The 72089-nt window shown below is 41.9% G+C and overlaps 2 protein-coding genes across 2 annotated transcripts; both read right to left on the bottom strand.

Annotated features, from left to right (window-relative positions):
• Nucleotides 1-12025: 12025 nt before the first annotated feature.
• Nucleotides 12026-27984, bottom strand: LOC136874132 (ejaculatory bulb-specific protein 3). The gene is made up of 2 exons (XM_067147691.2): nt 27752-27984; nt 12026-12318 (listed from the first exon to the last, which is right to left on the bottom strand). Exons 1-2 carry the CDS (start codon nt 27948-27950, stop codon nt 12122-12124), a joined length of 396 nt encoding a protein of 131 aa, XP_067003792.2. The 5' UTR covers nt 27951-27984; the 3' UTR covers nt 12026-12121.
• A 16560-nt stretch (nt 27985-44544) lies between these two features.
• LOC136874545 (ejaculatory bulb-specific protein 3) lies at nt 44545-55957 on the bottom strand. Its single transcript, XM_067148181.2, has 2 exons — nt 55723-55957; nt 44545-44836 (listed from the first exon to the last, which is right to left on the bottom strand). Exons 1-2 carry the CDS (start codon nt 55919-55921, stop codon nt 44640-44642), a joined length of 396 nt encoding a protein of 131 aa, XP_067004282.2. The 5' UTR covers nt 55922-55957; the 3' UTR covers nt 44545-44639.
• Nucleotides 55958-72089: the final 16132 nt, after the last annotated feature.

The raw sequence follows: 72089 nt of genomic DNA, 5'->3' as shown, positions 1-72089 counted from the left end.
ACAAGCGTATTATATTATCCAACGTCTGTCCTGCGATCCCAAACTATGTTATTGAAGAGGAATTGTTAAAACTCGGTGTGAAAATCATGTCTAGGATTACCCCAATCAGAGCAGGTTTGTCAATTCCAGGATTCTCCCACATTTCAAGCTTTCGAAGACAAATGTACATTCAAAATGAAGACTTTGATAACTCCCTGAATCCCTTCATCTCGAATACGATGGTACAAACTACTGGATTTACCTATCATCCGACTCACCCACTTGTTTTCTTTGCCATACCGAAGGACATCTGGCCAAAGATTGTCCTAACAACGTATCACTTCCAAAAGATGAATCCTCTTCGAATCATTTTCCTCAGCTCCCAGAGATTTCACAAAAGTCAGAGGTCGAAAACCCCAAAACAGACATCGGTACTTCTAGCTCTCCCCCAAAAGATAGGCCTATTCAAGAAGCCACTTCACTGACCAACCCTGACTTAGCACTTAGCCAAGTCTGTAATGATCCTCCCTCCTCCAGAATTTAAATTGAGAGAGAAATTGCAGCACCTATGGAAATACACGCCACCCCTACAAAAGTGAATTTTCCTGGATGTAAAAGGCCAATTTCACTAGCTAGTTGTGAAACAACTAATCCAAATCCTCCTGATAGCAACAAATCCATACTGGCCTCTCCTGAACAAATCGAAAACCTAAGACAAGTTACCTACAGCTCCAATCCTTCCTTGAAAACACAGTTGGTGCCAAGGACATATCAGCAATTGCTTCAAACTACACTCAAGACATAGAGAGTCTTGCTAAAGCCCTTCAAAAACTCTATCCTTACTATACCGATAAAAGAATAAAAAACAAAAGCACTCGAATAGTAAAAAAGCTACTGAAATCCGCCATTCAAAGTGAAGACCCAACGCATATCAATGTAACGCCAGACTATTCCAGTGACGACAATTTCTTTCCAGTATAACAATGGAGATAAACCTCGTGCTGCTTTTGATCATTATTATGACAACATTACTCCAATGGAATCTTAACAGTTATCGATCACAGTTAGAATATCTACAACTCCTAATAAATAAACACCAACCATCTGTTATCTGTCTCCAAGAAACAAACTTTCAGAACGACTTTGCTGCCAATCTAAGACTCTACAGTGTCCATCACAAAAATAGAACTAATGTGAATCATGCGAGTGGAGGAGTAGCTATTTATATCAAAAACAATATCCATGCCAAAGAAATTACTGTTAACACTAATTTGGTAGCTATAGCAATTTCAGTCTATTTACCACCTTCTCTATGTATCTTCAATGTTTATATTCCAAACAGTTATTTGTCTCAAGGTGACGATCTACAAAACCTTATCTACCAACTACCTAAACTATTCATCCTAGTAGATGACTTCAACAGCCACAACACGTTATGGGGTAGCCATAGTTCTGATGCAAGAGGAAAAGAGATAGAAAAGATACTTGATGAATTTGATTGAATTCTAATAAACTCTACTGCTCCAATTCGCTTTGACATAGCCCATGGCACCTGTAGTAGTATAGACCTAACCATCTGCACACCTGACGTAGCAACCCTTTTCAACTGGTCTGTTTATTCAACACTCCAAGGAAATAGTGACCACTTCCCGATATTAATCAATAATGAAAATTCTTCTGTCAACTCTTCATTTATTAACAACTCTAAATGGAACTTAAATAAGGCAGATTGGACGAAATTTAGGCAGATAGTCAATAATCACTTAGAAGACTCAACCCCTCCAAATTATTTCCCTTCTAAGCACATAAATACTATTGTTCAAGATTTCACAGAACTTACTATAATCTATCAGCTTCATTGTCCGTATTGATGAATTAAGAATGCAAGTATGAAGAATGAGATTTCCACCTAATCAATACTTTATTACAAATGTTTGAAGTTATCTACATTGAAACAGTACCGGTATCGACCTGTAAAAAGGTCATCATCAGCTGTTGGTGAACCTGCTTAATAGCGATAGTACGTAAAACATTAAAACGTATTGATTAGGTGGAAACTCATTCTTCATACTTTCACAGAACTTGTTAAATCTGCGGACATGAGTGTTCCAAAAGTAATCTCAAATTCCTTTAAGAAAACAGTACCTTGATGGAACGATACTTGTAAGGAGGCTATTAGGAATAAGAATCAAGCTTTCTATCTCTACTAAAGAAAACCCACACCTGAAAATAAAGCCCAATTTCAGAAATGTAGAGCAATCACTCGAAAAGAAATTAAACTCAGCAAAAAGAATTCATGGCTATCATTTGTCTCCTCGCTAAGTTCCCAAACCCCACAAAAGGAATATTACTTCCCTCAGAAACTCGGTGATGGAACCTTCATAAACAAACCTCAAAACATCGCCGATAAATTAGCTGACACATTTGCCGAGATCTCTAGTGACAAAAATTATGATCCCGAATTTCTCCTTACAGAGAAATCCAGTGAATCCGTTGACCTAAGGAAAGCCATCTCTGACCCCAACTATAATCTAAACGATGCTTTTCAACTACAGGAAATAATTATTGAACTTGACAAATGTGGCAAATCTAGTCCTGGCCCAGATGCGGTCCCTTATGAATTTCTGAAACAGCTTCCACTAAATGCAATAAATTATCTTCTGGCCATTTGCAACCACATATGGAGCTCTAAGACTTTTCCTGATCAATGGCGAAATGCCATTGTAGTTCCAATACCCAAACCAGGGAAGGACAACTCAATTGCAGAAAATTATCGCCCTATTGCTTTAACTAATGCGATGTGCAAACGCATGGAGAAAATAGTCAACAAAAGATTACGCTGGTATCTCGAGCACATAAATTTATTCAGTAATGTGTAAAACGAGTTAAGTAAAGCACACTCCACAACAGACACTTTGATAAGTCTGGAATCTGAAATACAGGAAGCGTTCCTCAATAACCAACACCTAATAGCAGTCAGTTTAGATATTAATAAGGCATATGACATGGTATGGAAAGACTATGTAATCAAATTACTAATGACACGTATATATTTGGAAATATATTTCATTTATAATTTTCTCCAAATGCGCCGAATTCAAGTTAGAGTAAATGGAATACTGTCAAAGGAAGTAGTAATCAACAATGAAATCCCACAAGGATCAGTTATCATTGTAACACTGTTTCTTGTGGCAATTAATGGTATAGTCTCTAACATCCACACACCAGTTAAGTGTTGCCTTCTTGCTGACGATTTCATAATATTCTGCCCAGGGAAAAACATTACGACAACTCAACTCCTATTACAAGAATCAATTGCAAATATTCTAAACTGGACTAAAACCACAGGGTTCAAATTTTCTAAAACTAAAACCAAATGTATTCTCTTCTCCAAAAAATAAACATATCATCCCTAACCTTATGGAAGACCATAAAATTGAATCAATTAAAACTATTAAAATTCTAGGAATTTTATTTGATAACAAGCTCACCTGGACCACATACCTTAAAAATCTTAAAGACGAGTGTCAAAGAAGAATGAATATCATGAAAATTCTCTCAGAAAAAACTGGGTTAGCAGACTACCATATCCTAATGAACACATACAGAGCCACAATCAGAGCCAAACTGGATTATGGCAGTATAGTATATTGTTCTGCCAGACCATCTACTCTTAAGAACCTTGATACCATCCAATCTTCCGCTCTTCGAATTGCCCTGGGAGCCCATCGCACCAGCCCCATAGGTAGTATAGAGATTGAAGCCAACGAACCAAAACTTGAAATCAGACGTAAACAGCTGAGTTTGACACACGCACTCAAGATAGCTGGCTTAAGTAACCAATACTTGAAAAAACACCTACTTTCAAGGAAACATAAAGGAAAACTAACTGGATCTCAACCCCAACCCTTTAACATCAGAATATACAATCTTATCAAAGAAATAAACCTCAGCCTTCCATCCATTTTATTTCCACACAACTCACCAGATACCCCTCCATGGAAAGCTCATTTGCCTCCAATCAACTGGGAATTGAACAACAATCTTAAAGCTCAAACTGACACGGCGAAATCCCAACAGTTATTTAATGAAATTTGTAGTAGATATTCATCATATAGTGCAATTTACACCGATGGATCAAAATTCAATGAGAGAAATGGTTGTGGAGTGAAATATAAAGACTATAGTAAGCTATACAGATTACCAGATCTTTTCACGGTTTTTACAAGTGAACTGTATGCTTTTAAACAGGCTATGATTCATATTTCTAAAGTGCATTAACTTCAATACAAAATTCATCAACAACACACCTCCTTGTTAAAGAAATTCAAATGCTGTACCACAAGATAAAGATTGCAGAAAAAACTGTTATTTTTATGTGGATACCATCTCACAGAGGAATACCAGGCAACGAATCAGCTGATCAAGCAGCAAAAGAGGCTACTAGTCTTCCAATCAACGACTGACAAATTGCCACGCCACATTCTGATATCATCGCTTATATCAAAATCAAACTACACGAAAAATGGTAAATGAACTGGCTTAAAATTTCCACTAGCAACCTCCAAAAAATTAAAGTGATATCTACGAGAACATATCCTCTCCAAAACCTTACCAGATATGAACAAGTCTTAATCTCCCGATTAAGGATAGGACACACGAAGATCACCCACAAGTATCTCCCAGAAAATAAACAACCTCCCACCTGCAGTAAATATAACTGCTCTCTCACTGTTAAGCATATCATCTCAGAATGCCAACTGTATGACCATTGGCGCCAACACCACAACATACCTAAGGAAATGGAACTGACACTGGCTTCTCCAGCACTGAGTCATCAAGTCATCAACTTCCTCAAGGACACTGGCTTGCACTCCAATATCTAATTATATTATACTTATTTATTTTTTCCTTTACATTTTTACAATTACAATATTACACTGAAGAAAATGGAAATTGCAACACCCAGAAGTAGTGGTGCTACATTGCTGCAATTGAACATGCAGGACGAGTGTTCGGTTGTGCCTTGATGAATACACTTGCAGGCCCCTCTGACCGAAAGTTTGGACAACAATCAATACAGGATGTGCCCACCACGAGCTGAAATACATTGATGAATTCGTCGAGGCATGGAGTCAATAAGGCCCTGGTTCGCATTCCTGAGGAATTGTGGCCCATGCTTGCTGCACTGCACGGGTCAGTTGTTCCAGAGTTGTGGGTGGCTGAGGATGGTTGGCCAGTTGTCGACCCATCATGTCACACACATGCTCAATAGGACTGAGGTCCGGGGATCTGGCGGGCCATTCTAAGGTTGTGATGTCGTAGAGAGCTGCTCTGGAGATGCGTGCAGTGTAAACCCCGGCATTGTCCTGCTGAAACATCCCATTGGCAATGTTCGCCATCATAGGTAAAACCACTGGATTGAGTACCCTATCAACGTACCGTCGAGCAGTCATAGTGCCCTCAACAAGCACTAATTATGATTTCACATTAAAGCCAATAGCTCCCCAGACCACAATGCTTGGTGTTGGCCCTGTGTGCCTCTCGACAATAAGATCTGGGCGGCCCCTCTCCCCGGTACGTCGGCGCTCACGATTCCGGCGATCACTGCGGGCAAGACAGAAGCGCGATTCATCACTAAAGACGACCCTATGCCATTCGTCGGCCCACGTCGATCTTTCTCGACACCAGGCCAGCCTTACACGTCGCTGTTGTGGGGTCAATGGAACACCTGCAGTGACACGGGCTCGTAAGCCAGCTGCACGCAGGCGATTACCAGCTGTTTGTTGTGTAACGTGGGGTGCCACAGCTGCTCGAATTTGCGCTGCTGTTGCATGGGGTTCCATTCGGGCCATCCGAATGACGCGGCGATCCTCTCTCACAGTTGTCTGTCGCGCTGGGCCTGTGCCAGGTCTACGAGTGTGTGTACCTTAATTTGACCACTGCTGCCATACACGTTGTACCGTAGATGCCTGTCGGCCAACACGTGCAGCGACAGTCCTTAGCGATAATCCAGCCTCACACAGCCCAATTATCCGAGCCCTCTCAAACGGCGACAGTTGTTGATAGCGTGCTCTTCTCTGTCGTCGAGGCATGTTTGACGGGGAACACTTCACAGCACAGACTGCAAGTCAACTGCGCTACACCAGAGTCCGTATACTGGAGTTGATTCCTCCGCGACCAATCGCGTGGGGAGACCTGTAGCAACAATCCAATGGGTCTGAAACTTTGATCGTTTACATACCTACATGGCGTCGTTCCATATCTTGAAAATCAACACAAACGACCAATGCCTTCATGGTGTTGCAATTTCCATTTTCTTAAGTATAATATTATTATTATTACTATTGTTCTGTAATCATATGTAAGAGTCGCGATAAGACCTTGGAGTTAAAGCGACTATAAACAACCCTAATAAAATAAAAAAACATTACTGATAACAATAATAAGTATAAAAGTAACAATAATGATAACAGTGGTTAGCAATGAGGTAATTTCCAAGGCATGATTCCAAGTACCAGTCACATTAATTATATCTTTGTCTTGCTCGAGGTCATTTGGCTTGTAAGCAGTGTCGCACAGCAGTGGAATGGCATAAAGTGTGACTCCACTTTAATTTATGTAGAAATATATCATCCACGTCTCTCTCCTTGGCTGAATAGTCAGCGTCCTGTCCTTCAGTTTAGAGTGTCCAGGGTTCGTTTCCTGGCCAGGCCTAAAAATGTAACTGGGTGTTTGTGTTCGTCGAAATAGACTTCTCTTAATTCAAATACAAAACACAACACTACAATCCACCATATTAACAAGCAATAATGAACACATTCTCCACATATTACTGGCATCGTCAGGAAGGTCGTAAAACTCGGCGAATTCTACACCAAATACCAGCCCCACTAAATTTTAGGCATAATAAGAAGGAATATTACCATCCGCACAGTTTAGGAGCGTGTGTCAATTTTTTTTTCGGAATACTCGATGTTATTTCCACTTCTTCCAATGTTTTAAATTCTGTCATGAAGATTAGGAATAGGATTTAGTCACATCCGACGAGTACTTTCTCGTTAGATTCAAGGAATATTTTATGAATGTAATATGTTTGAGATAATGATAATCATAATGTTAAATCATTCAAGATCTTTTGGTCTTTTCAATAACGAAATTACCAGCGTTTCGTCCCGGTGTGGGTTCATCAGTTGGATTGCCACACCCTTCCACCGGGCGAGTTGGCCGTGCAGTTAGGAGCGCGCAGCTGCGAGCTTGCATCCGGGAGATAGTGGGTTCGAACCCCACTGTCGGCAGCCCTGAAGATGGTTTTCCGTGGTTTCCCATTTTCACACCAGGCAAATGCTGGGGCTGTACCTTAATTAAGGCCGCGGCCGCTTCCTTCCCATTCCTAGGCATTTCCTCTCCCATCGTCGCCATAAGACCTACAGTATCTGTGTCGGTGCGACGTAAAACAAATAGCAAAATAAAACACCCTTCCGAGTGGCGGTTAAACCACCGTTCGTTGAAATACTACTGCCAGCCTCCTTTCTAGGACAATGCAGTGACCGTGCACTAGGGGAAATATGTACCTCCACTTGCATAAATGCCTGCCTTTGGCTTCTATATCAAAAATTAAATTCCCAGAAGGAAAAACCATTAGTATTTATTACCCAGTTATTTTTACTTTGGTTGTTTAATAATAATAATAATAATAATAATAATAATAATAATAATAATAATAATAATAATAATAATAATAATAACATTATTTGGGAGATGATGGGTTCGAACCCCACTGTTGGTGGACCTGAAGATGGTTTTCCGTGGTTTCCCATTTTCACAACAGGCAAATGCTGGGGCTGAACCTTAATCAAGGCATCGGCCACTTCTTTACCACTCCTAGCCTTTCCTATCCCATCGTCGCCATAAGACCTATCTGTGTCGGTGCGACGTAGAGCAAATTAAAAAAGGAAAGGTTGTGAAGAACTGCTGTACCGAACGTATAATATTAAAATTGTCATGAATTTCCTTTGAAATATTACGGAGACTCGATCAACCTTAATGGTCGTAAAATCTTTTTCATTGTCTGAATCAGTGACGCTTAGGCTATCTAATACTTTTCCCCTCAAAAACAGCTGTAAGTAAAGCGAACTTTTACATTTTTAGAGGTGTTTTAGCATCGTCTACGATCTTATAGTATTGGAACTAAATTATTAGTATTCTTATGATAAATGTTGTCCATATCATACAAATAATAATGTAATTCTAGTTCATTTAATACCTGAAAAAGAAACAACTTAATTAAATTGGCATGAACCTGCTTAAAAATATTACGAAGAATCAGTGAACATTAACGTTTGTGAAATCTTTCTGAATGTCTGGATCAGTGACACCTAATAGTTTTCCCATCAAAAATAGCTTAATGAAAGTAAAACGTAATTTTAAATGTTTAGAGTTGTTTAGCATCGTTTATAATTTTACTGTACTAGAATTAAATTGTTATTCTTAAGATAAATCCTGTCCATATCATAGGAATAATAATTTAATTCTAGTTAATAATTTCACACAGAAAGATGTGAGCTCGATTCCCCGTCAGGAAGTCTAAACAATTTATAAACGAGGTTCAGAGGTGCATATGGCCCTGAGGTTCACTCAGCCTACACCAAACGTGAGTGCCAGGTTAATTCCTGTTAGCAAATGTGGTCGGGCGTAGAGCTAAACACTCCACCCCATCAAGTGCCGAGCTTACGGATAGTGGAAGCCTTTACCTTCAACCTATCCAAGGGCGTTCATGACCTTACGAAGGTGACTTTAGTTTTACTTTTTAATTTAATCCCTGGAAAGGAAACAACTTAATTTCATTTGCATGAATTTCCTTAAAAACATAACTCACTGAAACATAATGATAGTGAAATCTTTTTCATTGACTGAACTAGTTGCCGCTGCATAATATTTGAAATTTTCGTAGTTTTCAGGTATACTCTGATGTTTTCTATTTCGGGTATTTTCCAAATGTTGTTTATTTATAAATTAGTTTCGATAGACTAAAAAACCTAAGTTATAAAACAGTTAAGTCGAAACTCAAAAAAGAGGGCTTCCACTACAACAAATTTCAACATTAACAAATGGAAATTCCAACTGCCGTTAAGGCGTGACCAACACCTTTGGGTGTCTCCAAAAATGTCATTTTTCAATTAGTAATGTTTTCATGTACTATGAAATTTTCTTTTCGAATCACTTTCGGAATTGCGTCGATATCTGTAATACTTTCCATGTTATGACCTAAAAAGTGCAGGGTCGTCACTCACCCCTCAGCCTTTTAAATTCTAGAAGCTTCCCAACACTTAAGAAAGTTTGTCACTGGTTTTATGCAAAACGTGTTTATCAAATCTTTTTCCCTGATAACTCCTGGAGTTAACAAGATAATCAGTTAAAATTTTGTACTCTTCTGCCGTGTGTTAGCGAAGAACCACCCGCAGTAGAACTGACTCTGTCTTTCAAAGTTGAATTTTAAAAATATATTTTGTGGAAATTTGAACAAACCGCCTCTGTGGTGTAGTAGTTAGTGTGATTAGCTGCCCGGAGACCTGGGTTAGATTCCCGGCTCTGCCACGAAATTTGAAAAGTGGTACGAGGACAGGAACGGGGTCCACTCACCTCAGCCGTCCTGGAAGTGGTTTTCCGTGGTTTCACACTTCTCCTCCAGACAAATGCCGGGATGGTACCTAACTTAAAGCCACTGCCGCTCCCTTCCCTCTTCCTTGTCTATCCCTTCCAATCTTCCCATCCCCCCGCAAGACCGCTCTTCAGCATAGCAGATGAAGCCGCCTGGCGAGGTACTGGTCATCCTCCCCAGTTGTATCTCTCGGCCCAGAGTATGAAGCTCTAGGACACTGCCCTTGAGGCGGTAGAGGTGGGATCCCTCGCTGAATTCGAGGGAAAAACCGACCCTGGAGGGTAAACAGATAAAGAAGATGAAGAAGGAATTTTTTTTTCTTTTGCTACGGGCTTTACGTCGCACCGACTCAGATAGGTCTTATGGCGACGATGGGATAGGAAAGGCCTAGGAATGGGAAGGAAGCGGCCGTGGCCTTAATTAAGGTACAGCCCCAGCATTCGCCTGGTGTGAAAATGGAAAACCACGGAAAACCATCTTCAGGGCTGCCGACAGTGGAATTCGAACCCACGATCTCCCGGATGCAAGCTCACAGCCGCGCGCCTCTATGCGCACGGCCAAGGAAGGAAATTTGAACAACTGAATAACAATATTAATACTTCAAATAACTGAATATTCTACTAGGGCAGATTTTAAAAAGAATCATTGTTAGTAATGTTATTGTGTTTTTACGTTCCACTAACTACTTTTTCGGAGACTCTGAGGTGCCAGAATTTTGTCCCGAAGGAGTTCTTTTACGTGCCAGTAAATCTACTGACAAGAAACTGAAGTATTTGAGCATCTTCAAGTACCACCAGACTGAGCCAGAATCGAACCTGCCAAGTTTGGCTCAGAACGCCAGCGCTCTACCGTTTGAGCTACTTAACGCAGCAAAAAAAAAAAAAAAAAAAAAAAAAGGTAGAAGAATCATTGAAAAATATTGCTATTCATAAATGTTATCAGGAAAATGTATTTATATTACACAGCCACCGTGGTGACATGCACTATGTGACATTTACATAGGCCTATATGGTCATGCTGGGAAAGAATTGTATATTTTCCAGTGATGTATACTTAGGGCGACCAAGGCCAACCTCAAATGTGAACGAAGGAAATCTAAAGCACATTATAATGTACGCATCTGACACATTGTTCCATTTAGAGAACTTCAAAGCAATGAGAGAAAACTTCGCACGTATTTCACGGAGCAAGGCAAAGGAGACAGATCTTGCAGCTCAGGCTGTAGGTCCATCACCTCGCGCGGCTTGCTGCTCTATGTCCGATAGGTGCGAGGGCCGGGGGAATATATGTGCTAGGCTTCGCTCCATCATATCGCCACTGGTAATGAACAACCATGCGTTACTCATCGTATATACTTCCTCACCTCATACTGATAGACAACAGACTGCTGGTATTTCATTCCCATTTAGTTCTACATCCTTGTAGGAAGACACTGCGCGGCTGCTGTTATAGGCTTCTTATACGTAAATCTGCTAAAATGAAATGCAAACATTCAGGTTGAGTGTTCTCTTTTGTTGGTTGTAATCGAGCCCGTGATCATGGGTCTGACACCACCACTGATCTCTCGAGGAAGCTAATAAACCAGTGAACGACAGGTTCGACCGCTGGTAATGCTGTAAAATTCAAAACAGTTATTTAATAAAAATAATAATAGTGCATGGCACCTCTAGAGGCTTGGTGTGAATTAATGAGGATGAAATGAATGGCGAATACGTCATAAACACCCTGTCCCATAGCCAGGGGAATTAACAGTACGAGGGGGTTAATTCTGAGAATTGAACCGGGCCCATCGGACCAAAGGCAAGCATTCTATCCGTTTAGCCACAAAGTCGGACTTTTGCTAAGGACTTTAATTTGCTAAACCTTAGGCTACCATCTGCACTGATCAGGTGTTGGAGTATTGACAGTAGCAGAGGTCAAGGCAGTACCTTGTGAAGCAGCCATGACAACACAGTAGGCTTCTTCGTTGGCCATTGGCTGCAGCTCAAACTCTCAAGGATTGACGTTCACTAAACCAACCATTGAAAATGTGTAACCTAAATCTAGTGGTAACCCACGTCTTGATCCCAGCATACGCCACTGATATTTTCCTCATGCAATTTAATTTTTGTCAACCTTTCAGCTACTGAGAAAGAAAATATGTCATCAAGTGTGCTTTTTATTCGTTAAAGGTATTGGTCCTCCCTTATGGGTTGCCCAGTTGTATTTCTTCTTAAAATAATAATTACCACAACCAGGTTTTGTAACAGGCAACATGAAGCGTAGTACTGAGCTAAGACGTGTGCGTTAGGAGGTTCTAGGTGCAATGTACGTCATGAAGGACATGTGCATGGTCTAGCAAACAGAGGGATAATTATTATGTAACATAATATAATTAAAGAAATCTACTGTGCGTGATGAATTTATTCAGTGTAGATGGACAGCAATTTCATTATATAATAATCGATATAATTATGTTTAGTGGTGAGACGTCTTCGTAATTTACAGTTTAGTGGCGAGAGTCCCTCCCTGTTGCTGGTACTTCTTCTTGTAGATACCATCAGGGTCGTACTTGGCTTCTAGTTTGTTCCAAATGTCAGGCTTGTTGTCGATCAGGTAGTTGATCACCTTCTCGGTACCACTCTTCTGCTTCTCCGTACACTTGGCACAGTCGTTAGTCAGCGCGTCCGGCACGTTCTCTGGAAAATGGAAAAACACATCTTGTTACTCTACACGCAATGTTCAGCTATACGAATACAGTAGAAACCCTGTAATCTGAATTTTCGATTAACATGAACCGAATTCGTGATAAGAGGTAAAGATCCCAGTTACAATATAAAGAAATGATTTTATCACAGTACTGTCCTTTTAATTGGTTATTCAAGCAAACATTTACGGAATAGAAAATTTCTTTTTCACTTATCTGCAAGACTCCCCCAATATTGAGACTCGTACATAATATAAAATACAGTTAAAATAAACCAACAGCCTTGCTACTAAAAGCCGGCCCCGTGGGGTAGGAGTAGAATGCCCCCCTCAATCAATCGCTACTGATCTGCACGTAGGGCAGACGCCCAAGTGGCAGAAACCTATCTGTTGAAACCTTTTCTTAAATGATCGCAAAGAAATTAGAAATTTATTGAAGTTATTGATAAATTATTCCAATCCCTAACTCCCCTTCCTATAAACGAATATTTGCTCCAATTTGTCCTCTTAAATTCCAACTTTATCTTCATATTGTGATCTTTCCTACTTTTAAAGACACTACTCAAATTTATTCGTCTACTGATGACCTCCCATGCCATCTCTCCTCTGACAGCTCGGAACATACCACTTAGTCGAGCAGCTCGTCTCCTTTCTCCCAAGTCTTCTCAGCCCAAACTTTGCAACTTTTTTGTAACGCTACTCTTTTGTCGGAAATCGCCCAGAACATGTTGAGCTGCTTTTCTTTGGATTTTCTCCAGTTCCTGAATCAAGTAATCCTGGTGAGGGTCCCATACACTGGAACCATACTCTAGTTGGGGTCTCACCAGAGACAAATATGCTCTCCCCTTTACATCCTTACTACAACCCCTAAATACCCTCATAACCATGTGCAGAGGTCTGTACCCTTTATTAACAATCATATTTATGTGATTACCCCAATGAAGATTTTTCCTTATATTAATACCTCGGTATTTACAATGATCCCCAAACGGAACTTTCACCCGCAGTAATTAAAACTGAGAGGACTTTTCCTATTTGTGAAACTCACAACCTGACTTTTACCCCCCGTTCATCATCATAAAACTGCCTACTGTCCATCTCACAACATTATCGAGGTCATTTTGCAGTTGCTCACAATCTTGTAACTTATTTATTACTCTGTACAGAATAACATCATCTGCAAAAAGCCTTATCTCTGATTCCACTTCATTACACATATCATTGATATATAATAAAACATACAGGTCCAATAATACTGCCTTGAGGAATTCTCCTCTTAATTATTACAGGGACAGATATAGCTTCACCTACTCTAATTCTCTGAGTTATATTTTCTAGAAACAGAGCCACCCCCTCAGTCACTCTTTTGTCAAGTCCAACTGCACTCACTTTTGCCAGTAGTCTCCCATGATCTACCCTATCAAATGCCTTAGACAGGTCAATCTTGATACAGTCCTATTGGCCTTCTGAATCCAGGATATCTTGCTGGAATCCTACAAGTTGGGCTTCAGTGGAATAACCTTTCCTAAACCCAAACTGCCTCTATCAAACCAGATATTAATTTTGCAAACATGTCTTATATAATCAGAAAGAGTGCTTTTCCAAAGCTTACATGCAATGTATGTCAAACTAACTGGCCTGTAATTTTCAGCTTTATGTCTATCACTCTTTCCTTTATATACAGGGGCCACTATAGCAACTCTCCATTCATTTGGTAAAGTTCCTTCATGCAAACAATAATCAAACAAGTACTTCAGATATGGTACTATATCCCAACCCATTGTCTTTAGTATATCCCCCGAAACCTTATCGATTCCTGCTGCTTTTCTAGTTTTCAACTTTTGTACTTACTTTAAATGTCATTGCTGCCATATGTAAAATTTAATACTTCTTTAGCCTTAGTCACCTCCTCTGTCTGGACATTATCCTTGTAACCAACAATTTTTACTACTGCTGACTGAATATTTCTGCCTTTTGAAGATCCTCGCATACACACTCCCCTTGTTCATTAATGGTTCCTGGAAATGTCCTTCTTGGAACCTGTTTCTGTCTTAAAGTACCTATACATACTCTGCCTCTTACCCGGAGCCCCGGGTTCGATTCCCGGCCAGGTCAGGGATTTTTACCTGCATCTGAGGGCTGGTTTGTGGTCCACACAGCCTACGTGATTACAATTGACGAGCTATCTGACGGTGAGATGGCGGCTCCGGTCTAGAAAGTCAAGAATAACGGCTAAGGGGATCCGTCGTGCTGACCACACAACACCTCGTATTCTGCAGGCCTTTGGGCTGAGCAGTGGTCGCTTGGTAGGCCACGGCCCTTCGGGGCTGTTACACCATGGGCTTTTTTCTTACAACTAAAAACCACCCTTGTCTGCGTACCATATGACCTTGCCGTGGTGTGGAGGCTTGCGCTTCACAATGAAGCAGATAGCCGAGCCGTAGGTGCAACCATATCGGATGGATATCTGTCGAGAGAACGGACTAATTAATGGTTCATCGAAAGGGAGGTAGCAGCCTTTCGGAAGTAACAAGGGCGGCAGTCTAGATGATTGACTGACAAGGCCTTGTAATAATACTCAACATGGCTTAGCTGTGTTGATACTGCTACATGGCTGAAAGCAACGGGAAAATACAGCCATAACTAAGTCCCGAGGACATGCAGTTCTCTCCGTATGAATGGTGTACTGATGATGACTTCCTCCCGGGTTAAATATTCCGGAGGAAACTAGTCCCCCATTCGGATCCCACGGTGAGGGATACACGAGAGGGGGCTATCATCAGGAAGATACTGTACAGTAGATACTACTGTAAAATTTTGCGAGTCGGAGTGTGGCATGTTAGAAGTTTCAATCGTTGTGCTAGGTCAAAGACTCTGAAAAGGGAGATGGATAGACTAAAGTTAGATGTAGTTGGTATAAAAGAAGTGCATTGACAGGAAAAGCAGGATTTTTGGTCAGACGACTACAGAATTGTCAACACAAAATCAGACAGGGGAAATGCAGGAGTTGGTTTAATAATGAATAAGAAAATAGGACAGCGCGTGAGCTACTACGACCAGCATAATGAAAGGATTATTGTTGTCAAGATAGATGATGTTTGTTGTTTAAAGGGGCCTAACATCAAGGTCATCGGCACCTGTCAAGATAGACACCAAACCAATGCCCACTATAATAGTGCAGGTCTATATGCCTGCTACTTCAACGCATGATGAGTAAATCGAAAGAATATATGAAAAAATAGAATACTAAATACAATATGTAAAAGGTGACGAGAATCTAATTGTGATGGGAGACTGGAATTCATCGGTAGGCCAAGGAATGTAAGGTAATACAGCAGGAGAATTCGGATTGGGACAAAGGAACGAAAGAGGAAGTCGGTTGGTTGAAATCTGCACCAGTCACAATTTAGTCCCTGCTAATACTTGGTACAAACACCACAAACGACGGCTGTACACATGGGCGAGACGTGGAGACACTGGAAGGTATCAAATAGACCTCATTATGATTAGGCAGAGATTCAGAAACTATGCGTTGGATTGCAACACTTTCGCAGGAGCAGACGTGGACTCTGATCACAACTTGTTGGTCATGAAATGCCATCTGAAGTTGAAGAAATTGAAAAAAGGGAGGAATCCATTGAGACGGTATCTAGAGAGATTGAAAGAGAAGAGTGTGAAGGACTGTTTCAAGGAACATGTTGCACAAGGACTAAATGGAAAGGATGAAGGAAACAAAGTAGAAGAATGGGCACTCATGAAAATGAGGTCAGTAGTGCTGCTGAAGAGATGTTAGGAAGAAAGGAAAGATCAACATAGAATCAATGGATAACTCGAGAGATACTAGACCTGATTGATGAACGACGAAAATTGAAGAACTAAAGAAAAAATGAAGAGGGCAGAAAAGAATGCAGACGATTAAAGAATAAAGTGGATAGGATGTGCAGGACAGCTAAGGAAGAATGGCTTAAGGAGAAGTGCAAGGTTTTAAAAGTTGTATGTTGCTAGGAAAGGCAGATGCTGCATACAGGAAAATCAAGTAAACTTCTGGAGAAAGGAAAACTAGGTGTATGAATATTAATATACCGCCGGGCTGAGTGACTCAGACGGTTGAGGCGCTGGCCTTCTGACCCTAACTTGGCAGGTTCGGTCTTGGCTCAGTCCGGTGGTATTTAAAGGTGCTCAAATACGTCAGCCTCGTGTCGGTAGATTTACTGGCACGTAAAAGAACTCCTGCGGGACCAAATTCCGGCACCTCGGCGTCTCCGAAAACCAAAAGAGTAGTTAGTGGGACGTAAAGCAAATAACATTAACATTTTTATATACCAGATAGAAAACCACTTCTAGGGAGAGAAGACAAGGCAGAAAGGTAGCAGAAACATATCCAACAATTGTATCAAGGTAAGGACGTAGATGATATGGTTCTGGAACAAGAAGAGGCTGTTAATGCTGGTAAAATGGGTGACCCAATTTTGAGGTCAGAATTTGACAGAGCTTTGAGAGACCTAAATAGGAACAAACCACTTGTAATTATTGATGACATTCCTTCTGAACTGCTGACTGTTTTAGGAGAAACCAGCATGGCGAGGTTATTCCATTTAGTGTCCAAGATGTATGAGACAGGAGAAGTGCCACTGACAAGTGTGAAAACTACCACATCATTAGTATAGTTTCTCACGTCTGAAAAATTCTAACACGTATTATTTACAGAAGAATGGAAACACAAGTTGAAACTGAGTGGGGGGAAGATCAATTTGGCTTCAGAAGAAATGTAGGAACACGTGAAGTAATCCTGACTTTTCGTCTGAACTTAGAGGGTCGAATTAAGAAGGGCAAGCCTACATACATGGCGTTCGTAGATCTAGAAAAGGCATTTAATAATGTTTATTGAACCAAGCATTTGATATTCCGAAGGTGATCGAAAACAGCTAACAAGAAGGAAGAATTATCTACAATCTATATACAAATCAGTCTGCAGTGATAAGAATCGTGGGCCATGAAAAAAGAAGCAGCAATTCAGAAAGGATTGAGGCAAGGCTGCAGTTTATCCCCTTCCTTTTCGATGTTTGTTCAGAACAGGCAGTAAAAGAAATCACAGAAAAATTTGGTAAGGGAATCACAGTCCAAGGAGAGGAAATCAAAACCCTGAGATTTGCCGATGATATTGTTATTTTATCTGAGACTGCAGAAGATCTGGAGAAATTGTTGAATGGTATGGCCGGAGTCTTGGGTGAAGAGTACCAGATAAAAAAATAAGTCCAAAACAAAAGTAATGGAGTGCAGTCGTACGAAGTCAGGTGATGCAGGAAATATTAGGTTAGGAAATGAAGTCTTAAAACAAGTGAACGAATACAGTTACTTGGGTGGTAAAGTAACTAACGATGGCAGAAGTAAGGAGGACGTAAAATGCAGGTTAGCACAACCAAGGAAGACCATTCTTAAGAAAAGAAATTTGCTCACTTCGAACATTGATATAGGAATTTTTAAAAATATCTTTGAAGACTTTCGTTTGGAGCGTGGTATTGTATGGAAGTGAAACATGGACGATAACTCGCTCAGAAAGAAAGAGAATAGAATCTCTTGAAATGTAGTGTTACAAAATAATGCTGAAGTTGAGATGGATAGATAGAATCACGAATGATGTGATACTGAATCGGATTGGTGAGAGAGTTGTGGTTAAATTTGATGAAAAGAAGAGGCAGAATAATAGAACAAATCTTAAAACACCCAGGACTTGTGCAGTTAGTTTTTGAGGAATGTGTAGGGGTAAGAACGATAGGGGTAGGCCAAGGTATGAATATGACAAGCAGATTGGTGCAGATGTAGGATGCAGAAGTTATGTGGAAATTAAAAGGTTAGCACAGTATAGGGTGGCATGGATAGCTGCATCATACCAGTATATGGACTGATGACTCAAGCAACAACAACAACAACAGTGTAACATCTATTATCCGAAACAACTAGGGAGTGAAGGTGTTCGAATAAATGATTTTTCGGATAACCGATAGATTACGAAGAAATTGATATTAAACACAAAAAATCATACATTTTATATCACACGTTTTACAAATAACCTTATATAAAGTAATTCATTTATGTGAGCCTACAGTTTATGAAAATAAGTCCAAAATTTTGTTTTGTTTCAGAGCTGAGACTCGTTTCATTTTGCCGCTAAATCTCGCCATCGTTTTAAGGACAGCATCACTTTTTTATTCTTCTTGTTCTAACGACTTCATGCCCGCCTTAAGGCAGTGAAAGGCTTCCTCACTGGATGGCAAGTTTCCATCTTCACTGCCAAGTACACACGCAAATTCTGTAATGGCCTCACTGTTGCTTGTAATGTCTGATGTTTTTTGAATTTCCCGAGCTAAGCACTACTCTTCAACTTTATCGGAAAAACCGAGAACAACGCGTCGCCATTGCAAATAGCACAATTTGCCGACTGCAACGCTTTCGGTTAACAGATGTTTTGGTTGATTGGTATTCGGATAATCGATGTTTTACTATATATCAAAATTGTTATATGACAGCTGAATTATTCATGAACACTTGTCCTAGTCCATACAAATGGTTTCTGAGTACAATACGTAGTTAATTAAATTCCAGTGTACTGTCGTTCAAATAGAAGTCAAGCTTGCAATTAGTTAATACGTATTACACTGACTGACAGAGCAAATGCAACACCAAGAAGGAGTGGTTCGAAAGGGATGAAAGTTGGGGAAAAAAACAGAGACGGCACGGACGAATAATTGATGTTTATTTCAAACCGATATGCAGGTTACACAATGCGCACGGCATCGACTCAGTAGGATGTAGGACCACCGCGAGCGGCGATGCACGCAGAAACACGTCGAGGTACAGAGTCAATAAGAGTGCGGATGGTGTCCTGAGGGATGGTTCTCCATTCTCTGTCAACCATTTGTCACAGTTGGTCGTCCGTACGAGGCTGGGGCAGAGTTTGCAAACGGCGTCCAATGAGATCCCACACGTGTTCGATTGGTGAGAGATCCGGAGAGTACGCTGGCCACGGAAGCATCTGTACACCTCGTAGAGCCTGTTGGAAGATGCGAGCAGTGTGTGGGCAGGCATTATCCTGCTGAAACAGAGCATTGGGCAGCCCCTGAAGGTACGGGAGTGCCACCGGCCGCAGCACATGCTGCACGTAGCGGTGGGCATTTAACGTGCCTTGAATACGCACTAGAGGTGACGTGGAATCATACGCAATAGCGCCCCAAACCATGATGCCGCGTTGTCTAGCGGTAGGGCGCTCCACAGTTACTGCCGGATTTGACCTTTCTCCACGCCGACGCCACACTCGTCTGCGGTGATTGTTACTGACAGAACAGAAGCGTGACTCATCGGAGAACACGACGTTCCGCCATTCCCTCATCCAAGTCGCTCTAGCCCGGCACCATGCCAGGCGTGCACGTCTATGCTGTGGAGTCAATGGTAGTCTTCTGAGCGGACGCCGGGAGTGCAGGCCTCCTTCAACCAATCGACGGGAAATTGTTCTGGTCGATATTGGAACAGCCAGGGTGTCTTGTACATGCTGAAGAATGGCGGTTGACGTGGCGTGCGGGGCTGCCACCGCTTGGCGGCGGATGCGCCGATCCTCGCGTGCTAACGTCACTCGGGCTGTGCCTGGACCCCTCGCACATGCCACATGTCCCTGCGCCAACCATCTTCGCCACAGGCGCTGCACCGTGGACACATCCCTATGGGTATCGGCTGCGATTTGACGAAGCGACCAACCTGCCCTTCTCAGCCCGATCACCATACCCCTCGTAAAGTCCTCTGTCTGCTGGAAATGCCTCCGTTGACGGCGGCCTGGCATTCTTAGCTATACACGTGTCCTGTGCCACACGACAACACGTTCTACAATGACTCTCGGCCGAGAAATCACGGTACGAAGTGGGCCATTCGCCAACGCCGTGTCCCATTTATCGTTCGCTACGTGCGCAGCACAGCGGCGCATTTCACATCATGAGCATACCTCAGTGACGTCAGTCTACCCTGCAATTGGCATAAAGTTCTGACCACTCCTTCTTGGTGTTGCATTTGCTCTGTCAGTCAGTGTATTTATAGAAGAACGGAAAAACCATTGAAGCTAAGTTGGAAGAGATCAGTTTGGCTTCAGAACTAATTTAGGGTCACGAGAAGCAATCCTGACTACGTCTGATCTTAGAGAATCAAATTAAGAAGGACAAGCCCACGTACATGGCATGGCGTTCGTAGATCTGAAAAAAAGGCACTCGATAATATTGATTGGACCAAGCTATGTTGAGACTCTGAAGATGATCGTAATCTGATACCGAGAAAGACTTTCAATATGTACAAAAATTAGTCTGCAGTGAGAACAATTACGTGCTATGAAAAAGAAGCAGCAGTCCATAAAAGGAGTTTGGCAAGCCTGAAGTTGGTCCCTTCCCCTTTCCTTGTTAATGTTTATAAAGAACAGGCGGTAATGGAAATCAAAGGCGAATTTGGATAGGGAACCACAATCCACCTCTATATATTGTTATTTTATCTGAGCATAAAGAAGATCTGGTGACATTTCTGAAAGGTATGTGTACAGTCTTGAAAAAAAGAAATACAACAAAAGTAATGGAGGGCCGTGGAACGAAGTCGTGTGATGCAGGAAATATTAGATTAGGAAATTAAGTTCTAAGCGAAGTACATGAATGTTGTTACTTGGGTAGTGAAAGGACTTACTTTGGCAGAAGTAAGAAGGACATAAAATGCAGACTAGCACAAGCAGGATAAGCCATTTTTACTTAAAAACTGCACACAGCGAACATTGATAAAGGAATAAGAAAGATGTTTTTGAAGACCTTTTGTTTGCAATATGACATTGTATGGAAGTGAAACATGGACAGTAACTAGTATAGGAAGAAAAAGAATAGAAGCTTTTGAAATGTTGTGTTACAAAATAATGCTGAAGGTGAGATGCGTAGATCGAATCGCGAATTAAGAGATACTGAGTCGAATTCGTGAGAAGAGAACGATTTTGTGAAATTGAACCAGAAGAATAGATAGAATGATACTCTCTTTCTGCTAGGGGCTTTACGTCGCACCAACACAGATAGGTCTTATGGCGACGATGGGATAGGAAAGGCCTAGGAGTTGGAAAGAAGCGGCCGTGGCCTTAATTAAGGTACAGCCCCAGCATTTGCCTGGTGTGAAAATGGGAAACCACGGAAAACCATTTTCAGGGCTGCCGATAGTGGGATTCGAACCTACTATCTCCCGGATGCAAGCTCACAGCCGCGCGCCTCTACGCGCACGGCCAACTCGCCCGGTGATAGAATGATAGGACACATCTTAAGATACTCAAGACTTGTTTAGTTAGTTCTTTTTTTGTTTGTTTTTTTGCTAGTGGCTTTACGTCGCACCGATGTAGACAGGTCTTACAGCGATGATGGCATAGGAAAGGCTTGCCTGGTGTGAAAATGGGAAACCACGGAAAACCATCTTCAGGGCTGCCGACAGTGGGATTCAAACCCACTATCTCCCGGATGCAATCTCACAGCCGTGCGCCTCTAACCGCACGGCCAAGTCGCCCGGTAGTTAGTTTTTGATGGAAGTGTAGATGGTAAGAACGGTAAGAGTAAACCAAGATATGAATATGACAAACAGATTGGAGAACATGTAGGATGTGGTAGTTACGTAGAAATGAAATTGATAGCACGATATAGGGTGACATGGAAGACTGCATCAAACCATTTTATGGACTGATGACCCAATCACGACATGACGGTCACTTCGCATCATATTTACAAGGGCTTAAGTCTAACCTGCTCATTACTGTCCTAGAGTAGTCCAGCTTTAAGTAGCCTACCATCACTGTAGCAATGAGTAAAACCAGAACAAGCTTGTGGCTTTACAATACAGTTCATATCGAAAAGCACAGCCATAGAACCTCATGCTTTGCCTAGAATCGAAACCGCACAAGTGTGATATTTAATTTCAAAAATTCCACATGCAATGGCCAGATTTTGAACCGTAGCCGCCTTTGTGAGAAGTTAGTGACATTGCCACACATCTCTATTGACTAAACCTCCTCAAGGTGTGGGCGGTAGAATAATACCCACGGTATCCTTTGCCTGTCGTAAGAGGCGACTGAAAGGGGCCCCAGAGTCTCTTAACTTGGGGGAGTGAGTTGGCGACCACGGGGCCCTTAGCTGAGTCCTGGCATTGCTTCCACTTATTTGTACCAAGCTCCTCACTTTTTCATCTATCGTACCCGGCCTCCCTTGGTCAACTCTTGTTTTTTTCCGACCCCGACGGTATAAGGTTCCCGAGGCCTCGTGGCCCCGGTCTTTCTTTGGCCGGTACCTTCATTTTTCAAAGTATCGGACCCCTTCCACTCGCTTACCTCTGATTAGTGTTAATAGAGGATGGTTGCCCAGTTGTACCCCCTCTTAAAACAATAATCACACTTGTCATGGCCAACGCCAACGGCCGTAGCCGTGTTGAAATACCGGATCCCGTGAGATCTCCGAAGTTAAGCAACATTGGGCGTGGTCAGGAGTTGGATGGGTTACCACGCGCTGTTGGTGGGGGTAAGGGAATGGAGGAGCGGAAAGGAACTGGCCACCCTACCGCACGTAAACTCCGGCTCAGGAACACCTCTGCGGAGGTTCGGACCTGCCTTCGGGCAGAATAACCTTTACCTTACCTCATGACCAACCGTTCGGCTATGTTGGCATGGAAACAGAATGTTGTAAGAAAATTTCCGAATTCAATTTCCTTCCCAAAACACATCATTGATAGAGATTGTGTAGACTTACTACGTTAGGTATACTATAACTTAACTCGGTTGTCGGTCTCATAGGATAATATAGGCCTACATTCATGCACAATAACATAATTATGGCAAAACGTGTAACTGCGATATGAACATCATTTAAAGGATATCGTGGAGAGGAGTAGACGAACCTGCCCTCAACTGTCTATTGCAGAGTGAGTTGGCTTTGCGGTGTAGATTATGTAGCTATGAACTTGCTAATTCGCTTTCGGAAGGTTCTGAGTTCGAAACTTACCGTCAGCAGTGATGAAGATGGTTTTCAGTGGTATTCCCTGTCACACATCAGGCATACTCCGAGGCCGTATTACAACTGAGGAGCGTCTGTTCAAAAGGCGCTATTTTAGCCATAATAAAGTTTCAGAAAAACGCAAGGAAACGTATAATAAAAGCCACATGGAACGTACCTATGATCGCCTATGGTACTACTTTCAAGGAATTACATATTTCTGGTCTGGATTGTTCATTACTGGGGGCCGTATTTCTATGACAAGTCATATCTTTTTCGTTAACATTATATCGTGTGGTCTTGTATTTTCAACACATTTCCAACCATGATAATAAAAATTAAACAGGTTTTATTGGGCAAATAAATACATATTTAGACTTTTTCTGGCATATCTATATAAATAAAGTTGTAGGAGGTCCGCTGTCTGTAATTTCGTTTGTTTTGCCAATTCTTCAGATATTTATCCGTTTTAGGTCAACTCAACACCGAATCGGTGATTTTTAATTTTCGTGTCTGTCCGTTTGTCTGTCTGTTTGTCTGTTTGTTCCACCATCACGACGAAACGGCTGGACAGATCTCGACCAAACGTCATATTTACTGTATACGCATCCCGGGGAAGGTTTTGATATGCATATAATTTTAAAATCTTTGAATAGCCTGGGTGTTTATAGGAAAACCCGAACGGTTTTCCTCCATTTTCTCTTATACTATTGTCTTTCTCTAAACGCCGTGGTTTGTATTTAAACGTCTCTTCATTATAAACAACTTTTGTTATGTTCATAATTTCCCTTACTCTTCAAATGACGGAGAAAATTACTATTTTCTGCGGGTATCATGCTCTGCATTGAGTGACCGACAGACCGACAACGAACCTACAGGTTAGCATGGTAACGTCTCTGACTGCTTGCCAGCAGGGAAGTAACGTATTGCCATCTTCGTCATCATTCCTGTAAATTTGTGGTTGTTCCTTGGGTAGACTTCTTATCTGTTTACAAAAGAATCCCTGCACCTAAATTTCTCCTCTGTTACCGCTTTCTTATATCCTTAACTCATATCAGCATAATTTATAGAGGGGCATTTGAATTTTCCAATACATTCACTTGGTATTTACATATTATTGTCCTATCCGGCTATCCTTAGTTATTAACCTATTTTCTATTAATTTCAACTTTCTTAACTGTATTATTTTCTTACTCCGTACATATGCGAATGCTAATCCCGAAGCCTGGACACTCTTTCTTTGAGTAAATATTCTAAGCTCTGCAAATGTATAACTTTTGGCCCCGGAAGATATCGGAATATTGGTGCAATTTTATCGATAGTGCAGACCCTAGTTTCAGGATAATTGGTGGCTAAACGGTAAGTCGTATCACAAAGCAGAAAGCACATCGCCTTTCATTTTGTGGGGGAGAAGGGGTCTTAGGACTTTTTGTCGTTTTTCTACCCCTTATATGTTAAATAAGCTGTAATTCTCCATTTCAAGTTAATGTTGTACTTTTTGCACGTAAATTATTTTCCAATACATTCACTTGGTATTTACATGTTATTGTCCTATCCGGTTGTCCTTAGTTATTAACCTATTTTATTTTAATTTCAACTTTCTTAACTGTATTATTTTCTTACTCCGTACATATGCGAATACTAATCCTGAAGCCTAGACACTCTTTCTTTTGAGGAAATATTCTAAGCTCTGCAAATGTATAACTTTTGGCCCCGGAAGATATCGCAATATGGATGCAATTTTAACGACGCCCGTTAAAATTTGATTTGATGCCGTAGGTGACCTGCGCGTCGTGATGAAGATGAAAAGATGATGGAGACGACACATACACCCAGTCCCCGTGTCAGGGGAATTAACCAATTACGGTTAAAATTAACGACGCTACCTGGAATCGAAACCGGGACCCCTGTGACCAAGGGCCAGCACGCTAACCATTTAGCCATGGAGGCGGACAATTCTGCAGTTATTTGTCTGTAGATTTCCAGAAAATTTTTCGAAATGATTTAACTCTATTCAAGTACGCTCCCGTTACATCACGTGATGTTAAAATAAGTTTTCTCGCTAAAAGACGATACTCAGCAGCAACAGGAGAGTATTCCCATTCAACAACCTTAAGATGCATGTGGTCATAAATTGTAAAAAAAAAAGAAAATATGATAATGGAGACTAGATCAGGTATGACATATTCATCCAAATAACACATATTTTCAGTGTTGCCAACTCAGCGGATTTTCCGCCAAATTTGGCGGATTTTTAAATGGAACAGCGGATACATTTTCCATTTAGCGGACGGCGGATTTTTTGGACGGATTTTCAGACTTCTTTTAGCGATTTTTATCACCACGAGAAAAATGTAGAACTTAGTACGGCGTAATAGTTTACTTATTCCTATTGTATTGAACTTAGGCTGCATACTACCACTCGTTTTCTAGACCAGCTCTAGCCCACAGCCTCAGTCAGAATTTGTTACAATCGTTACTGAACTCTTGATGAACCGAGTAGTGTCGTATTTGATGACGTGTTTCTTTTGACATCATGTTCTTTTTTGTACGTCAATATGTCGAAAGAAAAGGTTAAAACGTAGTCAGATATTTCGTAAAGAGTAGTTAAATAATTAAACTTGAAAAGACTAGTTCGTTGGGCTTCCCAGTGATCTCAAATACCGACGGTGCGTCTATTGGCAGTGGAATATAAACGCAAAATTGTTTGACATTAATTATTGCCGCACTTATTGAAAACAATGAAAACAGTAATGAAAGTGAAAATAACTTTCTAAATAGATTTGAAAATTTCCGTATGGCCCTTGCTGCTGTGAACTGCCAGCATATTCTTTGAAAAGGCTTCATATGAAGCAACAGGACCTCAACTCAGCACATCTGCTTCAGAGCATATAGTGCGCGGAGGAGAAGATGATGAACCCCTGTTCTGAAACTGGTGAGTGTTCAGTTAATCTCTTTTATTAAAACAGCTGGGATACGCTATTTTGCTTCAGTTTGAAATTTAACGGAATTTAGCGGATTTTCAACTAAAATTTGGGGGAGAAAATATTTATGGCTTGGCAACACTGCATATGTTGTGTATAACGTTAAATTGATTGAATATTATTCAGCGAAAATAACTGCTAGTGTGATTAGCTGCCAGCCCCGGAGACCCGGGTTCGATTCCCGGCTCTGCCACAAAATTTGAAAAGTGGTACGAGGGCTGGAACGGGGTCAACTCAGCCTCGGGAGGTCAACTGAGTAGAGGTTGATTCAATTCCCACCTCAGCCATCCTGGAAGTGGTTTTCTGTGGTTTCCCACTTCTCCTCCAGGCAAATTCCAGGATGGTACCTAACTTAAGGCCACGGCCGCTTCCTTCCCTCTTCCTAGTCTATCCCTTCCAATCATCCCATCCCCCACCAGGGCCCCTGTTCAGCATAGCAGGTGAGGCCGCCTGGGCGAGATACTGGTCATTCTCCCCAGTTGTATTCCCGACCCAATGTCTCATGCTCCAGGACACTGCCCTTGAGGCGATAGAGGTGGGATCTCTTGCTGAGTCCGAGGGAGAAACCAACCCTGGAGGGTAAGCAGATTAAAGAAAGAAAATAACTGCAGTTTTTATGTCTTATACAGAGTCCATCATTGTCTAGGAGTATGCAGTGTAACCTTAATGATTTCGTGAACTATTCAGCATTGTGGTTGATTTTTAGGTTAAGTATTTCGAAGAATTAAAACTATTTTAACGGTACATTAATTGCAGCCTGTAGCGATGGTAACAAAATGTGTTTTAGTATGTAATGTAGGTCTACATACTGCTCATTAAATCATATTTTGTATTTTTTTGTTCTTATTTACATGGTTTTAAGTCACAAATGCATGCATATTTCACACATTTACAGGTCATAGAAATCCACCCCCTACTCATGACATACGATAGTATTTATCTACTGCAATGCATATGGACGAAATACTAAAAGTATTTGTGAAGTGGAAAAAGCACGTTTTCAACAGACACTCCTCAATTAAGGCCACGGCCTCTATCCACCTACTTCAAGAAATTCCCTAACTCACCGTCGTCGAAATCCTAAATAATCGAGCGAATTATCCGTGCTGTTAAGGTCGCGCAGCTGTGAATTTACATTTGGGAGATAAGTTTAGTGGGTTTGAACCTCACTGTCGGGAAACTCTAAGATGGTTTTCCGTGGTTTACCATTTTTACACCAGGCAAATGTTGGGGCTGTAACTTAGTTAAGGTCAACGCCACTTCCTTCCCACTCCTAGCCTTTTCCTATCCCATCGTCGCCATGAAACCAATCTCCGCTGGTGCGACGTAAAGCAAATTATAAAAAAAAGATTAAAAACCGAATGCGACCGTGCGACATTAGGGCGGCAATAAAAAGACAGTTGTCTACTTACTCTTAAGTTCTTTGCCATCAGGGGTACAGCCACGGTCAGTATCAGCGAGCAGACAGTCCACGTACTTCTTGAGCAGACGGTCATTGCGGAGGATCTCGTCCAGATCGATATTGTCCCATTTATCCGTGTACTTCTCGTCGGCTACGGATAAGGCTAGAATAGCCACAAGTACAGAGATGACGAGAAATACTCGGTTCATGTTGCTTGGTCTTATGATGTCCAATGTCTCTGTCCTAACAGACAGACCTATTTATATGACGAGCTTCTCACACATGGTCTGATGAACTTCCTCCTCCGTCCATCACCTCCCTCCTACCTCAAGGTTAACACCTACCAGGTATCCTGCTAAATTATTGGTAAGGAAAATATTTACACACGGGCACAATGTTTCTGTTCTTCTCCTTGTACGGAGGGGTAATTAGCATTTCATACCAAGAACTCTCTTTTCCGTTCGCATAGGAATGACGCTACAAGACGGTAAATAACTCAGTGGAGACATAACATTCATGATTTTTGTACGGTACAAGAAACTTTTCTGTCTTCTGAAACAAAATTTAGCAATATTCAAAATAGAAGTGACGAAACAGTAGTTGTTCAAATCTGAAAAAACCTGAAGAGAGATTATAGCTCACAGTGTATGTAAGCATATGTCCGACTTTTTGGCTGAATGGTCAGAATTGACGCCTTCGGTTCAGAGGGGTCCCGGGTTCAATTTCCGACCGGGTCGGGTATTTTTACCGCTTCTGATTAATTCTTCTGCCTCGAGGACTGGGTGTTTGTGTTCGTCGCAACACACTTGTCGTCACATTCAGACAATACACCACACACACTGCCAACCACCAAAGAAACACGCAATAGTGATTATATCCCTCCACATAAGGTTGGCGTTAGAAAGGGCGTTCAACCGTAAAACAAGGCCACCTTCACATGTGTGACAACTTAGCAGCACGATTCCAATAAGATGAGGGATAAGCGTCAGAATAAGAAACAATGGCATTGTATATGTCCTTCTTTTAACTCTCAGTTGGGACGGCTGCTTTTTACGGTACTGCTGAATTTGAAATTATTTATATGCAAAAAACAAGTAGCTCTCGCCTTTTTCTGTAGAGTTTCTGAATTTCTGTACAGTATGATAAGAAAAATTGTGCATTCTAACCAACATCGATTTTGGTCACCAAAACGTGAATCTATGTTTTAAGTTGTGCGGCAATTTATCGATTCTACGTTCTTTGTAAAAGACTGATATAGCAGAGAAATGGTGATCAAATTATTTTTCTAGATTTTTGGGAAAGCTTTTGAAGCTTCAGTTTACTTTCCTTTTCTATTTTCTTCTGGGTTAGTATTACTTATTTAAGGTTTTGCTGTGACATCATTGAAAACATACTTTTAAAAGAAACAAGTCCAATGAACAACAAGATAAGGAAGTTTAATGTTACAAAATAAATGATAACAGTTAAAGTTTAATACTCCAATCAAGGTTTGTAGATCTGAGAATGGGAAATAGCTCTCAGCACACGTAAACCAGTTTTTTCTATTTACTTTACGTCGCACCGACACAGTTAGGTCTTATGGCGACGATGCGAAGGAAGCGGCCGTGGCCTTAATTAAGGTACAGCCATTTGCCTGGTGTAAAAATGGCAAACCATGGATAACCATCTTCAGGGCTGCCGACAGTGGGGTTCGAACCCACTATCTCCCGGATGAAAGCTCACAGCCGCACGGCCAACTCGCCCGGTGCGTAAACCAGTATATGAGAAAATGTGTGTAGAAAAACAACTTGACATCTATAGTATGCGATGATATGAGACGTTTTCGTAAGATTGACTAAATTTTTCCATGGTGATTGAAAATAGGTCTCATGGCTTCTGTCACAGCACTTGGAAGTGGGTGTTTGTGCTGATAACTATTACCACTCCATGACACCTCACCTTTTGGGCACAACAGATGTCGGTATGAACAGAAAGGAGTGACCGTGTATATTAACGCGCTACGGCTATGGGGCCAAGCTCTGCATTTGGGAGACGCGTGGGTTCGAATCCTACTGTCAGCTACCCAATAGATTTTCCATTTTCACCTCCAGGCAAATGCCGGGAGAGTTCCTTGTCTTAGGCCACGGCCGATTCCTTCCACCTCCTTACCCTATATCACTCTCCATCACTCATTTCATCTTCATTACCTACTCAACTGAGGTTGACGTCAGGAAGCGCATGTGTCCTTAAAAATATGCCATATAATTTAATCTCACCCCTTCCCCGGCCTCGTATCTGGAAACGGGACTAAGGTTTAGACATACAGATGGTGTAGGTGTGAGGCTCAACTTACAAGGACGCGCGTTCCTTTTATATTTTTTAAGTCCTAACCATGCTTACAAAATCATAAAAGTGTACAGCATTTTGTTCAGAGAACTTAGGAGAATCTAATGCAATAAAAATGAATTTTGGATCCTTTCAAATTCCTTTAAGGTGGCCACGCATTTTAGAAATAGCTCTTATGATGTTAAAAGTACTTCTTCAAGTTTTGTCCGCTCGTGTAGCAGCTAAGGCGGTTTGGTACAGTATTTGTCTCCTGTGCTCAAGATGAACGGATTGATTCTTGACATTATTGTCCGGCATTCAAGAGTGCTAACATGCGTGATGCCCGAGTAAGTATTTTTACAACACGCTAAATAAAACAACAATTTTTTTAAAAAAAGATGATACCATAGCAGTAATTTTAATTGTTTTCCTCCCTACCGGCCGAAGTTAGAGTAACTGGGGAATCGAATTTTCATCTAGGTGTTAACACAGTTCATTATTGAATATTACTCGATTAACGTCCCAAGAACCATTTACTAAAGTCTTCGAAGACGCCGAAGTGGTGGATTTTTATCCCACAAGAATTCTTGTACCATGCGGTAAATCTACAGGCTTTGTTTAACCAGCCTATTCCAACAATAATCCTATCTGTTACCACTATATTATCTATAAAACAAGTGGCCACATTGAGCCCTTATTGAAGTACTCCTTTAATTGATCATTCATTTATTGAGAGTAGAGGTAATATTTCATTTTATTGAGTCTTGGTAACTTGCAGGGACGAAGACATCGGTTTCAAAATCTCAACAGGAAGCTTGGAGCCGAGGATCTATATGATCGCAAGCGTATTAAGAAATGGGGATTGCTACACGACGCACCCGACCTTCACGTGTTTGCTCTAGAACAAGGAAATGATGGAAGGCAATGGCGTGGACCAACGGACCACATTTAGGAAGCCCAGCGCGAGGCTAGGATATCATACGACATGAGTTTGAAGTGAGCGTCGGTGACGCGATGATTTGTACCAATGAAAATATAGCACCATCTCTATATTGGCTATACATTGGTTAAAGCGAGAGATGGCCCTGAACGAGCGTAGGACAAAGTGTGTGGAGGCGACTCTATAAAAGTGACCAGCGCGTGGGTTAGCTACCCTTATTCGGTCGGAGTCTTCGAAGTAGTAACGTTGTGAGAAGAAGTATACTTACAGCGAGTGCTGAGTCGGGTATTATGTGTCTTGATCGTGTGAAGACTTTCCAACATTTAGCTCAATACGCTCAGACTTCACTTAATTACTCATGATTTAGGGGCGATCTAAGAATATTTGTAGGCATGGGGGCCTGTAAGAACAATGCCAAGATAATAACTTCACCTTTACGTACTAACATTTCTGGTGGAATTGGACTGTGAGGCATTGGCATTTTGCCCCTAACCCCATGGCCAACTCGCCCAGTTGTTTATTTTAATAAACATGTTTTCCTGATGTCATGCCTCGCCTTGTATCGTTTACAGCTATTAGTTGACCCCGTCTTGTCCATGTTAGATATATGCTCCCCATCAAATCCAGGGTGTAGTTTTTAAGTTATATTTCATAGTTCGAACTGAACCACGACTGAGAGCGGCTGACTAGTCTGGGGCAGATTACCTTGATGGTAGAAACGGGGACAACGTATGGTTTAGAGACGTGTCACGAGTAACATGGTATGACAAATGGTTGGATGCTTTTGAGAGGACCGGGCGAGTTGGCCGTGCGTGTAGAGGCGCGCGGCTGTGAGCTTGAATCCGGGAGATAGTAGGTTCAAATCCCACTATCGGCAGCCCTGAAAATGGTTTTCCGTGGTTTCCCATTTTCACACCAAGCAAATGCTGGGGCTGTACCTTAATTAAGGCCACGGCCGCTTCCTTCCAACTCCTCGGCCTTTCCTATCCCATCGTCGCCATAAGACCTATCTGTGTCGGTGCGACGTAAAGCCCCTAGCTTCTGAGAGGAAGATATTAGTATTCAGTAATTAATCAGTTTATACACGAGGGTTAGTTTTTCAGCAAGGGATCCCACCTCTACCGCCTAAAGGGCAGCGTTCTGGAGCGTGAGACATTTGGTCGGGGACAAAAATGGGGAGGACAACCAGTACTTCGCCCAGGTGGCCTCACCTGCTATACTGAACAGGGATCTCGAGGCGCATTGGAAGGGATAGGCAAGGAAGTGGAAAGGAAGTGGCCGTCGCCTTAAGTTAGTTACCATCCCAGCCTTTTTCTGGAGAAGTATGAAACCACGGAAAACCACTTCGAGGATGACTGAGGTGTGAATCGAACCACTCTACTCAGTTGACCTCTCGACGCTGAGTTGACTCCATTCCAGCACTCGTACCACTTTTCAAATTTCGTGGCGGAGCCGGGAATCGAACTCGTGTCTCCGAGGGTGGTAGCTAATTACACTAAACACTATACCACCGTGGCGGACTGAGAGAAAGATATTCCATACACAACAGGCCCACTTTGTAAAATAAGAATATGGAGAAGGCAATAAAATAATGAAATATACTCCATCCCCAGATTAAAGCGAGACTGAGAGGTAGGCTGGGCGTGTGGTAGGGATGAGGGATAATGGGCGGTAATCCTGGTGGACAAAGAGTATGAGGTCGACCGAGAAATGGGTGTTAGATGGAATCGCATTCTCATGCAGGAATTGCGAACTAATGGCACAAGATCGAGATAACTGGGAGAATATTTTGAAGGAGGTTCTCAAGGACTGTACAGCAACAGAATAAGAAAAACAAGTTTCTACGAGTCAAGAAACCTACAGATTTGGGCCCGCAAACTTGAAAGCCAGCACTCTAACGTCTGAGTCCCTCAGACTTGAGCACTTGGGTAAGGTCTTTTTAAGTTCATATGCAAAAGTACGTAAATCCTAATGGATCGTTGTATGATCCATCCTACTGTATGTCCTCTGCTAGATGATCAGCACGGCAGCTGAGCACCACCAGAGATTACGTGGTTACAGGGAAAACACAGAAACCAATGGCAGTACCAAAATGAGGCTTAAGAGTGATGTAGTTTTCCATTGCTTTCCTTGCTGGGCCAGAAAGTACAGTTACAGCACGATCGTCGCTATGATCGTCATAACATTCGAACGCTTTAGTAACAACAGTTGGCTGTACAACGGACCTTCACAGACAGTGCTCATGGCGATGATGGGATAGAAAAGTGCTAGGAGTCGGAAGGAAGCGGTCGTAGCATTATTCAAGGTACAAACCCAGCATTTGCCTGGATTGAAAATGGGAAACGACGTAAAATCATCTTCAGGCCTGCCGACAGTGAAGTTCGAACCCACAACCTCCCGAACGCAAGCTCACAGCTGAGCGGCACTAACCGCAACGCCAACTCGCTCGGTAAAACGCATTAGTCATGCTCCGAATGCCATTAACAGCATCATCCATACCTCAGCCTTTTCTACACTGCCACAGTAATAAACGAGACTGAGAATTCGGTGAAAGCTACATTTTCCTTGTCCTGTGGCAAAAGACAGATGCTCAAACATTGTATCCATCAAGAAATAACAACAGGAGCATTATGCGTGTTGTACCCTCAAACATCTTTTACATTTTCAATGAAAGGAAGAGCGAATACATTACACCTTTCTACTGTATAAACCATTCAACTATTCCTCGTACGAGATCAGGGACGGTATTTTTTATCAAAAAGAATACAGAGAGTTTTAAAATGGGAATAATTTGAGGTATAAATATCAAGTGAGTACAGTAACATATTTCAGTCGAAATAAAGCTAGGCTTGCCAAATTTCAACAGAAACGTACTAACGAGAAGAAACTTGACTTCTTCAGTCGTTGCAAACTCAGACCTCATCTGTTTAATGATTACCTTGAGATGAATTCTAACTGAAACATTTCATTGCTTCGATGGCACTTAGATTTGTCTCTAATATAGCAAATAACATAAATGGTTTATAAAACTCTCCCTTGCATTCTCCATGTCTTTGTGGTTGAAAACTTAATAAAGAGCTCGATAGCTGCAGTCACTTAAGTGCATCGAGTATTCAGGAGATAGTGGGTTCGAACCCCACTGTCGGCAGTCCTGAAGATAGTTTTTCGTGGTATCCCATTTTTGCACTGAGAAAATGTTGGGGCTGTACCTTAACTAAGGCTATGGACTCTTCCCGCCCACTGCTAGCCCTTTCCTCTCCCATCGTCGCCATAAGACCTACCTGCGTGGGTGCGTCGTAAAGCAACTTCTAAAAAACCTGATCTTAAGATTCGCCAGGGAAAAAAGTGAGTACAATATTGTCACTTGTTTGCTTCAGTGGGTCCGACTCACTGGCTGAATGGTCAGTGTTGAGGCATCGGTTCAGAGGGTCGCGTGTTCAATTCCTGGCCGGGTCGGGGATTTAAATTGCATCTGATTAATACTTCTGGCTCCGGGACTGGGGTTTCCGTTTGTACCAACACTTTCCTCTTAATATTCAAACAACACACTACACCACCAACCACAAGAGAAACTCGCAATAGTGATTATATTTCTCCATATAGGGTTGGCGTCAATAAGGGCATCTGGCCGTTAAACGGGATCAAATAAACATGCGCGACAAAGTTCGCACCCGCGACCCCACAGATGCGGGAAAAGAGGTAGAAAACGATTCACTTCAAGTAGGTTTTCAAAACACATCTCCCAAATACGTTGCCTTTGCATAGAATTTAGTGAGTTCATATGCCTTATCAGTTCCCATGTAAATCTTTTATTATTACAAAGTGACCTTAATATTAAGGTGCATGGTATGAAAATGGGAAACCGCGGAAAACATCTTTAGGGCTGCCGACGGTGGGAGTCGAACCACCACCTCCCGAATGCAAGCTCACAGCAACGCGACCCCAACCGTATGACCAACTTGCTCGGTAATTTTTATCGCTAGGAGCAAACCCGTTTAATTACGGATTATACGGACACCAGCTTAGATGAAATCGAACTGGAGGTATACGAAGGTTTAAATACTAATTTTACCGGGCGAGTTGGCCGTGCGCGTAGAGGCGCGCGGCTGTGAGCTTGCATCCGGGAGATAGTAGGTTCGAATCCCACTATCGGCAGCCCTGAAGATGGTTTTCCGTGGTTTCCCATTTTCACACCAGGCAAATGCTGGGGTTGTACCTTAATTAAGGCCACGGCGGCTTCCTTCTAACTCCTCGGCCTTTCCTATCCCATCGTCGCCATAAGACCTATCTGTGTCGGTGCGACGTAAAGCCCCTAGCAAAAAAATACTAATTTATAATGTCAAACTAATTTCTGCTCCTTGGATGAATGGTCAGCGCAGTGTTGTTCGGTTCAGAAGGTTTTGGGTTCTATTCCCTGCTTCATCAGAGATTTTAACCTCAAATGGCTGCCGGGAGACTGGGTTTCTGTACTCTCGCCAAAATACCTGCAACTCATGCACAGCACACAAAACAATATCTTCCACTACAGTAACACGCAGTTTCCTATTCATGGCAGATGCCGTCCACCCTCGTCGGAAGGTCTGCCGTACAATTGCTGCACCATCCTACAAATAGCCACACGAAATTATTGTTAATAATTGCAATCCATATATGGTCCCCTAACCGTTAGGGTGAGAAACGTAACTGCTTAGGTGAAGTCATCATTATGCTACAGAGAAATTTACGGGAAAGCTCAAAATATAACCCACAAGTCTCGGATCTGGTCCACCTCTGTGGTGTAGTGGTTAGTGTGATTAGCTGCCACTCCCGGAGGTCCCGGGTTCGATTCTCGGCTCTGCCACAAAATTTGAAAAGTGGTATGAGGACTGGAACGGGGTTCTCTCAGCCTCGGGAGGTCAACTGAGTAGAGGTGGGTTCGATTCCCACCTCAGCCATCCTCGAAGTGGTTTTCCGTGGTTTCCCACTTCTCCCCCCATGCAAATGCCGGAATGGTACCTAACTTAAGGCAACGGCCGCTTCCTTCCCTCTTCCTTGTCTATCCATTCCAATCTTCCTATTCCCACAAGGCCCCTGTTCAACATAACAGGTGAGGCCACCTGGGCGATGTACTGGTCATCCTTCCCAGTTGTATTGTACCTGTCCAAGGCTTCAGTACATAAAAACGTTACCGTGGTTTATGAATATTATATTAGAATGGAGCACCTCCAATGAGCTTCGAATTCAGCCCGGTTATCGAAGTCTAACTTTCCCCTACTAGAATGATTCGCTAGCTGAGTCGGTATAGCATTTCGGGTCTGACTGGAGCGTCCGATGGGGCGATACTTTTCTAATAATCTCTATAGTAGGGGAATATTAATTATGAGAGGAACACTAGTTCATTACTAATGAGAAGAGAAACAATATCTTGTATAACAATTTTACTATACTAGTGAAACACATCTTTTAACATGGACATGCCATACAACGCACTTTACAAATGTTATTTAGATTGATCCTGACGTCGTGAATCTTCGTTGGTCTCTCTCTACACATCATTCGACGTTAAATTATTTAAAATTCAAGGAAGCCTTTCCTCTTGAATTATTTACACTATTTCAAACTTAGAGAGGCGTTTCCTCTTTCACTGTCTCCTGGAATGAACTCAGGATCTTCTGAGACAGGGTATATTTAACCTGGAATTCCCTGCACGCTGTAAATAATTAAGGAAAGAAATTGGCGGGATCCTTCCTTTAATGCACATTGGAATCTATGCGACGTTGGTAATATTTAAATTGACGCACGTAATCGCTGTACCGAGAGGAATGAACCAACTACTTGTATTCCGTTCCCTTTCAATGAAGCAAACACTTTACTTCATCCCTTTGATGGGCTCGTAAATCACCCAGCTGTGAGTCGCCCACGACCCACTTCCAAATAGCGGGCCACTGGGTCCTCTCATACAATTGCTTCACGGCAAATAATCTCACTTCTTTCCTTCCTAGCCACAATGGCAGCACATTAAATATCGGCTCTAAATCTGGCCGTAATCGTCATCTTCGTAGCACGGTATCCACTTCGCACATATTAATAACAGATTCCAGGGGAACTTTAGATTCCTACTTCACAATATACATTAGGGCTAAAGCCTGCCTTGCCCCCCGCTCCTCCTCTCGGTACCTCGAATACAATGCTATTTAATGATGAACCCCTGCCACACGGGTCCGAATTACATCACGCACTCACGAGCTAAATAATTCAACGATATATACCCCAATGCCATGTCTACATCCGTTGATTCAGCAGCCTTAATTACTAGTTAGGAGGACTCCCTACCAGGTGTGAAGTGCAAAAATATAGGTCAATTACTGAGAGATCTTTGATGACTCATATTTGCTATTGAGAAGACGATAACTGGGGTCATTTTTACAGAATATTTAAGCCCTCTTTACTCGACAGCGCTTCACACTTAATTAATCTAAGGTCCTTAGAATTACGTCATGCATTACCAAAAACCCTTATAAAAACTGAAGTAAAATATGGTTGTTGCAAACCATGATGAATGTATTCCATAAAAAAACAAAATGAAATTATTATTATCCGTTTGAAATGGCATATTGGCGATCAATCTTACATCTACATGCAAATTTACTCTATATGTACAATAGGATATGACTTTCAAAGCTACAAATAGTTGGAAATGTACTCATCTTCCGGAAAACCACGAACACAGCATTACAGGAGGGCACGCCCATGTATTTACTCTGCCCTCATGATGCCATCAGCGATGTGAAGTCCTTTGTTGACCAACTGGCAAGTCACGAACATGACGGCTTGATCTCGTGCGAAGTTCCAGACGATCTCTGCTACACCAAGCGAAATTCCGGCAGGCAGCTAGATACCTCATTCACTCCGACGTTCTTGTAGACTCATTGTGTAAATGAGGGGAAGTTATCTCATGTGAATGCAGACTAAATACGTGGTTGGGTCTGCTTAATGACACAAGCATCCCAACCTAACGTCGGTTGTGTTCCTGAATCCCGACATTATTCCCTTTTCATCCACCTATCCTTTTTATTGGCAGCTACTCTAAGTCCTGAAGCTCCACTGGTTCACTTAGAAACGTCACTGGTTAGACCACTAATGTGTTAGCACTTTCATATTACACAACAATAATTCAGGCATACTCTACTGCACTTAGTCATACGTAAGTCGAGCTCTCTACTGCATTAGGGATCGATCTAACTTGGCACTGCCCTTAATCATGCCGACAATGAGCCGTTCATTCCCTTTCCTTATATTTCTCATTCATGTCGAGTATACTCGCTCCACGCACTTAGTTAAATACGTGCATATTTCTGTTAATTGAGCCGTATCAGTTTATGCATATATGAGGCTCGATGCACGACCTCTTCGGCACACGGACAGCGATCATCACGGTTTCGTACCGTTCCTACTATACTTGTTGGCAACACACTGTACGTGCAAACAGCTTACTCAGATTATGGTTATTTCCACATATATTCACAGACTTTAATAAATCACTGCATTACACTGCTCACATTACAGAATGATTTCTTCGTAAAAGACTCACACACAAATCACGACGAACTGGTAACGAACTGATGTTGACCTGAAAATGAACTGGTGGTGTCTGTTACTCAGCTCCTTACTATATAGGCGAGATGCCCTGGTGCTAGCACCGGGGGTAAAACACACCCCCTTCTCAAAATGTGCTCCGGTAATACGCACCGTCGAGTGACGAACAGGATATCAAATTGTAGCTCCTGTATTCCCATTTTCACTGAGTGAATATTATTAAAATATCTTCGTGGATTCTCAAGCAATCTTAAAAGCGTCCTTTTGTCTCTGTCGGTGAACGATGACGAGCGCCAGGGGATACCTTGAGCTGGCTGCACGGTTGGGACCCAACATCTGGTAATCATTAAGACGAGCCCTTGTTACGGAGTAGCTACCGTTCTTTCAATTATGTAGAGCACTTCTCGGTCTCATAATTATGTGTAAAATTCTCTGATTCAAATGAATGTTTGCACGTGACCCGCCGTCGAGTATTTTGCGATCTATAATAATTATCAGGGGAAAAACAATTGAACTCGATGAGTTGGCAGTGGTGAATGAATGAGGGAAATAGGGTATAATGTTAGTTCTCACGTTGGATGTACTCCCTGAGCCCTGCTAGTGACCTAGATTCTCTGTCACGTGATAACGCGTCTCTTTCCGTCTCGCTCGTGGTTGGAGTGAGAGAACTTCGAGTACCAGCGCTCCTGCAATGCCTCGCTGCTAATTACCGACAACTAGAGTTGGGTCGCGCGAGCTGGCATACTGCAAATCGCGGAGCGGGTGGATAAATCCTAACTTGGACAGTTTTTACCGCAGAATGACGCGGAAAACCGCATATTTCAACTCCTGGGTATCATGATATACTATATGTGACATTGTGAACGGTCACAGTATCCCCCGACCCAAAGTCTCACGCTCCAGGTCACTGCCCTTGAGCGGTAGAGGTGGGATCCCTCGCTTAGTCCGAGGGAAAAGGCAACCCTGAAGTCTAAACAGATTAAGAAAAGAAAGAAAGAAAGTCTCGGATATATGGCTGGAACGGACTGTCTCTTTTATTTGATAGGCCCGGGACTCCTTGGAAACAGCCCGACGAACGAAATGGAATTCGGTGTAGGGTGTTCTAAACTTCAAAGGGACTTATGAAAGGCAGAAAGCAGCACTGGCTGAGTCAGTTAATAGAATGACACTCTACATTGTAGGAATTAGTAATATTTCGTAAATGGAGAAATAGGAAGTAAGACATTCTAATGTACTATCCACAAAACGATAGAATACGTGCGATATATTTTAGATAATGATATGGTGTCGGAAATTTGTCCTGCAGAAATTCTGCAATTTGCTAGAAGCAATCGAAGTGGAGTTGTCGCAATGTAACATCCTTACATGCCAACGAACACAGCTGGAATCGAACCCTCTATCGTGGTTACAAAATTATAATGACTAACCCTGTACTCCACTGACATTGGAACGTAATAATAATAATAATAATAATAATAATAATAATAGTAATAATGTCCGCCTCTGTGGTGTAGTGGTTAGTGCGATTAGCTGCCAACCCCAGAGGCCCGGGTTCGATTGCCGGTTCTGCCACGAAATTTTAAAAAGTGCTACGAGGGCTGGAACTGGGTCCCCTCAGTCTCGTGAGGTCAACTGAGTAGAAGGGGGTTCGATTCACTCAGCCATCCTCGAAGTTGTTTTCCGTGCTTTCCCACTTCTCCTGCAGGCAAATGCCGAGATGGTACCTAACTTAAGGCCATGGCCGCTTCCTTCCCTCTTCCTTGTCTATCCCTTCGAATCTTCCCCATCCCCCGCAAGGCCCCTGTTCAGCATAGCAGGTGAGGCCGCCTGGGCGAGGTACTGGTCATTCTCCCCAGTTGTATCCCCCGATCAAGAGTCTGAAGCTCCAGGACACTGCCCTTGTGGCGGTAGAGGTTGTATCCCTCGCTGAGTCCGAGGGAAAAACCGAACCTGGAGGGTAAACAGATGATGATGATGATGAAGACTAATACAAAGCATTTCAAATAACTAATTAATATCTGTAACCGCCCAGCAAGTAACAAAGTGGGAATGCCAGTACTACCTCTAAACTGTTACAAAAATTATCGCTCACCGGGCGAGTTGGCCGTGCGCGTAGAGGCGCGTGGCTGTGAGCTTGCATCCGGGAGATAGTAGGTTCGAATCCCACTATCGGCAGCCCTGAAAATGGTTTCCCGTGGTTTCCCATTTTCACACCAGGCAAATGCTGGGGCTGTACCTTAATTAAGGCCACGGCCGCTTCCTTCCAACTCCTAGGCCTTTCCTATCCCATCGTCGTCATAAGACCTATCTGTGTCGGTGCGACGTAAAGCCCATAGCAAAAAAAAAAAATTATCGCTCGCCCCTGCGCAGGAGTGCCAGCTTAAAGCAAGCAGATGTGCTTCCACATATCCGTTACCCTTCCCTTGGTTTCACTGAGAAGGTACTTTTGTATTAGGTTTCCCGGTGGAACATAATATTTCTGGAACAGCTTACTGGTTTTTTCTTTGCTAGTAGCTTTACGTCGCACCGACACAGATAGGTCTTATGGCGACGACGGGAAAGGCCTAACAGTTGGAAGGAAGTGGCCGTGGCCTTAATTAAGGTACAGCACCAGCATTTGCCTGGTGTGAAAATGGGAAATCACGAAAAACCATCTTCAGGGCTGCTGAGAGTGGGATTCGAAGCCAGTATCTCCAGGATGCAAGATCACAGCCGCGTGTCTCTAACCGCATGGCCAACTCGCCCGGTCAGGTTACTGTTACAATTGGCCTTACGTAGCACCGACACAGATGGGTCTAATAATTATTGTTACTGGCGTTACGTTCCACTAAGTATTTTTTGCAGTTTTTCGGAGACGCTGAGGTGCCGGAATTCAGTCCCATAGGAGTTCTTTTACGTGCCACTAAATCTACCGACAAGAGACTGACGCATTTAAGTACCTTCAAATATCACCAGACTGAGCCAAGGTGGAACCTGGGGATCAGAAGACCAGCGCCTCAACAGTCTGAGCCACTCAGCCCGGCATGGATAGGTGTTTTGGCGACGATAGAACAGGAAAGGGCTAGGAGTGGGAAGGAAGCGGCCGTGGCCTTATTTAAGATACAGCCCCAGCATTTGTCTGGTGTGAAAATGTGATACCACGGAAAATGATTTTCAGCGCTGCCGACAGGGGGGTTCAAGCCCACTACCTCCCGAATGTAAGCTCACAGCTGCGCACCCCTAAACGCACTTTGATGGAATAGAATACATTATCATGTTACGATATGTAACTCCCATCTCTGCAACATAGCAATTTCTGGTCTGGAGTGAGTATTGAGTGAGTGCTTTCAGATGTATTTCCATAAGTCTGTTTTTTCCAATCCAAGCAGACTTCGTATTAGTTGTAGATTGACCGAGCTCGATAGCTGCAGTCGCTTAAGTGCGGCCAGTATCCAATATTCGGGAGATAGTGGGTTCGAACCCCACTGTCGGCAGCCCTGAAGATGGTTTTCGGTAGTTTCCCATTTTCACACCAGGCAAATGCTTGGGCTGTACCTTAATTAAGGCCATGGCTGCTTCCTTCCCACTCCTAGCTCTTTCCTGTCCTATCGTCGTCATAAGATCTACCTGTGTCGGTGCGACGTAAAGCGAATTGTAAAGACAATAAAAAAGAAGTTGGTTCGAACCCCACTGTCGGCATCCCTGAAGATGGTTTTCCGTGGTTTCCCATTTTCACACCAGGCAAATGCTGGGGCTGTACCTTAATTCAGGCCACGGCCGCTTCCTTCCAACTCCTAGCTCTTCCCTGTCCCATCATCGCCATAAGACCTATCCGTGTCGGTGCGACGTAAAGCAACTAGCAAAAAAAAGAAAAAAAAAGTTGTAGATTGGATTACTGCACTTGCTTCAATCGTATGAACCATAGTGTTCCATTCCTCTACGTGATACAATATTGCACTATATTAGCACAACAATTCGGAGAGAGAGGGGCAATTGCACGCATCTAAGGCAAAACATCTGTATAAAGTACTATGGTGGATGCAAAATTTCTACAATACTCTAGTATGATATGAAATATAGTTAGGAATACGGAATGTGGAATACAAGTACACAAGTAGTAAAGTTTCCGGGTCTTCTATCAAAATATACGAATTGGTTTTGCGTACCATTACCCACCCATGTGGGGCAATGGCACGCTTGTACTTCTTTCACCACAGAAGACAAACATCGTTGGTGGTGTTCCTCCGCGGCAACCCTGACACTACTTCTTCCGTGTAATCATCATTATCATCATGTTGACAAAGTTCATCGTCACATGTATCGTCTGACGAACTGTTGTTGTCTTGAAAAAGTACCTTCTTTGTCTTCTTCATTTTCTTGAATTTGCAACTCGAGTCTTCTTCACAATATGTATAATCGTTTCTTACTCTTCTTTTCAAACTCCTCAAATGCTAACTTTCCGGATGTGGCTGTCAAAATTTCAGAGTGCTGCTTAGGCCTAGACCTTCGTGTTTTCGCACAAAATGTCAACGCTCTGATAGGGAGAGGAGAGAAATTGATACAAAAACAATTCCGTTTTCCTTGCAGAAATTAAAGGAGGAAAGTGATGTGTGACTCGAAAAGAAGAGTTGAATTGTTCACTGATGATTGCGTGTGTGCAGCGAAATGCTTGAGCCACGTCAGGAACAAGTTCTCATTCATTTATCCTGACTTGGAGCACACGTAATTGCTTCCTGGGTGGCCTCCACGTGTTATTGCAGTGGACATCCTCACACCAGGATATACAGTATAAACATGGGTGGTATATAATTACCCGTAGGATTCATGGCGAAATATTCATTAAGCTGGTCGCTGTCCCTACTTGCTTTTGACCTTTGCTGGCAAATTTTGGAGGTGGCTTCTGGACGGTTGAAATGCTGGTTTCGTCAACGTTATAAATACGGGACGTAAGAAACTTACGTTTTTCACTGACAGTCAAGGGATTATGATAAAGTCCGTCAACTTCTGCTTTATTAAATGATAAAATTCTGCTTATGCTAGTTGCTTCGTGTCAAGAAACCTTGCGCCCAGTCCTTGCCGGCCAGCTAATTCAGTAGTGTTGTTAAAATTGTTAGAAATATTGTTCCTGTCCGCAAATTCATAGGCAACACGACGTAGTTCAATCATCGTTATGCCGTAAAATAGCCTAGCCAACTGAAGAAGGTGACAACAGAATTGTACGCACTGAAGGGGTAATGAGACGCAAAGCGCGTACGATTACCCCTCTAGACACATTCTGTCCTGCCATTTTACAACCACGTGTGTATCACAAGATATCGCATTTCACGTTAAGAAAACTGAAGACTTTCGAGAAAAAAGTGGACAGTTTAGTACGTACATTAATGTAAATTCAACTCTTCTGACGTAAGGTGATGTAATAAAACGAATATTTCTGTACAGCACAAGAAACGTATGCAACTCAGGCTGACATTCTGCTCACATCAACGTTATGCTGACTCCCCATTAGATTGAAGCTGATTACAGAATGCTTGCTACCATGGGAGGGGATTTAGAGGGGTGCGTCCCATTGCCCGACGCGTCCCATTGCCCCACTCTCCCCTAACGTGTATTCTTTCAGTACCTGTAAACTTTGCAAGTACATGCACGAGGATATTAATGAATAACATCGTTCGTTGCGGGCAGAGCCCGCGGGAAACTTCTATTACCTCATAATTCACGGATTCCAGGCCTACATAGCGACCTGAATGTTAGGTGTGTTCAGTTTGACGAAACCTCTCGGTCAATATTCTTGAATTTCTAGACCGGGGCCGCTAACTCACCGTCAGATATCTCCTCAGTTGTTCCCACGCAGGCTGCGTACACGTCGAACAAGCCACCAGATGTAGGTAAGAATTCCTGACTTCTCCGGTAATGGAACACGGTTCCTTCGAGTAAGAGCAGGCTCGTTAGCCATAGATAGCGGGACTGGCTTAATTCAAAGATAATAATTTTAAAGAAGAAACACATTGTGTACAATGATTTAATTTAGTTTATTGTAGATGGATAGTAACATTATTACATGAGAAGTGATATGTGTTTAATGATTAAAATGATCTACATTCTAGACTTTGATGCCATGTTTTTTTCCCTCTTCCTGGTACTTCTTCTTGTAGGTACCATCGGGGTCGTACTTGGCCTCCAGTTTCTGCCAGATGTCAGGCTTGTTGTCGATCAGGAAGCGGATTACCTTCTCGGTTCCGTTCTTCTGCTTCTCCGTGCACTTGGCACACTCGTTAGTCAGAGCGTCGGGCACGTTCTCTGGAAAGTGAAAGACATCTTGTCACAGTACATACATTACAAACACAGCCATAATATGCAGTCGTATTCGACAGTTTCAAAATTAACACTAGAAGTCCTTTGAAAATTGGATCCTACCAAAGGGTGAAAGTACGGATTGAAAATCAGATTTCTCTTAAGAATTAGAACTAATTATTTGACGTGCTTATGTCAATAATTTCTTTCTAGTACTAGAATCTCAAACCAAATAGTCAATTTTGACATAAATGTGTCGTAGAATTGGAAGTCGTCCGAATGTTTGTTCAACGAAATAATGTAATGTAACAAGATGTGTGAAGTGATTTTACCTAGCAACAGTACCTTGAGAGCTGCACAGGCCATGGATGTGTATGTCATGGCCATCCGTCTATACTTCACATCACAGCCTGCATGGTTCCTAGGTAATATCGTGTCAGGACACATTTACGATCGTTTCATTTTCCCAAAGGGAAACTTAATAATATTTTGGCCCTGAAATGTTATTTAATTACTTTGGTGCAGTATGTATCCAAAATATGTGTGATCACATGTCGCACATCGTTCGTAGGTTTCTCAAGATTGTTCAACATGTTGATGAACAAAGGGGAGAGCGAAAAGTATTAGGAGTGGAAAGGAAATGGCCGTGGCCTTAATTTAAGTATAGCCCCAGCATTTTACAGGTGTGAAAATGAGAAACCACGGAAAACCATATTCAGGGCTGCCGACAGTGGAATTCGACCCTACTATCCCCCAAATGTAAGCTCACAGCTGCGCGCCCCTAATCGTACGGCTAACTCATTCGGTCTTTATTATTATTATTATTATTATTATTAAATTCCTAATATATATTCATGTAATAAGATAAGAAGTTCCGCTGCATCGCTGCCACATTCGGTTAATTTGAGCAAATCGGTCTAGAAAGCCAAGAATAATGGCCGAGAGGATTCGTCGTGCTGACCACACGGCACGTCGTAATCTGCAGGCCTTCGGGCTGAGCAGCGGTCGCTTGGTAGGCCAAGGCCCTTCAAGGGCTGTAGTGACATGGGGTTTGGTTCGGTTTGGTTTAATTTAAGCAAATGCAATATAACACATCCTCTGCAAATGATGTTATGGCAGTAAATACATTGCAAAAATTATGTTGAAGATAACCACATTATTATTATTATTATTATTATTATTATTATTATTATTAGGATTATTATTAATATTAAATTCCTAATATATATTAACTATTATGGTTTATTGCCCGTTTCTCTTCATTTTAAGAATGTATCCCACTCCTAGTCTAAGAACCACAACTGCTGTTTGCCTTCCCTCCATGTAAACATACTATCAAAACTTGCCAAATCATATCAGATCTCGTCTATCCTTCAGCAATGATGAACAATATTTGACAACTCTTCTTGTGAAGTATTGAAAGGAAAATGTGATAAGTTTACCCATATGCATAAGACTAGTGTGTTCCACACTGCGGAAGAGATCATACGAAAACCATTGTGTTGTAACTTGCTGTCCTGCGAGAGCCAAGAGTAGCCCAACCGGTTTGTGTGAACAGAACCAGTAAACAGTGGGCGTTGACGTGTCAGTGACTCCTGTGGCACACTGCACTTCCAGTTCCAGCAGGGCTTGCATTTGGTAAGTGAAAGTTGAGTGTGGATGGTCAGCTTCAGATGAGTACAATGGTTAATAGTCTTATTCACTGTACTTTCGTTATTGCATCACTGTAGTTATTTAACTCAAGACAGGCCAGCAGGTGTAACCGTAAGCAAGTTTATGGGAGGCTCGATATCTAGGTATTGGGTCCGATACCAGTTTAAGTTAAATGTCGAAGAAGGAGGTGACTCTCATTGACTTACGTGGAGCAGTTGGTTTTTTATGATATATTGTTCGTGGCGTCGACCTCTACAGATCTTTTGTCACTACTTGCACCATATGATATGAACCTGCGTGTAATTGGAATTGCGGAAGTGTAGAGTGTTGAATGTGAGGAAAGGAACGTTAAGGGCGACATAAACGCCCAGTCCCCAGGCCAGAGATATTAATCGTGTTCAATTAAAAAACCCTAACCCAGCCGGGAATCGAACCCGGGGCTGCCAGATAACAGGCCGACGCGTTGCCCCCTACACCGCGGGGCCGGACGGAGCAGTTGGTTAGTCGCATTCCTCCTACAGTAATGATATTATTGATTTTGCGTCCCACTAACTATACCCGTAATATTAAAAGAAGCATTTTGGCAGATATTGCTGGAGGAAGAAGCATTGCACGATATTGCTACATTCCTACACTCCTTTCTCCTTCCCCTCGCTTGCAGATCACTTGTTCGTTCGTTCAGACCGCTGCGTTCTGCGGTACGTAACTCAGAAGTGAGAAGTATGGCAAAACAAAACACAAAAACAAGAGCCTGCCAGCAGGCTTATCCCCATGGCAACCGCAGTGGATCCGCCCACGTTTCCATGGCAACCATACCCTTTACTTCCTCCTCTCTACCCAGGCAGGCAGTAAAGTGTTTCCTAACATAACCTGCTTTCAGGCCGCTATATCTATATGGACAGACTCCGTGGAGACTGTACAAGAGGGAACGTTGAATAGGCTCCCGATATTCTCATGCTGCTCTCTGTTAGTTAGATCATTGGCCAGAAACCTCAAATAGCACTGCCAAAGATTTTGATGTTATAAGGAAACCGCAAAAAACCGTTGGTGGTGCCAAAATGAAGCGTACGTGGCAGGGTGAGGTGTGAGGTAATTTGCTATTGCTTTCCTCACTGGGCCCGACACAGATAGGTCTCATGACGACGATGGGATACCGTACACAAGGGGCAGTAGTGAGAAAGAAGCGGCCGTGGTCTTGGTTAAGGTACAGTACCATCATTTATCTGGTGTGAAAACGGGAAACCGAGGAAAACTATCTTCAGGGCTGCCGACAGGAAAATCTAGTAAAGCTGCGAATGGCATTGCTCAGCCCTACCCTTACCTCTGCATCGTTCGCATTGTCACAGCTATAATTGATATTGGGACTTCGCTGGAAGCCAAGCGAAATATGAAAAATATTACATCCATTCATAAACGGTGAGTAAACAAATGTTAGTACCAGTATGTGAAATCGTGGCTTAATGCAGATTATACAGTGACTATATCAATTAATATTATATTATTAATATGCCGGTGTGACATAAAGCAGATATCTAGTGTTATGGATATTATGGAAGGTGCTACACATAGGGTTAATCGTGCTGCAATAGCACTTTCGGTTCCCTTTTACAACATATTGTAAGTTAAGAGTGTCATAGTGTCAATTTAGTAATTGTATCATCTCAGCTACCGAGATCAAGACCTTCAGAAGTCGTGCCATATAGGCAGCCTAACTACCAATTTCGACATTTCCATTGTGCTACTGTCTGGCAAAGAAAGCGAAATTCCTTTGGACGATGCTGTATTTGCGTTTATTTAAAGCATGGCTGCCCTTTAGGCATGATTTTGGCCCAAAGGATGTTGAAAGCCCCCTTATTCATACATAACGCTAAATGAAGTAATGGTGAAGGTGTTCAAATACTGAATTCCGGCACTTCGGCAGCTCTAAAAACCGGAAAGAAGTAGTTAGTGAGACGTTAGACCAATAATATTATTACATGAAGTAATGGAAGTCTTAATATGAACGTTATACTAAGGTACAACCAACGGGGAGCCGCCTCTGTGGTGTAGTGGTTAGCGTGATTAGCTGCCACCCCCGGAGGTCCGGGTTCGATTCCCGGCTCTGCCACGAAATTTGAAAAGTGGTACGAGGGCTGGAACGGGGTCCACTCAGCCTCGGGAAGTGGTTTTCCGTGGTTTCCCACTTCTCCTCCAGGCAAATGCCGGGATGGTACCTAACTTAAGGCCACGGCCGCTTCCTTCCCTCTTCCTTGCCTATCCCTTCCAATCTTCCCATCCCTCCACAAGGCCCCTGTTCAGCATAGCAGGTGAGGCCGCCTGGGCGAGGTACTGGTCATACTCCCCAGTTGTATTCCCCGACCAAGAGTCTGAAGCTCCAGGACACTGCCCTTGAGGCGGTAGAGGTGGGATCCCTCGCTAAGTCCGAGAGAAAAACCGAACCTGGAGGGTAAACAGATGATGATGATGATGATGATGACAACCAACGGGGATACGACAGTCATAGGACCAAACTTTCAGATCTCTCAAAATCCTATGCGGTTGGTGCAAATCCGTTTTTAGCTTTGTAGCGAGATGTTATGTCCGGATGCCCTTCATGACGTCAAACTCTTGATGCTTGTTGTTGTTTACAACATTTAAGGTCATCGGCCCCAGACATGAAACTCATCAGGGGAATTAATGAGATGAAGTGAGTGAGTGATACATTATAGGAAGGGAGAGCGTGAAGCCCGGTGTCGAAACATAGCCTACTCCCATCGAATAGCACCACGGGCTTTACATCTCCATCCGACGGACGAATCACCATCAACAGTGTCATATGCCCTCACTCCATATGGTTACTGTACAGGGGTTTGAAACTGAATCCAGGCTTTTGGCCCGCAATAAGGTGCAAAGCATACAGAGTCCTGGGATTCATCCGCAGATCTCTACTGGGAGCCAGGAAGAAAGCAGTTCAGACAGCCTATTTGTCATTAGTACGGCCAATACTGTTGTACGGGCTTCCTTCCTGGCACCCTACTACAGTAGAGAACATGACGAAACTAGAGAGAGTTCAACGCCGAGCAGAACGACTAATTACTCAACACGGTCATTTAAATACAGCCAGGTCACTGCCCTCCATAACAACCCTCTGTAAACAAATAGATATTGCTTTCCTGAGAAAATCCCTCGCAGGTAACATTCATATAAACCCTTTCAACCGTTTACAGCTGAACTATCGTTCCGTTCAAAGAGGTCGAGGTGTGTCCCTTTTCCCTCCATTTGCAAGAACAGCATCATATCAAAGTGGCTTCCTTTGTCGTTCTGCTCGGTTGTGGAATGAACTCCCACCGCAGATAAAAGAACTACCTGCAGAAAATTTTTGTAAAGACGTAAAAAGGATGTATATATAACGAAACCCTCTGTACAAAACATAATTTATCTACTGTGTGAAAGTTCAGTATGAGTGGGAGGATGGATGAAAGTTATGGGATCCCGAGTGATTGAGACGGTAATGGGTATGAGTGAGCCGGCCTAGCTAAAATATATGTGACCGGGCGAGATGGCCGTGCGCGTAGAGGCGCGCGGCTGTGAGCTTGCATCCGGGAGATAGTAGGTTCGAATCCCACTATCGGCAGCCCTGAAGATGGTTTTCCGTGGTTTCCCATTTTCACACCAGGCAAATGCTGGGGCTGTACCTTCATTAAGGCCACGGCCACTTCCTTCCAACTCCTAGGCCTTTCCTATCCCATCGTCGCAATAAGACCTATCTGCGTCGGTGCGACGTAAAGCCCCTAGCAAAAAAAAAATATATGTGGGGTTTCTAGAGAGAGAGGGAGAGAGACCCTGTGTGTGTGTGTGTGTGTGTGTGTGTGTGTCGAATTACTTGAATGTTGAACAGGTCTTGTGAGTATTATGTAAATATGCCTATGTAAATATGGTAACTGTATATAAGAACACCATGTAGAATGTAATTGTATATTTGTATATAATTTTTAGTGGTGATGGAGGCACTTTTGTGTATGTGGGGCAATGCCCTTTCTCCATTCACCATCCCTAAATTGTAACTACAATTAGTGGAAAATAAATAATAATAATAATAATAATAATAATAATAATAATAATAATAATAATAATCTAGTGATTACAATCAATTTCCCAACATTAAACTGCCCTAATTGAATAATACGCTAGCGAGCGAGTTGGCCGTGTGGTTAAGGGCGCGCAGTTCTGAGTTAGCATTCGGGGATAGTTGGTTCGAACCCCACTGTCAGCAGCACTGAAAATGGTTTTCCGTGGTTTCTCATTTTCACACCAGGCAAATGCTAGGGCGTACCTTAATTAAGGCCACGGCCGCTTCCTTCCCATTCCTAGGCGTTTCCTATCCCATCGTCGCCATTAAGACCTATCTGTGTCGGTGTGACGTAAAGTAAAATAGCAAAAAAATAGTTGGATTTCCCATTTTCACACCTTAATTAAAGACGCGGCCGCTTCCTTCCAATTCCTAGCCCTTTCCTATCCCTATCTGCGTCGGTGCGACGTACAGCAACTTTTAAAATAATAATACACGCACACAATACGATCGTTATGCAAAAACGTGCACCTGTGGTAAGATATAAAGTCTGACGTCATGTAAAAGGATGGTTGAAACTCGTAAAAGTATTACGCATACTAAATGAAATTATCGCCTTTGTATGACTGCGGACGACTGTGATTTTTGTTCACTTTCCAAGGCGGCTACTGCCATGAGAAGATTTGTACAATCGTAAATAACCTTCATCGTGTGAAACCTGACAGAAAATTATAAAAGTATTCCTGAAAAGTATTTGTAAAAGCTACAGAATGACATCTCAGAATGATGCCACACCTGGTGTTAAAATGAACTGGTTTGAAATAATATGTTCTTAATAGAGATGACCGGTAAGTTTACTGTAGAATCAAAACAATAAAGCGTGAATTTCCGTTTAGAATATCTGTCGTGTTCTGGATGGAATTCGAACAGCGACCACTTGGTTAGCGCGATGATGTCACTAAGATATGATAGCTGCTGAAATTGAAAGCTATTACAAAGCAGCACACGTAGCAGAATCGATTTGGTGAATTTATCCAACCTCTGGACGACATAATGTCCATTGTCACTGACAATAAGAAAGAAGCAGATGAAAATGTTCGGATTTGTATGAAAAATAACGAGAAAAAAAACGAAAACAAGTTTCGATAAACGTTGTCTCATGAAAAATAAAACTTTGTCAACATCTTCAAAACCTGACGTGATTTAGGAAATCGGTTTTCAGATTTGAAATAGGCATAAAAAGCAGCACTAGAAATATTACACTTTACGTCAGATATCTACCGGTTGAAAATCAGTGTTTTTAAAGGCTGTTCTTTTATTTCGTGTCGCTATTGACAGCCTGGTAGAGACCTTGTAAGGCAGACCCTTCGATGAGTGTAGCTGGAATCTGCCGTGTATGGGAGACTACGTGTTATTGTAGTGGAGCATAGTGTTGTAAGTGTTGTAGAGATATTGAGGACAGAACAAATTCTCAGCCGCACAGCCAAGGAACTTAACTACATAAGGTTAACATCCTTGGCTAGGCCCGGAATAGAACCCGATGCCCTCTGAACCGAAGGCAACTACGCTGACCAATCAGCAAAAACGTGCTTTACGTGGATTAACTCTATTTTCTTTCACATTCTAATGTAAGTACATGGTTTAGAATAATGTAAGTTACATTCTAAGGAAAATAATTATACCCCAAACCCCATAGCGCAACAGCCCCGAAGGTCCATGGCCTACCGAGCGACCGCTGCTCAGCCCGAAGGCCTGCAGATTACGAGGTGCCATGTGGTCAGCACGTCGGATCCTCTCGGCCGTTATTCTTGGCTATCTAGACCGGAGCCGCCATCTCACTGTCGGATAGCTCCTCAATTGTAATCAAGCAGGCTGAATGACCTCGAACCAGCCTTCAAATGCAGGTAAAAATCTCTGACCTGGCCGGGAATTGAACCCGGGCCCACCGGGTAAGAGAAAGGCACGCTACCCCTACACCGAAGGAAAATAATACACAAAATGAAATTCATTACATTTTATGGATTATATTCCAGACGAAATCCTAAATCTTCTGAAATTTAATGTTAAAGGTACAGTACATTTATGTAACACGCTACGAAAAGATTAGACATATTTCTCATACTACAAGTATTTAAATTATAGTGCAGCATCTTTATTTTTATATTTTCTTTACTAATTTAATGCATTTTATTTAGTGAAGTTATTGTTACTAAGAACTAATGTAAAATCAATCTTAAATAAGTCATCATCATCATCATCATCATCTGTTTACCCTCCAGGTTCGGTTTTCCCTCGGACTTAGCGAGGGATCCCACCTCTACCGCCTCAAGGGCAGTGTCCTGGAGCTTCAGACTCTTGGTCGGGGGATACAACTGGGGAGTATGACCAGTACCTCGCCCAGGCGGCCTCACCTGCTATGCTGAACAGGGGCCTTGTGGAGGGATGGGAAGATTGGAAGGATTAGGCAAGGAAGAGGGAAGGAAGCGGCCGTGGCCTTAAGTTAGGTACCATCCCGGCATTCGCCTGGAGGAGAAGTGGGAAACCACGGAAAACTACTTCCAGGATGGCTGAGGTGGGAATCGAACCCACCTCTACTCAGTTGACCTCTCGAGGCTGAGTGGACCCCGTTCCAGCCCTCGTACCACTTTTCAAATTTTGTGGCAGAGCCGGGAATCGAACCCGGGCCTCCGGGGGTGGCAGCTAATCACGCTAACCACTACACCACAGAGGCGGACTCTTAAATAAGCACGAATGATAAGTAACGGCGCAGAACAACTATTTGTATAAAAATGGTATACAATTCATAATATTAAAAAAATCATTAAATTTTAAAGAAGAATATTTAAAAATATTTTTAACCAAACGGAGCGGCCACGCGTGTTTCGCTACGGCTATGGAAGCAAGCTCTGCATTAGGTAGGCGCCTGGGTTCGAAATCCATCGTCGGCTGTCATGAGAATTGATTTCTGTATTTTCCTGTTTTCACTTCCAGACAAATGCCGGAACAGTTCTTATTCATAGGCCGCAATCGATTCCTTCCACCTACTTACACAATTTCATTCACTATCGTCCATTTCATCTTCATTAGCTCCTCAACTGAGCCTGGCGTCAGGAAGAGCATGCGGCCGTAAAAACATGACACCTCATCACCGACCCCAATCTAGGGGAAGACATACAGTAGTCTGTACATTACAAATTGTGAGTTGTGAGTTTGTTTATATGTAATGGATAATCTCAGAAACTATTGGAAAGATTTTAAATTTATTTCACCATTTGAAAGATAATATCATTTCGGGTAACACAAGCTACGTAACATCCAGCAATATAGACCTCCGTAGAGTAACGGTTAGTGTTATTAGCTGCCGTCCTCTAGGGCCCGGGTTCGATTCCCCGTACTGCAAGCAATTTAAGAATGGCAGCAGGGCCAGCTCACCTCTATTGGGGGTGTGTCTGAAAAGAGTTACATCACCTCAGGACGAATACACGAGTTTACCTTATCCCACAATATTAAAGTATTTCCGCGAGAACCGTGATTCAAAGAAAACATGGCAGCAATGTTTGTATATTTGACCGTCTGCTTGTTTTTCTTTTTCACGTAAAATCTACTTGACTGATGGATCTCAAATTTGGCAAGGTTATAGCTGATACTTTTGGTTAACACACAGGCTACTTACTATCACTATATCTTTTAACTGGGCTGTGTAACGGAAGAAAATGTGAATCAAGTCAGAAGAAAACGTACGCTTGGAACTCTTAAAACAGAACATTATTATTCCTATCGAAAACTGATCGCACCGAGTGTATTTGAAATTCCATTTCCCATAAACATCTTTATAAGAATTTTATTCGTATCCCTAATAGTTTTTTTTGCCGGGCTGAGTGGCTCAGACGGTTAAGACGCTGGCCTTCTGACCCCAACTTGGCAGGTTCGATCCTGGCTCAGATCAGTGGTATTTGAAGGTGCTCAAATACGTCAGCCTCCTGTCGATAGATTTACTGGCACGTAAAAAACTCCTGCGGGACAAAATTCCGGCACCTCGGCGTCTCCGAAAACCGGAAAAGCAAATAACATTATTATTATCCTAATAGTTTTCGACAGAAAAATATTTACCTCTGCTTTGGCGCATGCTCTCTTTGTTTTTGTTTCCTTCGTGTAAAAACTACTTGACGGACCGTGATCAAATTTGGCAAGCATACAAGTGGAACTTTTGGTTAACTTATAGGCTAATTACTATTACGGTGTATCTTATAATTAAAACTCCCCAGCTCAATTGTGACCGGCAGTAGGCAAGAGAGCCTGCCAATATATTTACTTCAAAATCCCCAATTAGGAACGGCGTATGGCAACCTCCCCATGGTGTTTCTCGGGTAAGACAATTTGATTAAATCTTACAACGTGTAGGCTATACTATTGCATTTACAATTATTCTATATACAATGTATAATTCCTCAGCGAAGCACGGGCACGACAGCTAGTAATATATAATATAAATGAGTGAATTACGTTATAGAAAATCATATTTTAATTAAAAGTCGCTTCTGCCGTACAGCTCTCCTGTGTCTGCTACAGATTGACTTGGCTACTGCACAGGTGTTGTAGCTGGAGAAATGGATTCGAATAGCACCATCTGCACCTCCAAAGATAGTCTCTCATTTTCACACCGGGAAAATACGGAGTAGTGTGATTATCTGCTATCCCCGGAGGTCCAGGTTCGATTCCGGAAGGCTGGAACAGAGTCCACTGAACTTCGGGAGGTCAACTGAGTAGAGGGGGCTTCGATTCCCACCCTTGCCATCCACAAAGTGGTTTTCTGTGGTTTCCCACTTCTCCTCCAGACAAATACCGGGATTGTACCTAACTTAAGGCCATGGCCGCTTCCTTTCCTCTTACTTGTCTATCCCAGTATAGCAGATGAGGCCACCTAGGCGAGGTACTGTGCTCCTCCCCAGTTTCATCCCACAGACCCAACTGACACTGCCCTTGAGGCGGTAGAGGTGGGATCCCTCGGTGAGTCTAGGGAGAAACCAACCGTGGACGTAAACGGATTAAGAAAGAAAGAAAGAAAATACCGAGAATGCAGTTTAATTGTGGCTATAGTCGCTAGCTACCCAGTCGTACACTTTTCTTACCCCACAGTCGCCGGAAACGTACGACGGTAAATACATTATTAAAAAATCAGTTGTCTACTTACTCTTCAACTCCTTGCCATCGGTCGTACATCCAGCGTCAGTATCAGCTAGCAGACAATCCACGTACTTCTTGAGCAGACGGTCATTGCCAAGTATCTCGTCCAGATCGACGTTGTCCCATTTATCCGTGTATGTCTCCTCGGCTGCGGAGAAGGCCAGAATGGCCACGAGTGTAGAGATGACGAGGATTGCTCGGTTCATGTTGCTTCGTCTTAGGATGTTCAATGTCCCTGTTCTGCCAAACAGGCCTATTTATATAACGAAGTTCGCATGCATGGACCGCTAAACTTCTCCTCCGGCTATCCCCACCATTCCACCTCGGGATTCACGCTGATATTATCGCCAACCAATTATGTTGTTTAGAAACCGGTAAGGACACTTTTAAACCCAAGCACAGTATTCCCACAAGTAGGGAAGATAGCATAACATACCAAGAACGGTATTTTCCATTCGCAAAACTGTATAAGTTTCCCTAGAAACATAAAATTCATGCGTTGTGTAAGAGAAACCGGTCTGGCTGTAATTATGGGCAGCGGAGGGGACATTGACGTCGGAGGTTGGTGAATTGCTCTGGGCAAGTCGTTCATCAGCCTGACTCACGCGCTAAGATAACACAGCATCCATTTGCGAGAATATTTCCATATGAATAATTTGTTTAAATCAGCCTCACCGCCCAAGTGGCTGTGCGGTTTAAGTCGCGTAGCTATCGCCTTGCATTCGGAAGATAGCGAGTTCGAACCCCATTGTCGGTAGCTCTGAAGAGGGTTTTTCCTGGTTTCCCAATTTCAAATCCAGCAAATTCTGAGACTGTACTTTAAATAAGGCCGCGGCCACTTCCTTCCCGCTCCTAACCCTTTCCTATCCCATCGTCGCCACAAGACTTGCCTGTGTCGGTGTGACGTAAAGCTAATTGCAATTTTTTTTGCTAGTGGGTACCATTTCAACCACATACCAGCCCTCCTGTCATTCTTAAATTTCTGCCAGTACCGGGAATCGAACCCGGACCCTCGACGACAGCAGCTAATAACACTAACCGTTACGCTACAGGGGCGGACAACTGATCATATCATTCATGGTAGTTTCATAGGCCGTGACTCAGCTTCACCCTTTCAACGCACTGAATCCTACACTTGTCGACTGCAAATTCCATACACGTGTATCTCGAAAACAATTCGTTAAATACAAATAAACTAACATTTATCAAATTGATTTTCACTTTTTGAAAGATACATTTATTACCACTTGGTTTTCTCAACAGGAAATTTGACAAATCTTTCGTTTTTTACGTTACACCGACTCAGAGATGTTGTATGTTTTTACGGCGATGATGGGAGAGAACAGGGCTAGGACTGAGAAGGAAGCGACCGTGGCCTTAATTTAAGTACAGGCCCAGCATTTGTCTGGTATGACAATTGAAAACCACGGCAAACCATCTTATGGGCTGCACAGTGCTTGAAGGCATACCGGCTGGTTTAGATCATTGCGTAAAAACATTTCAGTCTGCAACATTCCTATGATCGTCCCTGAAATATATTATTGTTAATTCACGTCTTTAACTCCAGACAAATACGGGGAAAATATATTTCTGAAACGCTACTGTGGCTTCCCGTCCATTTCTTGTAATTGCATTCTCTTTTTCTATCCTATACTTTGTTAAAATCATCAGGTTGATTTACCAATCAGCTTCCCTTGTTGTACCCCGAAACTATGTTATCGTGAGTTGTTATATGCAACAAATGTGAAGTAAATAGTCCGCCTCTGTGGTGTAGTGGTTAGTGTGATTAGCTGCCACCCCCGGAGGATCGGGTTTGATTCCCGGCTCTGCCTCGTAATTTGAAAATTGGTACGAGGGCTGAGACGGGGTCAACTCAGCCACGGGAGGTCAACTGAGTAGAGGTGGGTTCGATTCCCACCTCAGCCATCCCGGAAGTGGTTTTCCGTGGTTTCCCAATTCTCCTCCAGGCAAATGCCGGGATGGTACCTAACTTAAGGCCATGGCCGCTTCCTTCTCACCCCCCGCAAGGCCCCTGTTCAGCATAGCAGGTGAGACCGCCTGGGCGAGGTACTGGTCAGTTGTATCCCGACCCAGAGTCTGAAGCTCCAGGTCACTGCCCTTGAGACGGTAAAGGTGGGATCCCTCGCTGAGTCCGAGGTAAAAACCGACCCTGGAGGGTAAACAGATAAAGAAGAAATGAAGTACATAAATCGTTGCGCCTAGAAAAACCTCTATGTCATAATATTTCAGCTTAGACTCTGTAGACTTTGGCCAGGAAGGTTCCGTCATCTAAGGTTCCTTCTTTTCTTACAGTTGGCTTTACGTCGCACCGACACAGATACGTCTTATGGTGACGATGGAATAGGAAAGGCCTGGGAATGGGAAGAAAGTGGCCTCCTCCTTAATTAAGGTACAGTCCCAGCATTTGCCTGGTGTGAAAATGGGAAACCACGGAAAACTATCTTCAGGACTGCTGATAGTGGGGTTCGAACCCATTAACTCCCGGATGCACATCTAAGGGTCAGTACTGCATGAACTATATAAACGAATTGTCGTTCTAAGTGATACATGTGTTGCGGGTCAGTATTTCACTCCTCAGCATAACGGTATTTTGAGGGGCATCGATGAATATTTCTTAATATTAAACTAATCTACTGCTAAAACTTGGAAAAGGTTTATATTACACATTTTCTAGTGTTCCTTAGTCTTAATTGCGACAGTAATAGAACAGATACTATCTCCTTCACATCGAAACGGTACTCTAAGGAGACGAACTTGCATCTACTCCTGCTGGTTTAGACCCTATGATATTCTTTCTTTCTTTCTTAGTACGTTTACCTTCCAGGGTTGATTTTCCCCTCGGACTCAGCGACGGCTCCCACCTGAAGGGCACTGCCGTTGAGGGTGAGACATATTGTCGGGGGTGAAACTGGAGAGGAGGATCAGTACCTCGATCAGGCGACGTCACCTGTTATGCTGAACGGGGACCTTGTGGGGGGCTGGGAAGATTGGAAGGGATAGGAAGGAAGTGGCCGTGCCCTTAAATTAAGGTACAATCCCGGCATTTGTCTGGAGAAGTGGTGGAAAACCAAGGAAAACCACTTCGAGGATGGCTGAATTTGAAATCGAACCCCCATGTACTCAGCTGAACTCCCGAAGCTAAGTAGACCCCGTTTCAGCCCTCGTACTACTTTCAAATTTCGTGGCAATCGAAGCGGGGCCTCCAGGGGTGACAGTTAAACACACTAACCACTGTATCACAGAGGCGGACCTGGTTTATGATATTTCAGTTCAATTTCCATTATATATTCGTTTTCATCCCTATTATCAGACTTTTACCATCTATCAAGTCCTTTCTTAACGCTTCTGTGATTTCGTCTGTTTTTTATCCACTTTTCTCTCCATATCAAGGATTATTGTCCGCCAGAACAGGTTTTTTGCAACCTATATAAATATTGTTATTTATTTATTTAATCCGTTTACCCGTCAGGGTTGGTTTCTCCACCGGACTCAGCGAGGGATTCCACCTCTGCCACCTCAAATTTCGTGGCGGAGCTGGGAATCGAACCCTGGCCTCCAGGGATGGCAGCGAATTAATATTTCAAAGTTATTCACAAAGTTTTCCACAACATCCCTTTCAACTTTACAACATTACTTGATTTTACTTTCTATCTTCAGTGTGATATTCCATACCTTTGTTACTGTAGTTTTTTAGCCTTTTTACATGCTCTTCTTACTATAAGATTCGAAAACAATGTACGAGTTTTTCCGATATTACACTTTCTTTCCTCTTTTTAGCAATGAAACTCCGCATACCTCCCATTAACTCCACTAAGCGAGTGGCTTCATGGTTTGCGTCACGTAGCTGTCAGCTTGCATTCGGGTGATAATCGGTTCAAACCCCACTTTCGGCCGCCCTTAAGGTGGTTTTGCGTGGTTTCACATTTTCACACCAGATAAGTGCTGGGGCTGTGCCTTAATTTAGGCCACGGTCGCTTCTTCGCCACTTCTAGCCCTTTCTTGCTCTATCGTCGCCATAAAACACATTTGTGTCGGTGCGATGTAAAGCAAATTGTAATTCTATTTGTTGTAATACCCTGTTCATATGTATGACACTTTCTTTAGATCATTTCGTTGTGGAGAAAGTGAGGGAAGCGCGTCTCCGCTGGTGCGGTCATGTTATGAGAAGGCAGGACGCCTCAGTTCAAGTTGATCCGGGAGAACACGACCACGTGGAAGGCCTTTAAAGACGTGGTCTGACAATATCAAGGCCGACATGCACGACGTTGGTTTAAAACCTGAAGATGTCAGCAATAGGACGAAATGGAGGAGAGGTAGCAAAGCAGTGGAACCCATATTTGGGCTAAAGGCTAGGAAAGAGAGAGAGAAAGATTTCGTTGAGTATGTTCATACATTTGTGCCCAACTTCCTAAGACATATATTTATTCTTTATTATTATATACACCGAGGGATGTCCTACCGGAGTCAGCGAGGGATCCCACCTCTACCGTCTCAACGGCAGTGTCCTGGAGGGTGAGACTTACTGTCATAGGATACAACTGGGGTAGGACCAGTACCTCGTCTAGACTGCCTCACCTGCTATGCTGAATAGAGGCCTTGTGGGGAATGGGAAGATTGGTAAGGATGGGCAAGTAACGGGAAGGAAGCGGCCATGGCCTTAAGTTAGGTACCATCCCGGCATTTGCCTGGAGGAGAAGAGAGATGGTGGTGGTGACTACTGTTTTAAGAGGAAGTACAACTAGGCAACCATCCTCTATATAACTCTAATCGGAGAGAGAAAAAATGGAAGGGATCCGACACTTTGAAAATGAAGGTATCGTCTAAAGAAATACAAGGATCATGAAGGGCGTGAAAATGAAAGGCCCTCGGTACCCTAATAGCGTCGGTGTCGGAAAAGAACAAGAGCTGATCAAGGGAGGTCGGGCGGGCTCAGTAAACTAACTTTGACTACCTCACCGCAATAACGCGTGCGCCGTGAACAACAAAACGTTCACTTCACACTACTATTCGGATCACTCACTATACGAATTTACGCATGCTAATAACATATTCTATAGCAGGCTAATCGCATTTTGAAATAAAACGATAGAGATCTGTCCTACATTGTAATGATATTATTATTATTATTATTATTATTATTATTATTATTATTATTATTATTATTATTATTATTAATTATTAATAATAATAATAGAAAAAATAGAAAGAGAGATGTATTAAAGAAATAAATCATCCGTCCTCCAATGAAGGTGACCGTTCGGATCCAGAATACAATTACAATTTCAATGGAGTTTTAAAATGTCAACCAGTATTCCGGAGATAGTGGGTTCGAATCCCACTGTCGGCAGCCCAGAAGATGGTGTCCCGTGGTTTCCCATTTTCCCACCAAGCAAATGCTGGGGCTGTACCTCAACTAAGGCAACGGACGCTTACTTCCCACTCCTAGGCCTTTCCTTTCCCATCGTTGCCATAGGACCTATCTGTGCCGGTGCGACGTAAAGCAACTTGCAAAAGAAAAATATCAAGAAATGGAAATTTAACCGTTAATGCTGTTATCTTCTTTTCTCCAGGGTTAGAGGGGGAGGAATATTAATCACGTTCTCAGGTATAGGCTACTGTAGATGGAAATGAATGATTTGCAAAGAATCCCTCAGTGTCTGTATTACTACTTTTTCTAACTCGCATAATGGAACTTTCAAATTTTGTAGGAAGGTCAATGTCTGACTAGGGAGGGTGTCTCTTGTTCCGAGTAGCAGGCCTCTGATAGTCCACCGATTGATAGGTATTTTATGTTTAGATGAAAGGTAAAGTAAGCACAGAACATAAATAGCTTGCTTCCCTAGGTCCACATCCCGAGCCTGATTTAGGTCTCTTTCAAAGCGAATGGTGCGATTTAAGACCATTGCTTTAATGTCCTCTCTGTTGATGGCTACGATGTCCGCCCTCCGATTAGAGTCATCGGTAGAAATGCAGTGAACCTCCTTGTGCACCTCCCATCCACGCTGTCTCAAGCCTTGAGCAATCGACGTTCTTATACGATGGTGACGATGGTTGCGCATTAGCTCAGTGCCCATCAATAACATTATTACCATACTACTATAAAACACTCCTCCTTTCCCCACTACTGATAAAGTAGGACAAGACCACAGCGATCCACCCCAAGAATCACCGTACAGAAAAATTGACGAATTTCGCTGCATATGCTATCATTAGAAATTCCCTTTCACGGTTATAGGTTAAATGACTAAGGGAAGTTTCCAGGTATGTAATCATGTGTTTACAGAAATCTGGTGTATGAAGTTATTACCTTCAATTACAGTAATCCAATAGCAATGAAATGCTTACAAATGATATGCGTCGTAAACAAGCTTAACGACACTACTTAGGTAGGGTGGAGGAGGGACGATAGCCGTGGGATATAGTCACAAGGCAGCCGCGACTATAATCCCGGCCAGTGCAACTGGGATTCTTGAAATTACAACACGAAGTTCCGTGTAAATCTGTAGGACCCGTGTCCATCACCTACAATTATGTTAAACTTCAAGTATAAGAAAACTAACCCCCATGGCCCTACAGCCCTGAAGAGCCTTGGCCTACTAAGCGATCGCTGCTCAGCCCAAAGGCCTGCAGATTAGAGATGTCGTGTGGTCAGCACGGTGAATCCTCGGCCGTTATTCTTGGCTTTCTATACAGGGGCCGCTATCTCACCGTCAGATAGCCCCTCAATTCTAATCATGAAGGCTGAGTCGACCTCGAACCAGCCCTCAGATCCAGGTAAAATTCCCTGAGCTGGCCGGGAATCGACCCTGGGTCTTCGGGTAAGAGGCAGGCATGCTACCTCTACACCACGGGGCTGGCCAACTTCAAGTATGCTTGACCAAAAATATAGCTTCCGATAGCTGGGAAGGGCATATATAGCAAGGGGTATGGACACAGTCTTGGGGGAAGGAACACAAGATGAAAATAAATAAGTCCAAAACAAAAGTAATGGAGTGCAGTCGAACGATGTCAGATGATGCAGGAAATATTAGATTAGGAAATGAAGTCTTAAAGGAAATAGATGAATGCTGTTTCTTAGGTGAGAGGACATAAAGTGTAGACTAGCACACTTGCTCACTTCGAACATTGATATAGGAATTAGAAATATATTTTTGAAGATGTGGCATTGTATGGAAGTGAAACATGGACTATAGCTAAAGAGAACAGAAAAGTTCCAAAATGTGGTATTGCAGAAGAATGCTTGAAGGTGAGATGAGTAGATCGAATCACGAAAGAGGAGATACTGAAGAGAATTGGTGAGAAGAGAACGAGCTGGTGAAATTTGACAAGTAGAGATAGAATGATAGGGTACATCTTAAGACACCGAGAATGTGTTCAGTTAGTTTTTGTAGGCGGTAAGAACGGTAGGGGTGGACCGAGGTATGAATGTGACAAACAGTTTAGAGTAGGTGCACTTTGTAATAGTTACGTAGAAATGAAAAAGTTACCACCGGATAGGCTGGCATGGTGGCTGCTTTAAACCAGTCTATGGACTTATGACCCAAGCAATAACAGGTTTTCGATTATACTTTGGAGTATTGAATAAAGAGTACCGTTGCAAAGTGTATTTCTTCCAGTGATGGAAATTTTACAAGAGAAAAAACCGGGTATTTGCCAATGGAGGTTCGTAATCATGAAACAATAAAATTAAAATTGGTCTACGTTGTACATACACCCAGAAACCACGTAAAATGAAATCATATCATTGCGGATAAAATATGTTTTGTTCCACACGGTATGATTATATGATTTTTTAATATTTTTTTACAATTAATCCTACATCCTTTTCTTATACCACCTTTCCCAAACCTGTGGGATCTCGGTCGCGAACTGTGTCGCACGTGTGGAGATTGCTACAGCCAGTTGCACTTCCTGCAGCCTCACCTATGTGGAGGGATATAGTTTTTATTGCATGTTTCTGTGGTGGTTGGTGGTGATATATGAAGAGGAGTGTGTTGGAACAAACACAAGCATTTAGTTCCCGAGCCTCCAAATGCAATTAAAATCCTCTAACCGACAGGGAATCGAACTTAGGACCCTCTGAAGCGAAGGCCTCAGTGCTGACCATTCAGCCAATAACAATCACTCTTACATTAACTTATTAAATTATGGTACTTCGTGGTAACTCAAGGAAACGAATGCGTTTGTGAATAACCGCAGATGTAATCACTTTTGGAAAATGAACCCATATATTTATTTTTATGAAAACCCCTAAATTTTCTCTTTTGTAAAATGAAGCCAGATTTTTAACTTTTATGAGTGACCCTAGATTCTTTGCTTGTTCTTGTTTACTGATATTCGTTTCTAATAATTGTTTTATACGTCGAATAGTATTTAGAGTATTACAACATTTTTTAGTTATCAAGATATATTGACTAAACACATGCAGATTTCGCAAATTTCATGCGGTTTCTAGATATTGTTGTTTCTTAATTGGCCTCTTGGTACTAGTAACTTTTATACATTTTCATCGATTTTGTGGATCATCGCGATGATTAATGGGGTAGTATGTACAATCTGAGGCCATCCCCGCGTTTGTATAAAATAGGCCCTACTGCCTCGTAATTTATTATTTATTTATTATTAATTATTATTATTAATTATTATTAATTATTAATTAATTATTAATTATTAATTATTAATTATTTATTAATTTATTATTGGTATTTATTATTGGTATACCAGGTGACGCCCCAGCCCCGTACTTTGTACTTATAAGTGTCCCGCATGCGATAATGATGAATGGGATGCCTAATCGCTAGTTTACAAAGGAGCGTTATAACGTGCTCTATTTCGGATGTGAAACAAATAGCAGCCATTTTACTATACCTGTAACATGGTGCATTTAATCAATTTCCACTGATGTGCATTTAGGACAGTCGCCCAGGTGGCAGATTCCCTATCTGCTTTTACCTAGTCTTTTCTTAAATAACTGCAAAGAATTTGTATTTTTATTGAACATTTCATTTGGTAAATTATTCCGTTCCCTAACTACTCTTCCTCTTGTAAACACATCAAAGATGCAGAAAATACAGTGTGGTTTTTTTACAATCTTCTTTACGCCGCAGCGACACAGACAGGTGTTATGGCGACGATGGGATAGAAACCGCGGAAAACCATCTTCAGGGCTGCCGACAGTGGGGTTCTAACCCACAATCTCCCGGATGCAAGATCACAGCTGCGTGCCCCTAACCGAAAACAGTTTAATAACCCATTCATTTATACATGTACAGACATTCCACTCTACCAAAATGTCCCTCGTATGTCGTGCCTTTAACGATCCATTTGCTCTTAATTTGAATTATGTTAGGCGAAATACGTATATAGAAGGCAGGCGGCTATTTTGGAACTCCTGAGCATAACGTCTGCGAGCTTCGGCTGCATTCCGAACAGATTCTCTATAGATTAAAATTATGTCTGTGTATTATTCGTTGCTGAACACACCAGCCTCTGTCAATATGTTGACATCAATTTTACCAAATACCAGCCTATTACTGAGTGTTCGAAAACGAGGTTTGGTAACGCAAGGGGGCGCATTAGACGGGTAGCACTGAGGAATGTGCAGCGAGCGGCAATCCCGTGTGATATCTCTTCATATTCTGCCGTAAATAACCTGCAGACAGAGGTACGCCTGTACAAAAAAAACAGTGTTATATAACCCATACTTTATTAGTTAATGCGGGGCACTATTAATTAGAAAGTACTTATTGGTTGGACACTCAGTATTTGTCTTTAAATCAATTCAGCCACCGCTACTTTATTTCTTGCTTCCATTTGCCGGTTCGTTACAACCTGCGTGTTGTTTGTTGGCTTTGCGGGTTGTTTATCAAGTGGTTCGGCGTTTGGCCACACATGGACTAATATTTGTGGAACTACTTACTACGTCATAAAATGATTCTCCAATCGTGGAATTCACTACACACCAGAAATATGGCCATCTTCGTCAACGCCCATCAAGAACAAAAGCTATTACCAACAACGGTGCAGCATTTTCACAGAATATTTTATATAAAACATGACAAATATTATATCTACGAAAATATTGACCCACGAAAGAACAGTGTTTTTCATTTTTTCTGGGGCTGATCAGAAAAATTTAACATTTGTGTTTATTTCCTTGTATTGGTTTCTTGTGGCTAATGTGTACTGTACTTCACTAAGAGTAACTGCGTTTTATTTTATTTAGGCGGGAATGAAATCGAGTTAATTAATGACCAGGAATCAAATTAAGCAGCCTAAGAAACCAAAACTTCATACAGCCTCAGTATGTCAAGAAAGACGAAGGAGTTCTGGTACACAAACCCGAATAATACAAGGTCCTTCTAGGCCAACCGGAATTAGAGAAAGCTGAGCACTGTGTTTCGAAACGAGATCGATCCGGAGATCACTACTGAATTATCAAATACGTCTTGTTATAAGTCGAATGGTGCGAGAAAATCGTTTAACTCTGGCCTACAGTGCGGTTAGGGGCACGCACCGGTGAGCTTGCATCCCGTAGATAATGGGTTCGAACCCCACTGTCGACAACCCTAAATATGGTTTTCCGTGGATTCCCATTTTTACACCAGGAAAATGCTTGGGCTATTCCTTAATTGAGGCTACGGCCACTTCCTTCCCATTCTTAAGCCTCTCCTATCCCATCGTTGCCATAAGACCTATCTGTGTCGGTGTGACGTGAAACAAATTGTAAAAAAAAATTCCGGCCCATAGCGAGTTCTCCACGAATATGTGGCGTTACAATTAATAAATAAACTTGGAATCTGACGGTGTCCGTCTTCGTACATCTGTATAATACATTTGGACTTTTCGTATGTGTTTTTGGACCATATGCACGGCACATTTTATACTTCTATGTTGGCAACGTTGCGAATTCCACTGCCTGAAATGTGTATGTTAACGCCATCTGTGCGCGCGCAGTGGAACTTGTGGTGAGTTTGAACGCTGATAGACGGATAGCGCGTCACTCGCTAAACTGCTGTAGTGTGCTGGGCGCTTTAGGAACGGCTGTCTGGTATTTGAACTCGCTGGAGAATGACGCTCATAACTGGCTCTCTGATGCCAGCTGGCGTATTAAACATGCCTAGTTCAGGCATTGGGTGAAAGGCATACTGTATCCCTTTCAGGGATTGTGAATTGTAAATAATATGTATAGCATTAGTGTATAAGATGAATATAGTGTCGTATTAGTTTTAAAATGTAATGTTTGCCTTGTGAGTGATAGTGATTGTTCGGTTGCTTAATTCATTATGGATTATTTGGTAATGTGGTTTTCTTCTTTATGTAAGTGTTCATATTTTTGCGAGGCGTAATTTATGTTTGTTCATTTTCGTCATGTGGACTTGTATTTTGGAGTCGTCGTATTTGCATTGTGATGTCCGATGAACTCTTGGTGTGTTTTGTTCGTTTCCCATTTTATTTTTCATCTTATTTATTTTATTCGGCTAAATTTTTGTGTGTGCTTCTCGTGACGTTTCCTTCATGCTGGTGTTTTTATTTGATTTATTGCCGTTCGTGCTTGTAAATTCTGCCGGTGTTTGACGTTAAATTTTATTGTGACATCTTGTTCTATTTATTTCATTATTTTAATACGGGTTAGTTTCTCCTCCGTAAATGTACATTTTGAATTGTGCACCAAGCAATCTCTGTTGACAATCATTTTCCAAAATAGTAATTATTATTATTAGTATTACCGGGCGAGTTGGCCGTGCGCGTAGAGGCGCGCGGCTGTGAGCTTGCATCCGGGAGATAGTAGGTTCGAATCCCACTATCGGCAGCCCTGAAGATGGTTTTCCGTGGTTTCCCATTTTCACACCAGGCAAATGCTGGGGCTGTACCTTAATTAAGGCCACGGCCGCTTCCTTCCAACTCCTAGGCCTTTCCTATTCCATCGTCGCCATAAGACCTATCTGTGTCGGTGCGACGTAAAGCCCCTAGCAAAAAAAAAAAAATTATTAGTATTAGAAGTAATTTAAGGTACATAGTTATATTTTTCTCTATTTGATGGTAGTAAAGTTCGGTATTATTCATTTTACGTGTAGTGCTTCTATAGAACGTAAGGACGTTGTTAATGGAGGGCTTTAATTACGTCGTGCCGTCATTCTTGCATTATTGAGTATCCTTATCTCACCTCGAACCGTGTCTGGTCTGCCATTGTTTATTATCTGCTCTTATCTTTGCCTGTCGTTACGTAACTGTTGCATTATTGTTATTATTATTATTATTATTATTGTTATTATATTATCGCGTGTGGAGTCTGCCTCTGGATGCCGTTGTGTACGGATCTCTATTGTTGTTGCTCTCTGACGAGCGTGTACTTGACTATGTGTTATTACTGACATTTTATATTACCGGATCGGTTTTGTCTTGAAGTGTACGGCATATGAATGATGATTTCTCGTCTCTTTCTGTTTGTGGTTTAATATTGGTGGTGTCTAATTTTACTACGCAATACGGTTGTATATTTGTGGAATGCTAATGTGACTGATATTTTCCGTCAAGATTTGTCTTCGTGAATTGATTTGATGCGACGCGAATATGCATTTTTCTTCTTCTGCTATGCGTTCGGTGCGGAGAACCCTCCATCGACAATGGTTCTTAGAAAATGTATTTATCCTTAAGTGTAGATAGCATGTAATATGGTTCACTTTAGGTCTATTCAAGGAGCTCCTTTCTTAGTTAGGTCGCTAGGGTTAGTATTTCGTTTTAAAAATTTATAATTTCTTAAATTTTGTACTATTTACCTAAACTATTTATTTAATTAAGTGATAGTATATTTATTTGTTAAAATATTTATTCTAATTTTAATTCTAATATTTTAATGTTTATTTTAATTTTAATATTTATTCTAATTCTAATTTATTTATTCTAATTTAAAAAGCATTATATATAATCAAATTTCTCTTCCTTTAAAAAACCAGAATTGTAGATACGACTTATGTATTTATTTTTATTTACTTGAAACTTCAAATATTTCTTCTAAATAGATAAAATTGATTTATTTCACCTATTTATTTGCTGATAAAGATGTAATAGTTTGTATTAATTTTTGAATTGATTGTAGTAGTTTTTTCTGAAAAGGGTGTATAAAATTTTATTTTACATGCTTGTTCTGGTTCCCTTGTTGATCTCACCCCTTTTAGTTCCTTGAGAAATGGGTCCCTTGTGTTAAATATTCACTCTTCCACATTTATTTTAAATTTATTCTGTGTTTTTGGTGGCATTTTATGTTGTTGCTTCCTTGTTGTGATACGCTTACCCATGGTGTCACTAGTCGGACACCATTTTGATATCACTTATGTGATGGGGCGTGTCAAAGGCATAGAGATATGGTTTCAATTATAAGAATTCAGGTTTCGATTTTTATTGCCCCTAACATCGCATACAATGTTCTAAAAATCTAAATGAAAGTCATACATACCGTTCAACTTTTAATCCTCGATATTGTTTGATTAAATGATTGCATTCAGTTCCTTCGCTGAATAGTCAGCGTAATGGCCTTTGGTTCAGAAGGCCACGGGTTCGATTTTATCCCGGGTCGGGGTTTAAACCTTGCCCGGTTAATTTTTCTAGTCCAAGGATGTTTATGTTCATCTGAATGCAGATTTTCATTTCCAGACAACAAATCACACTTCAAGCTACTACAGAAACACCTCCACTTTTCGATTACAGTGATACAGTTTTTATTGATGTAAATAATGAACAATGACTCTAACGTGCCAAAAATGCATGCATTAGAATACGCATTCGACATACTGTACCCATCCCGGGCATATCTTGGCAAAAATTACATAATTCGGCTTCACAAACAAATATATTAATGGAATTCCTGGTTGAGAACCTTCCGAAATTACTTCCCGAGGTTCGAAGTCCCATCCTCCCTACGTCCATTGCGTCAACGGCTAAAGCTCAGAAGCATACGCATAATGGAATGTTCGTAAAAGAAAAATGGGCACTGCACTAAATAAAACGAAAGTAGGGTTCTCTATCATGTAAGGGGAATATATTAATATTATTAAATGAGAAGAATCTTTGTTAAGAATATTTACTAAACATTTTGTTAAATTGATAGAACCACACGATAAATACATGAGATAAAGCCATATTATTACACACACAAAAATAATCAATAGTAAAGCGATCATTTGTATACAGTATATCTCAACAAATTTATCAGTTCGTACACTGTTGTGGTTGTCGCTTGGCATGCTTTAAATCACTTTATTAACGCACACTAATACTATACACACATTTCATGTACGCAGATTTATTTATCTCTAAGCAATGATGCTCGATGGTATCTATTATTTGAATGGACTGACCAGAAGTCAGGATGGCATTCTCCCATTAGACCATATTATTAGTTAGCTGCCATGGTTGTGAAATGTATGCATCTTATTAATACTTTTATTTTCTCACGCACGAGATTGCATCGCCGTATATCAAACACATGGTCTATTTGACCACATCAATTACATATTATACTGAACACATACGCGTAGCCTGGGTTTACCTGACCCTGTTATCTTCGAAGTAGACTAACACAACGTTGGTATCCTACCATTACCATAAACATTTGAGAATAATGAAATACATTACATAGGAAAATATCAAACATAGCGAACAACACATCTTGAAGGTATGGCCTAGTCAAGCCATATAGTATCAGGTTAAATCCATCGTTCTGACGCAGGTCGAACCCACGTTCTCCAGCTTCCGAGGTACAACATCTGAAACTCCTATCACGAGCTAATTTGATACATAAAAATGGAGAGGAATACGTTCTCCGCAGAATCATAAAATTATCAACGCTACTCATAATGTATAATTAGCATGGGATTGATATTGTAATGGTGATTGAAAGAAAACTTACAAGGCAAATGTTTGAGATCATTTGGAGACACCTCGGACCCCGTCGGACCAGATCTTTTACATCGTAAATCTGTCTATTTCATAATGGCCAGTGTCCTAGCTTGCGGCCACAAAGACACTTTCTATTTCTTTCTTTCTTTCTTTCTTTCTTTCTTTCTTTCTTTCTTTCTTTCTTTCTTTCTTCTAATATTGGCTCGTTTCCAAGCACACATTTATTTAAGGGCCGGCAATTCTTATTTCTTATTATTCCGGCCATTTATACAGCCTAATTCAATACATCATAACAGCCATCATTGTTCTAATTCTTTGTTATTCCATCATCTCAAACATTTCACAAGTTTCATATTCACCATTATCACGCTACTACATCTCAAATACATTTTATTCATTTATATAGAGGACTCTATTCTCACAAGTCATTTAACTAATTCTATTTCACTCGCGTATCTATATAATTCACAAATTACACCTCGGCTTGAATATCTTCAATGATCATATATTTATTATATGGGATTTATAGCATACCTGAATCACCCTGTGAAGCGAACACATAATCTATATTCAAATTATTATGAAGATCCTTACAAATTAGTAACATTAGGAAGAAATTATAAATTTAGCTGAAGTGCCATTCTTCCTCAAAATATTTGCTTCACACGCACTAAACATTTATGGGATCTATGTACTAATTCATGCAAATAAGTCCGCTGAAATATTAGTGATTATCCTTAAATCACAGAAGAAATCCCAATTAAATTAATAAAATAATATTTGCCACGTGTATAGTGTTCACTACATTTAATATTATTAATTATATTTACAAATAAAAGTTGATACTAGCATGCAAATCTCGTAGTTTAATATATTTAAAAAATACTTATCAAATACTGCATGTGGTTCGCTGCCATCTCGAGGGTACACCTGGGATTTTAGACCTTCATGACGACAGTTCCACTCTTAGATAGTCCTTGGTTCCTCTTCCTCTTTATATCCGCCATGTCCCGAATTGTGGTCTTCTGTTGTTGGAATCTCGAGACGTTCCCTGAAGAGAGGAATGCTGGCATGTAGGCACGATTCTCGTTGATTCCAGTTCTTGGGTTCGACGAACACGCACGAACATAAGGCAAAAATGAGAAAATTAGTTATTTTATTAGTTATTCACAGAGCCTACTGGTGATTAGATCTACTTATAAATTCGAATGGATTAACCCAAATAGTAGTAAGTTTGTATAAATCACTATTCATTTCCCCTTTAATCACACAGCCTGACTAATTGCTACCACGAGTGTCCATGGAGTATGCAAACGTTCTTCCTATCACAAACACCGTTCTTTTAATTTTACTGAGCGTCACTCACTGTTTAAATGCTTTTAAATCGGCCACCATTAATAACTGAATGTAATCGGCTGTCTCACTACTTCTAAACAACCTGAAACGTTTACCCGT

This window comes from Anabrus simplex, chromosome 5, assembly GCF_040414725.1.
Source record: "Anabrus simplex isolate iqAnaSimp1 chromosome 5, ASM4041472v1, whole genome shotgun sequence".
Taxonomy (NCBI): Eukaryota; Metazoa; Arthropoda; class Insecta; order Orthoptera; family Tettigoniidae; genus Anabrus; species Anabrus simplex.
This window is presented reverse-complemented; position numbering and strand designations above follow the sequence as displayed.

Coding starts and splice junctions, on each gene's coding strand:
- LOC136874132 (XM_067147691.2), bottom strand. CDS start 27,950: ATGAACCGAGTATTTCTCGTCATCTCTGTACTTGTGGCTATTCTAGCC. Junction 12,319..27,751: donor TGATGGCAAAGAACTTAAGA/GTAAGTAGACAA, acceptor TCCATTTTCCAG/AGAACGTGCCGGACGCGCTG.
- LOC136874545 (XM_067148181.2), bottom strand. CDS start 55,921: ATGAACCGAGCAATCCTCGTCATCTCTACACTCGTGGCCATTCTGGCC. Junction 44,837..55,722: donor CGATGGCAAGGAGTTGAAGA/GTAAGTAGACAA, acceptor TTCACTTTCCAG/AGAACGTGCCCGACGCTCTG.